Source organism: Silene latifolia, unplaced genomic scaffold (assembly GCF_048544455.1).
Source record: "Silene latifolia isolate original U9 population unplaced genomic scaffold, ASM4854445v1 scaffold_156, whole genome shotgun sequence".
NCBI lineage: Eukaryota > Viridiplantae > Streptophyta > Magnoliopsida > Caryophyllales > Caryophyllaceae > Silene > Silene latifolia.
The window spans coordinates 565,545-637,633 of record NW_027413141.1 but is presented as its reverse complement, the minus strand read 5'-3'; positions in this window follow the sequence as shown (position 1 = coordinate 637,633).

Here is a 72,089-nt window from a genome sequence, read left to right as displayed (position 1 = left end):
ATAATTTGAGAATATGTTTGTATGATCAATTCCCATGAATCCCTATGACCCCATGACACCCTAGTGCCTTTTATCAATTGTTTACATCCCTTTTTAATCATCTTGCTTGTTTACTTTTATTGCTATTTGGTTTAGTGATCTTCTACTTCAAACCCCAAATTGTGACACCCTTAGATACCACTAGTTGCAATTGAAAATCTCATCTCAATTCCCGTCCCTTGGGATCCGATCTTTACTTGCCTCTTTACTAATTGTAGAGTTGTTTGTGAAGTTATAAATTGTGTTTTGGTCTAGGTGCTCCTAACGACAAGTACCGAAAACTAAACTTCCATCGTGAGTCCGACCAGTAATATTAACCTATTAAGAGGTTATCTTGGGTATTCATCTTTGGGAGGGATTCTATCTTTGAATCCTTGTTCTTCCATTTGTAAGGAAAGCTCAAGAACAAGTAAGAAGGAGATCTTACTTGTGCCCTCTAATCCGAAATTCCATTGTAAGAAATACGATTTCTTCCATATTTCTATTTATGTTTGCATGCATAAGATCTAGATTTAATTTTATGACTAAATTAAATGTCACATATTTGAATATGTAAATTAATGAGATTAATGAATTTCTAATACGTCCGCCCCCTCACATCTCCCTTAAACTTCTAGACTCGACTTCCTAAGTCACGAAATCGACATGTGTTTTCGACCAACCAATCGAAAACACAAGCCTTACACATTTTGTTTGGTACCGTCGCCGTGCATTCGACCGACCCATTTGACCAACTCAACATTAATCAACATGTTTTTTAACAACATATTTTGAACTCATTTTCAAAACAAAATCCTTTTCTAAGGCACTCTTTTAAACTTCTTTGATCATGAGTAGTCGCTACGAGAAAACCTACTCTAAAGTCGTTTACGTCGTAAATATCAATACACGTAAGTTTGAGGGTATAAACAACTCATTTATTTCATGTCTCTACTGTTTTCATAACTTTATAAACATGAACAATGCATAACACGGTTCAAACATAGGTTAGATGAGCCAAAACCGAGTTTTGGCCTCAGACAGAAGCCCTTTGCTATGCAAAGAGGCTCGCGCGTCAATGGGAAACCCAGGTCAGACTCAAACGTGTTTGAGTTCGTCTTTCCTTCAACACTTTTTTTTATTTTTACTTCTTTCCTCTTACGGTTCTTACCACTTTAATTCATTTTTATGACAAATACTTTAACCATAATTCTTTTATTTACCATTTCTCATTTATTTATATTTATAAACATATTAGTCATAATTCATAATCATCCTTGGTTCCTTATACCATGTCGGTTTAATCCGAATACGATAAAAAGTATTGACTAAATTATTCCATCGAACGTACTCGCCCCTGGCTCCGGGAATAGCGACATGAACTAAATGTCCTGTCCAAGCCAAGGAGATTACTCCGAAGAGTCCGGATAAGTGATGATTGAGGCGGGATTCGGCATTTTTGAACCACGAAACGCTCGGTTTCCATTTCGGTTGTAGATGTAACCAACCCCCAAGTAAAGTTATAACAGAAAGAAATAATAAAAAAAGAGCTCCAGTATAAAGATCCTCATTTAGTTCCTATCAAATATTTCTCTTTATTTTATTTTCATCCTTGTCTTAAGCATATCATATGTCACCCTTGGTTAAAATAAATACCATGTCGATTTAATTCGAGTACGGTGATAGAACGGTTAAGTATACATATTTTACATTTTTATTTGTAAACCATACTTTTCAAACTTGCAAATCCGACAACGAATATTACTAACATAATATTAATTATTCCGAGTCATGCAAATCATTCATTACAAAAACCGTTTTAAACAACCTTTTCAACAACCAGGAGATGCCCCTTGGATCGGCTCATGGCCCGCGCCCCAAGAGACCTTCATCTTTCACAACCTGGGCAGAGCCCTTTCCCTCGCCAATAGGCTCGCGCCCTAATGGGGCTGCCTGGCACTGTTCTGTCTCGTTTTGGTACTTGTCTAGGACGATCCCGATTACGGTTAATCCGAATACGTGATGGATTAGATTGACGAGTAATCATTTTATACTTTATCCTTTAAACACGCCTTTTCAAACAAATGGATCGTGTTAAGCATCATAACTCGAATTTGGTAAATGGATGTTTAATTTCCGTTTCACATGCAAATTAATCTAAATCCAACTCAACATCATTTTCTTGATATTTGGATAAACAAACCGACTTAGCAAATTCTCACGTGTTAGGTTAAATTTTTGGATGCGCGTTCATGCATTTAAACAGCTTTATCAACTCTTGCACTTAAACAACCACGATCGATCAGTAGAGGCCGCTAACGCGGGCGGGATTGGGTGTCCGATTAAAGGGCTTCTCAATACGTACCCTCACCCCTTACTCCAGAACCTCTGGATAGTGGATGGCCTTATCCAGGGTGCACGAGAGTCATTTTAGGCATAGAATGCTAAAAGAGGGACGAGTCCTTATCTTTCGTATCTATGTCAAACACTGCTTTGTGCTTCGTTTGACCGAGGTATAAAGTGGATTTCGAACGGTTTCCAGGCATCCCATAACTGCTTGGTGGCGACTCCGAACATCACAAACATCGTTTCGAGACCTTTGCCGAGACGAAACCGACATATCTAAAGCGATCCGGTCGAAAGCATTTCTACGCCTCCAAACGTGGCTTCCGACCGCTATACGTCCACAAATTGGCTTGGTGTATAGGTGGCCTACGTCCACGGATCGGCGGCAGCCCACGTACGCATAACGCGTGGCCCATGTCCACAATTTGGCGACTCCGCTGGGGAAAACTAGGACACTTGTGTCTTTGTGATCCTTAGAGGTGAAACTCGAACGAGGTCGTGGTTAAAGTGCATTAATTGATATTACGGTCATAAGTCGGGTTCCTTGTCCGGGCCCACAACCTATCCCTTTTCGACCAATTGGCTCGTCCCGTCGTCGTGAGTTTTCTCATCTTCGTGTTTCGAATCCCGATTGAGTCAAGCATACCGTTGACGTTACACATTTCTGTTTCGTCAAAGAGCTTTCATCACCTTCGAGCACGAGGCTAGGGCACCTTTCTTACACATTTTGTTTGGATTGGTATCCCTCTCACATATCGGGGTTTGATCGCTTGGTGTGTAACCCACCCTTTTAAGCCAAAACCCGTGTCAGCATTATGCATAATATAATGAAACCGTGAGTGCTTATGTGTTTTGTGATCATAAGTCTTTTCGTGTCATTTTCAAACTTTCAAAATACCCTTTTGCGCCGTTATAATGGCCGTTTCAAACCTCGGTCTTTCGTCGACCGTTGCACACCTTTTTACGCCGTCGTAATGACGATTTTCAAACCCGGTTTTTACAACCATTTCAAAATACCTTTTTATGCCCTTATAGTAGCCATTTCAGAACCCGGTTTTTATAACCATTTCAAATACACCTTTTTAGGCCATCGTAATAACGATTTCAAACCTTGGTTTTCACAAACCATTTAAAAATCACCTTTTCAAGTCGTCATAATGGTTATTTCAAACCTCGGTCTTTCGGCGACCATTGTGCATCTTTTTATGCCGTCATAACGACGATTTCAAATCTTGGTTTTTCACAACCGTTTCAATTCACTTTTCACGCCGTCGTAATGACGAATTCTACCCTCGAATTTTCAAAATTCGAAATCAATTTTCAAACAAAAAACGTTTTTCAAACCGTCGAAATGACGATTTCATCCCGTGCAACTTTTCAAATTTATAATCTTGTTTTCAAAATCAAATTTGGCTTTTTTAAGCCGTCGTAATGACGATTTCAATTCTCACAATTTTCGATTTGCATACCGTCTTTCAAATGTTAAAATAGTTTTCTAACCCGTCGTAATGACGAAGTCAATCCTCACAAGTTCCAATTTCAAACCATTTGAAAACAAATTCAACCGTTTTCAAATTTCAATTCAAAATCAAATCTTCGAAAACAAATTTAACCATTTTCAAATTTCAAATCCAATTTCAAATCATTGAAAACGATTTTAACCGTTTTCAAATTTCAATTCAAAATCAAATCTTCGAAAACAAATTTAACCGTTTTCAAATTTCAAATTCAAAATCAAATCTTTGAAAACAAATTTAACCGTTTTCAAATTACAATTCAAAATCCAATCTTCGAAAACAAATCTAACCGTTTTCAAATTTTCAACCCAATTTTAAATTCTTTGAAAACAAATTTAGCTGTTTCCATGGCCATTGTGATGACTATTCCAAATTCTTCAATTCTCGATTTTCAAATCCGTGATTCGGAATTTCAAAAACAGTCTTCGGAAACAACACTTTGTTTTTAGAGCCACCGCAATTTCAATTAAAGCGTCTTTTGAAAACAAACCTAAGACAACCCTTTCAACTGACCGACCTTCTAAAGATCCCTACTCTTCGGAAGCCATCCATAAAACGACAAACGAATCTTTTTGAAAATTTTTATTTTCGAAAATCCTTCATTAATAATAACAACACGTACATATCAGTCCACCATTCTGATTCAGCCTCTAGTCGAGTCAAGTCGTCTAGATAACGTTGAGTCTCCGCCGAAGTTAGTACCTACCTTCTGGTCTAGGTCGCGTTGCCTAATTGTCGAGACATCTTCAATGGCATTAGCAGAGTCAAAACCTCTCGGGTATTAAACCCGTCTTTCCCCTACACTACGGGTCAAAGGTCAAGTTTGTGTACATGTGTTTTCCAACAGCGTCACTCCATCGACAAACCTCCAAACCGAGTCAGAAGTCGACTGTCTAGGCATCACTACGCCAAAGTCGACACTCGAGTCTAAGTTCAATGTTATGAACAAAGAGTTCGAACACAAGAGGTCATTCACGGTCTTTAATGAACTCATAACCTAGTCACACCGTCGTGTCTTCACGACATAACTGCCTTTTATACATATGTGTCGCACTTGCCTTTGTTTGTGCAATCCCTTGCCAAGATAAGTTATAACGCCCATCGTTATATCAATTAGGAATCCCTTGGGTGCCGTCAAACTTTAAGCAGGAACTCGAGAAGCCGATCAATCTGCATCCGCCATGACTTCTGCCGAAATCAGCAACAGGGTCCTTCGACTCCTAGCTACCGTGGAAAACTTAGCACTCGTCTCTCCCAAGTTGAGGACAAAATGATAGCCGGGAATTTTCTCTCTTCTGATATTGAGCAAAGGGTTAAGCTCCTTGAAAGCCGACTACTTGCCAACAACAAAAATAACCGTCCAGAAAATCCTATTGGACACAGTCAGGAATCTTCCCTAGACTACTCTCATCCCACCCCTCCCGACGATCAGAAAATTCGTGCAATTAATGAAGACGAACTACAAAGCATATGCCCACACTCTCTGTCTCCATCAACAACATATGCTCAAAGCTTTAAGTGGCTATCGATGACTTGAACACTCAGGTAGCTAACTTGGGGAAAAGGATTGGTAATGCCGAAAATGAACCTGACCGTCAAGAAAAAAACCCACACCCAATTCCCAATCAACCAAATGCTAAAACTGAGGAACCATCTGATGGTTCTCACACCCACGAACCCACCAACAAACACTAGTAGGAAAAACCCCTATAACGACGCGGTTATCGTGGCGGTTTTAATAGAAACGACACGAAAGCCCCAATAAATTGGCGGGAACGAAATTTTTATGTATGTAGGAGGTCTATTGTGGCGGCTTAAGTAAGAACCGAAGTGATAATAGAAGAACTTTACGACAGTTCCAAATAGAAAACGTCACAATAAGTCAATTGTGGCGGTTATATTAACAACCGACGTTAAAAATGATGCAAAAAGTTAATAATAAATAACAATTTTTTTAGCTAAAAAACCGCTATAATATGTTTTTGTGTCGGTTTTTAATAACAACCGACTCTAATTGCAAAATAAAATAAAGCGTAAAAGTATAAAATCCTTTGTCTAATACACAGTTACTCCGTCTTCTTGATCTCTATAACCTCACTCTCTCTTCTTGATATGCTCTTAATCCTCTCGTTGGCGACACCACCTCGTGACGCCACCATCACTATCACAGGTGACATCTCTTTCTCATGGTCTTAGAAAATCCCTCATTTGATGAATGACAAGCAAAGTTTCTGAAACTGTAATCAGAGTTATAAAACAGGTATGGATGACTTAAAGTCTATTCCTTTCATTTGTTTAACTTGATTATCTTGTTAGCTTGTTTTTCTCATTGAAATTATGAACTTTATAATGTTGTTAGAATTAACAATTCCTTTGTTCCTCTTTATAAGTTCATTTCAATTACAGTGAATAACTTCAAGGCGTTCGCTAGAAAGAATAAGAAAGACTAACACCAGAGACTAATTGAGTTGGGGTTTTCGACAATCAATTTCACAGCAATCTCAGCAGGTAAGAAAGAGTAACCCCAATTATTTTTAATGTAATTAATTGAGCATTGAATTTTGAGTTTTTGTATATAATTAGTTGGGGATTTCTCCCATTAATTTGTACCCTAATTTCTCGTTTTTTAATATTAGTTGGAGGGGTATTTTATTTCTGGTAGAATTAGCGTAATTGTGGTTTTGATGATGATGAAATCTGGACAATAATTTATACCCCAACTTTCAAGGCCTTGGGGATTTCACCCATTAATATATACCTCTCTTCATTGGCAGAAGCATTTTTAGTATTATTCTCGTCTAAGTTTCAAGGTCTATTGGTATTTTTGTTCATATTTGAACATTATGGTGTTGTTTTGGTTAGTAGTTTGCTACGTTTTTCTTTTTCAATTGTTTATTACTACCATTTGTGTAAACCCAAAAGTAATATGCAAGCTTTCCACAACCACATACAAATCTCACCACAATAGCAAGATCTCCTTCGGAAAATTTCAACTGCAAATTACAATAGAATTGACTTCTATTCCTAATATGTGAGACTTTATGATTGCTTTCGATAATTAGCTAATATGAGGCAGGTTTTTAAACACTCGGGCCATAATGGTTCAAATCCCGCAGGATACTTACAAGGTTTACGAATATGGAAAGAATACTTGGTTGTAAATTAAACTAGTTCAAATGAACCTCAAGGAGTCAAGGGTAGTATACTAGTATGTGTAAAATAATTTACATTTTGGTTACCATGGTTTATAGATGAAAGAGTTAAATTGAGCTTTTTATTGTATGAAGAGTTTGTACCAAACAATTGTAAGGTGTGTGAACAACCATTTCAAACCAAATTCTTAGCATTCGATTGTTCAACTGACCATGATTAGTTTCATATGCAATAAAAAATAAAGTCACTTAATTTCAACAAGTTTGGTACAGAATACCATTGGGTATCAAGAGTGTAAATGATGATGCTCACTAAAGTTGGTTGCTTTATTAAAACTAAAATCTTTGTTATGCAGGACATGCTATAAAATTTGGACCATGATGTACCATCACATCTAACTTGTACTTGTTGGAGACTAGCATGGGCGCATTTTGAGGTGTTAATGGTTACGTTGATGGCACACCAGCTAATTAGATCACGACTGAAATCGAGATTTAACACTACGTGCAAGACTAGTTTGGGTGATTTTAGGGAATATTTGGTCTATTTGGGTTGGTGCTTAACTATGTCATTTGGTTTGAAATTGGTTGATGGAGGATATTTGTTAATCGATGGCACGACGACTTGAGCATGTGGGTCATGGTTGGTACCTTGCTGCTATTGTCGGTTAAATGTTGTTGCCTACTGGATTCGTGCCGGTGTTGGTGATGTGTTAGCTGACTGTTAGTTGATGTCATGCTGGTTGTCATGCGTCTATGGTTGATGTGGTTGTCGCTGGTACTTGTTACTGCTATATGCTGCTCCTACTTGTTGCTGTTGCTGTACGTGATTTTTTTGTACACTTCAATGTAAAATATTTGAACACCGACGTTATGCCGGATGATATGCAAGTGTTGTGGCACTTAATTGACTACATTCTTGTGTATGTATTATTTGCTCATTTCGATATTTTGATTGACATATTTGGAGTTATCCAATTTGTCTGATGCTACACAGGTTTGTTTGTTGTCTATAAATTCTCTTGTATCTATTGTTTGTTCATTTTGCTATTTGGATTGTAAATTTCTAGGATATTGCTACCAAAATCTTTGGTAGCAATTTTTTTTAAATAACTACCTATGGTGGCGGTTCTTTACCAAACAACCGACGTTATAATTACTTTTAGTGGCGGTTCTGCACCAACAACCGACGTTATTTTTAACTTTAGTGGTGGTTTTGCAACAACCGTCGTTATAGAGAACATGTAGTTGATATTATTGATATACCCATGATGGCGGTTTTCAAACAATAACCGCCACTATAAGTGAGTTATAATGGCGGTTTTGGTCTAACAACCGTCGTTTTATATAAGTCTATTATGACGGTTTTGTTTACAAACCGCCGTTGTAGGTAAGTTATAGTGGCGGTTGTACAACCGCCGCAAAGTGTAAACAACCCCGTGATATACGGCGCATCCAAAATCTGTAAAAACCGCCACAAAAAGGTCATTTATGATCGCCACTATAGGGGTTTTTCTACTAGTGAAAGAACATGAAATTGCCTCACCAAAATACCCTTTAAAATATCAAGCAACATCCCCAAAACTTTCCATCGGCAAGGACCGAATCTTGTTTCCGCCCGGGGTAAATAAAAACAAAGCTCACAAAAACATCCCAAAAAACACCAATGTTGGAACCCTAGGAAAACATCAAAGGGAATTCACAGATCTAGGAGTGACACATGGCACCGCTCTAAAGATACTTTCTTCAGAAGGATTACTGCAACCCATTGGTCCGACTCCGGGCCCACCGGAAGATATGAAAACCCAATTCTGGGGTGGTAATGCATACTGCATATACCACCAAGACCGAGGTCATGACACAAAGACTTGTTTTGATTTGAAACAAGTTATTCAAGATATGATTGAAGCTGGTAGAATCTTAATTGCACCTCGCAGCCTTGACAATCCTCTTGGAGATCTTAAGTCAAATAACAAAGTGGAACATCCTCAAATTATATTCACTAATATCGGCACAACTTATGCCGCAGCTCTTCGAAGGCTTATGACTGAAGGGAAGCTACAACCTATTGGTCCCACTCCGACTCCAGAACCGGAAAACATAACCCAATTTTGGAATGGCCTTGCATACTATCGATATCACAGAGGCAAGGGGCATAACATTGAAGTGTGCTACGAGATCAAGCACGCCATACAAGATGGAATTGAGGATGGCAGGTTTTCCTCCTTACTCCTAACCACTCCAGACAAAGAAACTGGGCGGCCCTATAGGAAGTTCATCGATTTGGGTGATCGAGAAGATGATTATTCTACCAATCATTTGCTAAAAAGGAAAAAGGTAGACTCAACACCATCCTATCAGTCAGGAGATGGGGCTTTAGTTAATCTTGTCATTAACTGCCTTCAGCCAAATTATGCATCCCGGTTGAAGGTTTGTAACATGAAAAGCGTCGAGGACCTATCAGCAGAAATTTCTCGCATCGATGAAATCATTAAAGGATGTTCAACATCTGCGACCCCTCCCGAAAAGCAAACCTTCCGCATTACCGAAGTAAAATTTATGGAGCCTTCGCCAGAAAGGGCCACACATTCGCAAAGGCCATTTTCAGACATGGGCATGCCTTATGCCATTGCTTTTAGAGTGCTTGTCTCTGAGGACTAATCCAACCAATTGGCCCCACTCCAGATTTTGAACCCAAGAAAAGAGGCTACTTTTGGGACGGTTCCCAACATTTCCTATTCCATAGGGGTAATGGGCACGACATAGAGATGTGCTGGAAGTTCAAACATATCATCCAAAACATGCTCGATTGTGGCATGTTGTCTTTATCAACCCTGAATCATTTAATGGAAAATAGTGGTCCCCATGGGCGTCTTACTCCTCAAAAACAGGACAATCTTCTAGGATCTTATCCTTATGGCATCCCAAACAACAAGAGTGAAGTGCTTAAGTGGGTCAATGCTCAAAACCAGACATTCAAGCCGCTGGACACTGCGAAGGAGACGTTCAAGGAGGAAAGTGATGATTAGGAGTTCGTATCTACGATTGAGTCCGAGTTCGAGTCCGAGTCTTAGGCTTTCTCATATCTATCCCAGTGTCTGTCCTTTTATTCCTAAGTGACAAACTGGTGGATGTCCCCATGAGTCACACGTATTCATTGAGTCTGTTCTAACATCTTATTTATCTAAATAAAGCACAATTTCCAACTATCATATATTCTCCTCTTTACCATTTTCCGTTGACAACGAGAATTGATTTAAAACAAACAACATGTTCCAATTCAATGTGAATACACTCGAGTGACGTTCCGTACCGAGTAAGCAGAGAACTCGAAACTCCGTGTCCATTCTCTTTACCTATTCTATGTCTGGCAATAGAAACCTTTCATTAGCACCCAATCTAGAACGAGCTCTTATTATAGGGATTTTACAACGAACCCATATAACAAACCAGAACATTTCCTTGTTCATGATCAATGTCGGAAGGCAAGCTCATTCCCCACAAAAACATCCCATCACCAAGTATCAACCTCTCACCAACATCCCCGTCTGCACCTTTACCTTCTTCGAACGAAGGACGACAAAGAACCAATAGTTCCAAGCCAAAACAAAAGCGAAAGGCCAAAATCAAAAACCAAAACCAAAAGGCCAAAAGCCATTCGCCCAATCTCCAAACACAAAGCGAAAACCAAAGCCAAAGCCAAAGCGAAAGACCAAAATCAAAGGCCCAAGCCAATAACCATTCACCCAAAGCCAAAGCGAAAGGCCAAAATCAAAGGCCCAAGTCAAAAGTGATTCACCCAGAGGCCAAAACCAAAGCCAAGGCCAAAAGCCATTCACCCAGAGGCCAAAACCAAAACCAAAAGGCCAAAAGCCATTCGTTCAAAGCCAAAGCAAAACCCATAGCCAGAAGCTACTCAGGCGTAGGCCAAAACCCGAGCCAAAATCAAAACAAAACAAGATTGAAACCCTTTTTTTCAAAAAGGACGAAATCCAAAGAAACACCCAACACACAAAATCCCGGACCATTAAGTCCAAAACACCAAGTTCGGGACCAATGTCCAAAACCCAAGACCAATAAGCCCAAAACACCAAAACACAAAAATACCAAAACCTAATGTCAAAGAGCTAAAACAAGAGCTCAAGACTCATCAACTAACAACGAACCCAACACTACTTCACCCTTAAGTCCTTCTAGAGACTGCTACAGGGAGACCTATCTAAGATCATGGGGGTTTCCCTCTAAATCATAACCATCACTACTTCACCGCTAAGTCCTTCTAGAGACTGTTATAGGGAGAACTATCTAGGCTTCTCAGGATTCCCCTCAAACTCGTAATATCACACCTTAACCTTTAAGGTCCAGACATGGGATTCTTATCCCAGATTATTTACCAACCATTTCATGCTCAGGCCATATCAAGCTTGAGACCACATTCCGCACCACATTACCAGCCGTAACCTATCGGCCTAAACACCACAAAATATAAACTCCAGAATTTTATCTGTCAAACAAACCTATCATTACCAGGCTCCACATTCCATAATGTCGAAGCCATTATCACCCTGGCCGAGATCCGGAGTCTTCAAAAAACATTGTTCCCCTGACCGCGACATGCACATTTCATTCTTATAGTCCACTTTTTAGTGTGCTCACATAACAAGAAACATTTTCACAAAATATGCCTCTTTGATTCATGATCAAGAGGGATTTCTCTCCAATCAACCTTTGAGTCACCAAACGGAGTTTACCGTCGTGACCCTAAGCTCCATATTTTTATCTGTCAAACAAACATATCATTACCAAGCTCCACATTCCATAATGTCGAAGCCATTTTCACCCTGACCCAGATACGGAGTCCTCGAATGCTTTGCTACCTAGAACGGGACATACCTAGTCTACCCTTAGGGTCCACCTTTTAGTGTGCTCACATGATAAGGAACATTTTCACAAATTAGACCTCTTTGATTCATGATCAAGGAAGGATTCTCTCAAATCAATTTTCGAGTCACCAAACGGCTTTTACCGTCATGACCCTCACACTTTAAGGTTCTAACAGCTCGCATAGGCACACATACTCAGAACTACGATATGGTTTGATTTCACTTCATGTGAATACGTAGGCAGTCCTTCAAGGACACAACCATACACCTCAAAATCAATTATCAACACACACATTGAACTATGATCCGGTTTGATTTCACAAACACGTGAATACGTAGGCAGTCCTCCCAACAAGGACACAACCGCATACCCCTTTCAATCTCAACCATCAGTATCAATCCTCAAAAGCAGCCCACCCAGCTGCAAATTTTAATCTTATACCTCTTTACTGGGGGCTTCTTCCTTATGACGTCGCCCAATCCTCCTTTTGGCAAATTCCCATCTTCTCACTCGGGAGCTTCTCTTTCGAGACGCCGCCCTTCGTTATCCTAAAATAACTTCCTGAGTCTCAACTACAGTCCAAAATAAAACTGCCTTTAGCCAAGGCTCGGTTCGGACGATGACAAGGTCTTGGTTCCGCTCTCCGAATCATCATGCCTCAGGGAAGAATCTCAAACGAGCAAACAGGGGCAAAGATGTCTGGAGAAGATAATCAATTCGTGTTCCCCAGCCGAGCAGACCTTCCACTCCAGGGATATGATGCGCGTTTTCACCCTTTCTTGGCAAGGAGTTGCACTTACATATGCAAAGTCTGTCAGAGTCACCCCTGTGTCGTGTCGATACTGAATTTGCATCACGTTCACGACCGTCTATTTGTCAGTCTCTCAGTCTACGTCTGTGTCAGTCAATGTCGCAAAGGTCACGTGTCTCCAATATTTCAAATCACGGATCTACGAGCAAACAATTTCAACTCTTAATAGCTTTCAAGCTTTACAACTTTCAAAACTTCTATCTCCCCTCGCGAGAGATATTACATGCTAATTGCTTGCATGCTTATATACTTATCTGCTTATATGCCTGCGTGCTAAGTGCTTGTCCATGCGACTGTGGATTTGTGTGGTCATTAACCATGCAGATAATCTTGAGAAGAAAAACGCACTCCAACTGAGTACTGGGTTCTTCCCAACAAATGCCAACCCGTCAAGTGCAAGGGCTTTAACCCCGTCGATTACATGGCATACGCTACCTCCCAACGAGTAGAACTCATATCCCCGGCGAGTCCTGAGAAGTTTCTAACTCCCTAGCGAGTGTTGATTTTTAAATGAAAGTCATACATGCTATTTACCACAGTCGATCATTCGACCATCGATGGCTGGCAAGCCTCAAATTGCACCTTCAACATGGCTGGCGAGCCTCAAAACGCAACACATTCAACGTGGGTGGTAAGCCTCACAACGCACATTCAACATGGCTGGCGAGGCTCAAAACGCATCACACACAACATGGCTAGCGAGGCTAAAAACGCATCACATACAACATGGCTGGCGAGCCTCACAAACGCACATACAACGTGGCTGGTGAGCCTCACAAACGCACATTCAACATGGCTGGCGAGTCTCACAAATGCACCTTCAACATGGTTGGCGAGCCTCAAAACGCATCTTCAACATGGCTGGCGAGCCTTTACGCACCGTCAACATGGTTGGAGAGCCTCAAAACGCACCACCTTCAACACGGCTGGCGAGCCTTTGCTCGCAAATAATTCAAGGACGTATCCCGAAGATGCCTCGGGTATGACTCCTTCTTATGGCTGGCGAGCCTTTATACGTAGTCTAATGGACTTTAAACGACTCGAATCGAAAGTCGACGGACTCTAAAATGTTCCTGATGGCAGGTCCTTGACTCGAATCCCCGAGTCGCCTTGGCGTCGCCCTTCCCGACGGCAGGTCCTTGGCTCAAACCCTTTTGAGTCACCTCGACGTCGCAATGGTCTTCAGGTTGTAATCTTCTATTGACCTGGAGGCTATACTTTGAATTTCGCCCCGTTCAAGCCTCAGTCAAAGTGGGGGCTCTGTAGATACCCAGTATCTGCACCTTCCGAAAACCACCCGATGATGATCGGACTATAACGTGTTTTTGATATACGTGCGTGGATTGGCTATACATGAGACGGTTTAATGCTCTACTCGGTTATGAAAAATGATTTCATAAATGGTTTTCTAACTTCATTTGCATTAAAATAACATTATTTAAACTTAAAACCGTCTTCGGACCCAAAACCGACTCAGAAACCCACAACTCGAGTCAACCTGAATCAACCCAAATCTCGAATGTCAAAAATAATGCCATGAATGTCTTTATCATGTCATTTTCATTAAGATGACCCTATTTAGAGTCTAAACCGACACCGGGCCAAAAACCGGCTCGAAATTCAAATGCCGACTCACACGGGTCAAACCCGAGTCAAGAACACAAAATACCTACCCCAAATAACACCCAAGATCAAGCTTACACAGCTAAGCAATCACCTAAGACCACAAATCACAACCAACAAAACATTGGTCAGAACAAATGGAAAATCCAAATTTCTGAAAGGGACGGTACACCCCTTTGAATCACTAGGTGCCTCGCGCCTAAAGGAGCCATCTCCTTAGCCTCTAAGCAAACTCAACCGACCTGCCACCCCACATTTCTCTATAAATACCCACCATCACACACCACAATCCTTACGCGAGCGTCCGCCCCCTCACATCTCCCTTAAACTTCTAGACTCGACTTCCTAAGTCACAAAATCCACACGTGTTTTCGACCTACCGATCGAAAACACAAGCCTTACACATTTTGTTTGGTACTGTTGCCCTGCATTCAACCGACTCATTCGACCAACTCAACATTAATCAACATGTTTTTTAACAACATATTTTGAACTCATTTTCAAAACAAAATCCTTTTCTAAGGCACTCTTTTAAACTTCTTTGATCGTGAGTAGTCGCTACGAGAAAATCGTCTCAAAAGTCATCTACGTCGCAAACATCAAAACACGTAAGTTTGAGGGTGTAAACAACTCATTTATTTCATGTCTTTACTTTTTTCATAACTTTATAAACATGAACAATGCATAACACGATTCAAACATAGGTTAGATGAGCCAAAACCGAGTTTTGGCTTGAGACAGAAGTCCCTTGCTATGCAAAGAGGCTCGCGCCTCAATGGGGTACCCAGGTCAGACTCAAACGTGTTTGAGTTCGTCTTTCTTTCAACACTTTCTTTTATTTTTACTTCTTTCCTTTTACGGTTTTTACCACTTTTGTAACACCCCCATACTCAAAGTGCCTTACCAGGACCACTCAGGTATAAGGATGCCACCATCTCGGTTACCCGAGGCATGATATTCATAAGACAATAGTGAAACAACTTTAAATGATATAACTTTAGTGAAAAGTACAACCAAGGCCAAATCCCAAAATACGGGTACATGTTCTCAAACCAACTGTCTAAACAACTAAAGGCAAAGTTTATAAAACTACTAAGCTACAGCGGAAGACTTCTATCGTCGACAAAGGGCACATCCCAAAGAAATCCCATGTGACTCAACTCAAACTCGCTCAATTCGCTCACCATCCCCGAATGGATCACCGCAGGTTTACAAAACAACAACCGGGGTCGATACTAATCACACAACTTATATATACCAACAATACGATAAAATGACAGCTTAACCGTCACACACACACATCACACCAGGTCCCATCAATCTCAATCACCGATCGTCCACTTTGGACCCGACCACCGCCATGGGGGACCGCAGCCGTTCCCACCTAAGCCCCGCTCATCATACCGAGCGATAACCCCGTCCATTAATGTGCACATCCCTTCGTGGCGGGTTCCACGAAGGCGAAACTAGGGCGTGAAGCCACTCCCGCAAGTGACTCCACTCGGCCGAGAACGCATCTCGAGAGCCATAGACAAACAATCACAATCACAAATTCACAACACAATTTCTATATCAAACAATCAATCTCAACACATCAACAATCATCCCATTATGGGACTAATACCGAGTAGGAAATCCTACCCGGAAAGCACAACAATCGACGGTCTCAACAAATTGTATCAAAAGCCTCTTCTACAAATCCTCCTCCTATCATACATACACATAACCACTACCAATCATTATCTACAACAAAACCCCCAATTCCCCATATTAGGGTTTAAACAAACTCAAAGAAACAGTATAAAATTGGTATGTAGATCTTACTCTTGACGCAAGGAACACTATGATGCAAAGAACAAGATGATCCGACACTCCTAGCCTTGGGGATTTGCCAACAACGCGACGAGAGAGAACTACGTAACTCCTTTTTATTTTGAAGAGTTTATAAAGGTTAAAAGTGATTAAATAAACTGACGGAAACCTTTTATATCAAACTCGCGTTATTAGCAAAACCCGTCAAAACATTCCCCAAAAAGCTACTCGATCGAGTAGCTAAGGTGCTCGATCGAGTGCCCCCTTACTCGATCGAGTATCTACGTTACTCGATCGAGTACCCAACAGTCGAAACTATTTTAAAACGCAACACACCCTTACTCGACAGAGTAAGGCCTACTCGATAGAGTACCCAGAGACTCATAAAACCGTAGTATTACAGTCTTCCCTCCGTAAAAAGAACTTCGTCCCCGAAGTTCAACCCATACATGAAACAACCATGCTAACTCCACCAAGACACAACAACATAACTAAGAACTCAAGAACTCGACCAAACATAAAACATGAACTCTTAACACCCACTCCACCAACTATGTTTACTTCCTTAACATGACTCACGATATCGTATCCACCACATATATATCTCTCACAACACCAACTCTATACATAACCAACTACCATCCTCTAACGCTGCTAGCTCCATAGTATCATCCACTATCAAATCCAAAATCAAGACACTCATAGACATTAAACGGAATGTTACATTCTACCACACTTAAAAGGAACTTCATCCTCGAAGTTTACTAACACTCATAAACATCATCATCCAACTGTCAACACTGGTGAAATATTCTCACACTCCTAAACATCAAACTACTACAAGCACGGTCATGACCTTTAACAAAATTAACCAGAACACGAATCAACCTTTTATTCGACATCAAGACTCAAACTTCCAAATATATTACCATATGCACACCCATCAAAATCTCTTTTATCGCATCCTACTCCTCTTAAGATAAATGTTACGTCCGCGTAACTCGCTAATACTAAATCCTATATATATCTTTTTATTATCCTCATCACCACCGCATATCAAAGATAACCACCTATAATCTAAACACTCGCCATGGACATATCCAAGGCTCTCTTACTTAAACAACTCTCATACTTCACTTCACTCGTCACACCACCTAACCTATACCACAAAATCCTTAGCTTAACCCAAAACTTCACTTGTTCCCTATTACCACAACATGACACACCTCTCTATGTAAACTATCTAAAACGCTTATCGGCAAAAGCATAACTCACGATCCACACTTGTTACGTACACTCACACTAGATCCTAAAGTTCCTTTCTTTCATTACTACAAGACTTATACATAACTTAACACGACACTTATTATTCAACACCCTACACTCACTGTCTCAACAAAGGATTATGAACCACCTGCATATATCAGATCATTACCACACATGTTCTACGAATCTCTTGCCATGACTATGACTACCTATGCCTCATCTTAAAACAAGATCAAAATTACTGTAACAACTTCTCACAACTGTGTCCCATCAACAGAATGTCACTATACCATGACAACAACGAAAACATGTACAACTCTTTTTCATATCATACTCTACCCTCATTCCAAAACTTAACTGGTAAGAAACATCGATAACAAAACAACTCGTCTATCTCGTAAAAAACCGAAACTCACAGGAAGCAACATCAAACAAAACAACAATCTATGTATGACTGGTATGTACTTTCGAAACTCGAATCATAATCATCCTGACTACTCCACCACAACCGGTGACGGCATCACAACACCGCCACCAACAGCCACACCGCAGTGCGAAAAAAAAATACCCGCATCTCAACACTAAATATCGTGCCCGGATCACCACCCGAGGCACCACAACCACATCGATAGTCATCACAACTGCATACAACTCCCATAAATACTGACTCAGAATAACTTCTCCGACAAGAAAAACATACTCAAATCCACTTTACTAAATCATAACACAACATATTTTATGAATTAAACAGATAATAACCTCGTGAATATCATCCCCTTACCATATCACAGATTGACATGTATCATGAATACATACAAGTATAACCAGTCATGCCAGATCACTCAAATTATTACCTTTTTGAATATCATTCAATTACATTAGCGTACCCAACATGCATTACAGAACATTCAAATAATAACTTTATGATAATCACACCATACCACGTCTTGTGAGGTCAAAACCTCACACAAACATTTATATATCACAGACCCGTAATCACATCCAACCAGTCAATCTTGATCACGTAAGTTACCACCAGATAAAAGTTACCTCTCACCCGAGCTTAATTCGTATGCCCCTCATAACACATTCTCTCATTCGCATAACCATCACCTCATGCCAAATATAACCATACCATTAATACTCAACTACTAACAACCGCCTCATATAACCACATCTTATGCTTTCTGTCACAACCATACATATCAATCTGGTCTCTACAAACTCAACCTCTTTAGGATTGCTACCTTTCTAATATACCATCACCCTTAACCACTAGTCTCAAATCATAACACTACCACTGTCCGGACATCAAACCTCTTACACCCATCTCTAAACATCACGATTTCTTTCCAATCTTTGGTTAACATCCCAAACAACGAACATCAAATCCATCAACAAAATTACCTCAACATTCTTTCCAATACTATCCTTAATTGTATCATCATCTAACTCTCCACCAAAAATCTCGTATCGTGCAAATACTCCACCAACTTCATACTCCCTTAATTCCTCTAAACTCATGATTAATCATGTTGTCCTGACACTTCTGTATAACCATTAACTTACTTACTCTTGACAGTATCATACATCTCGACGATTCCTTACTTTTATGTCACATAACTCCGGTGAACATTTTTCTCAACTTACTTTTATCCTTCTTTTCTCTTTATACTCAAAAATACCATTTAATAGTTCAACTCCTTATTACTTCTACCTAACTCTTTAGTGCTCCAATTACCTTCTCAACGCTCTAAAACCCAAATCCCATTATTTATATCGATATCACCTCGCTCTTTCTTACCATGGATCTTCTCTTGCTATGCTATCACTCACACTTGCCACTAATCTATCCATAAAATCAACGTTCAATGTCCAAACAATTGCATCTCCTTTGTACCTCTCTAGCAATCAGAATTCCTTTTGTACCGTTAATTGTCCAAGGAAATCACACAGTAGTTTCATCTCTTAATAAACCAAATCTCCCAAACTCACTCATTGTCAACAAATCCACCTCGCGACATGTCTCCACAAAGTTCACTATATACTACTCTTCTCAACCCCTTTAAAACGAACTTTCACTGTGTATATTCTTAACCCACACGACTCCTAACCATCCCCCTCCATGATTCTTTACACGTCTCAAGCTGCCGCCATTTGCGTCCCTCATTTCAATCTTTTCATTCTCACGTTCCATAAACTCACATCATCCCTTGCCCACATTCACTTACATTTTCATTACTCAACATACAATCATGTCACTCATCTCGTCTCACACAACATGCCCTATGCCTCAATTAAGCCTTACCAATCTTCCTTTTCTTTTTCCTCTACCGATCACAACACATATAAATCATGTCCTCCCCACCGAACTCATACTCATCATAGGTGCCACTCTTTACATCATAAGATTGGGTAACTTACGCATCAGGATCAACATACATGTATAACGGTGCATAAAGAAGCAAATTAATACCTTTAAATTAAACATAATATGCAACGAATGTTAAAAGATAAGCATATGACCCAAAACAGGGGTCACTAGATCGAGTACAAGCCACTCGATCGAGTAAGTGACTTACTCGATTGAGTAGGTGAAGATCATAAGGACGTAAAACAAATAACCAAGGCTACTCGATCGAGTAACTAACGTACTCGATCGAGTGCCCCCTTACTCGATCGAGTACCCCAATTCTCAGCACTGTCCAGTTTTCGTAAACCAGTCATAACTCACTCATTTCTTGGTCGTTTTGGGCGTGTGACCTATCGTTAGAATCGTAAAAGGACAAGCTGTCACCTCCAATTGGATTCACATCAAAATAATTTATGCATCTCAAGTTATAACAGTTTAAAGACAACCTCTTTATGAACGAAAAACACAACTATTGATTTTTACTTCCCAAACGACTTAAACTACACATAAAACCAGTATTGCTAATCTCATGTTACCATCTTCAAAAATCAAGCAACAACATCTATCATGCACATATATTATTTAACTCATTAGTCATGTACTAACCGCATACTTTAAATTTTATAACTTTTCGTAACACAACATTCACATACATTACAAATCCTATTTCCATGTTACTAATACAACAACATTAAAATACACTTCATCACCTAAACATATTCATAATCACAAAATTCATATTCTCATGCAATTGCTACTCCATCTTTTCCAATCAATTCATCCATTTCCAACACATTACTCATCATTCTCATACACTTTTCTAACAATTCCAACCAACATTGTAAACCAACTATCATGCAACATGCTTTCAATCAACAACATACGAAATCACATTATCACCATCTTTTCTACACATTCCCCATTCTCCACATACATACATCCACTGATTCATGCCACACATCACCATATAGGTACACAATTCACAGGATAAACACATAGCGATCCCGACTCATATCCCAAGGTGACCGGTTCAAAATTGTAGGGCGAGTTCGCGACTTTAGGACGTCTCCCAAGTCTTTGCATTAGCTCCTACAACCTTTACCCCGGGTTCATTTTAATTGACTCCCTATATTCATTGGGTTCATTGGTTACAGGTTTCAGAATCGTCGCTCTGATATCATTCGTAACACCCCCATACTCCAAGTGCCTTACCAGGACCACTCAGGTATAAGGATGCCACCATCTCGGTTACCCGAGGCATGATATTCATAAGACAATAATGAAACAACTTTAAATGATATAACTTTAGTGAAAAGTACAACCAAGGCCAAATCCCAAAATACGGGTACATGTCCTCAAACCAACTGTCTAAACAACTAAAGGCAAAGTTTATAAAACTACTAAGCTACAAATGGAAGACTTCTATCGTCGGACAAAGGGCACATCCCAAAGAATCCCATGTGACTCAACTCAAACTCGCTCAATTCTCGCTCACCATCCCCGAATGGATCACCGTAGGTTTTACAAAACAACAACCGGGTCGACTAATCACACAACTTATATATATCAACAATACGATAAATGCAGACGACTTAACCGTCACACACACACAATCACACCAGTCCCATCAATCTCAATCACCGATCGTCCACGGACCCGCCACGGGGGGGACCGCAGCCGTACCCACCTAAGCCCCGCTCATCATACCGAGCGATAACCCTGTCCATTAATGTGCACATCCCTTCTGTGGCGGGTTCCATAGAAGGCGAAACTAGGGCGTGAAGCCACTCCCGCAAGTGACTCCACGCAGCCGAGAACGCATCTCGAGAGCCATAGACAAACAATCACAATCACAGCCGTCACAACACAATTTCTCTATCAAACAATCAATCTCAACACATCAACAATCATCCCATTATGGGACTAATACTGAGTAGGAAATCCTACCCGGAAAGCACAATAATCAGACGGTCTCAACAGTTGTATCAAAAAGCCTCTTCTACAAATCCTCCTCCTATCATACATACACATAACCACTACCAATCATTATCTACAACAAAACCCCCAATTCCCCATATTAGGGTTTAAACAAACTCAAAGACACAGTATAAAATTGGTATGTAGATCTTACTCTTGACGCAAGGAACACTATGATGCAAAGAACAAGATGATCCGACACTCCTAGCCTTGGGGATTTGCCAACAACGCGACGAGAGAGAACTACGTAACTCCTTTTTCTTTTGAAGGGTTTAGAAAGGTTAAAAGTGATTAAATAAACTGACGGAAACCTTTTATATCAAACTCGCGTTATTAGCAAAACCCGTCAAAACATTCCCCGTAAACCGGCTACTCGATCGAGTAGCTAAGGTACTTGATCGAGTGCCCCCTTATCGAGTACCCAACAGGTCAGAAACTATTTTAAAACGCAACATACCCTTACTCGACTGAGTAAGGCCTACTTGATACAGTACCCAGAGACTCATAAAACCGTAGTATTACAACTTTAATTCATTTTTATGATAAATACTTTAACCATAAATCATAATCACCCTTGGTTTCTCATACCATGACGGTTTAATCTGTGACTCAGTGATATTATTTGGTTAAATAAATTTTAAAGGGTATCATAACACTCAATTCTTTTATTTACCATTTCTCATTTATTTACATTTATAAACATAGTAGTCATAATTCATAATCATCCTTGGTTCCTTATACCATGTCGGTTTAATCCGAGTACGATGAAAAGTATTGACTAATTACAAATAAATGAACTTAACATATTTAGTTCATCTCAAACATTTCTCTTTATTTTATTTTCATCCTTGTCTTAACCATATCATATGTCACCCTTGGTTAAAATAAATACCATGTCGATTTAATTCGAGTACGGTTATAGAACGGTTAAGTATACATATTTTACAATTTTATTTGTAAACCATACTTTTCAAACATGTAAATCCGACAACGAATATTACTAACATAATAGTAATTATTCCGAGTCATGCAAATCATACATGCAAATCATTTACTACAAAAACCGTTTTAAACAACCTTTTAAACAACCAGGAGATGCCCCTTGGATCGGCTCATGGCTCACGCCCCAAGAGACCGTCTGTTTTAATCTTTAAAAACCTGGGCATAGCCCTTTCCCTTGCCAATAGGCTCGCGCCCTAATGGGGCTGCCTGGCACTGTTCTGTCTCATTTTGGTACTTGTCTAGGACGATCCCTATTACGGTTAATCCGAATACGTGATGGATCAGATTGACGAGTAATCATTTTATACTTTATCCATTAAACACACCTTTTCAAACAAATGGATCGTGTTAAGCATCATAACTCGAATTTGGTAAATGGATATTTAATTTCCGTTTCACATGCAAATCAATCTAAATCCAACTCGACATCATTTTCTTGATATTTGGATAAACAAACCGACTTATCAAATTCTCACATGTTAGGTTAAACTTTTGGATGCGCGTTCATGCATTTAAACCGTTTTATCAACTCTTGCACTTAAACAACCACGATCGATCAGTAGAGGCCGCTAACGCGGGCGGGATTGGGTGTCCGATAAAGAGCTTCCCAATACGTACCCTCACCCCTTACTCAAAACCTTTGGATAGTGGATGGCCTTATCCAGGGCGCACGAGAGTCATTTTAGGCATAGAATGCTAAAAGGGGGACGAGTCTTTATCTTTAGTATCTATGTCAAACACTGCTTTGTGCTTCGTTTGACCGAGGTATGAAGTGGATTTCGAACGGTTTCCAGGCATCCCATAATTGCTTGGTGGCGACTCCGAACATCTCAAACATCATTTCGAGACCTTTGCCGAGACGAAACCAACCGATCTAAAGCGATCCGGTCGAAAGCATTTCTACGCCTCCAAACGTGGCTTTCCGACCGCTATACGTCCACAGATTGGCTTGGCGTGTAGGTGGCCTACGTCCACGGATCGGCGGTGGCCCATGTACGCATAACACGTGGGCCATGTCCACACAAGGACTCAAAAAGGAAATAATATGATATGGGTGATGTAAATACCCGGTATCTGCTGAGACTCCAACAAACACCCGATGATTACTCGACTACAACATGTTTTGGAATCACGGCGTTTGATCGACAGTTTGTGTACAACTTTACATCGGAAAACTTAAAACGATTTCAAAAATAAAACATTTCAAAACATTTCAAAAATACCTGGAGTGTTTAATGCACGACGATGGGGTCGCAATGACACTAACTAGAGTCAAAACCGACACCGGACAAAAAACCGACTCAAAAATTCAAATCCCGACTCCAACAACGAGTCAAACCGAGTCAACCACAAAAAACAAACATTTCAAACCTTCTATGCTAAGATTTCCCGGATTTATGAATGGTCAAGTACCAAACATATGACTACAAATCCTAGGATAGAACAAATCATGATTGCGTTTGTTGTGAAAGCGACAACACAACTCGAAGACCCGCGACGTGGCTCGCGCCTCTTTGAGCAGCCCAGGTGGCCACGTCGCTCAAAACTCACACAGTCACTCATTCTCCTATAAATACCCCTCAAATGCCACCCATTTGAGAGTTACGCGAGTGTCTGCCCCCTCTTTTCTCCCTTAAAATTCTCGACTCGACTTCTAAAGTCACAATCCGACGCGTATTTACGACCTACCGATCGTAAACACGAGACTTACACATTGTTTGGTACCGTCATCGTGCATTAAACCACTTGACCGACCACTTCGACCACTACACCATCACTAAACTTTTAAAAACACTCTTTTACTTACCGAAACGGTTTTAAACCGAGTTTTTTCTGACCAAACGAGTTGTTACACTTACGTCGGTCACTCGCCATAACCAAACATGTAAGTATGAGGGTGTAAAAATCCTCTTTTATTATGTTTTCATTTGTTTCATGACTCTAACATGCTAAAACATGCATAACATGAACCAAAACAATGAATAAACGAGCCAAAACTGATTTTTGGTCTGAGGCAGAAGCCCCTTAGGTCGCCAACTGGCCCGCGCCTAAATGGGGTATTCAGACCAGAAATCAACCGTGTTTGTTCTCGTCATTTCCCTTAATCCATTTTTTTCATATTTGTAATCGGTTTTTACCATTTCAAGTATTTTCGAAACCTTTTTGTTTCATTTCACATGTTTTAACCATAAAGCATTTTTCACCCTTGGTTCTTTATACCATGACGGTTAAATCCGTGTTTTGATGATAATAGTTGGTTAATGACATTTAGAAGGTATTTTAAAGCCTTTTATTTCACTTCTTCACATTTTTCAAACAAACATATTAGTCACCAACACAAAATCATCCTTGGTTCTACATACCATGCCGGATTTTAACCCGGGTACGATGACGAGTATCGACTAATTACATTCAAATGGACTTAAAACAATTAGTCCATAATCATTTTTCAAAACTATTCATGTCAAGTTTGTCAAATTGAACCCGACACCGAATACGGTAAAGGTCAGAATACGGCACATAAATTGTTTTATAAAGTTTTCAACACGTTTTATAACGTTTTCTAAAAGGTCAGAATACGGCACATAAATCGTGGGCTAACCCACGCCTAAACAGGCTCTCCATTTCTCATTTTCAAAACCAGAGGGAGGCCCCTTACACCGTCGGCTGGCTCGCGCCTCTTATAGCCGTCTAGTACAGGGCCTGTTCTCTTCCAGCATTAGTCTAGGACGATCCCGACTCCGGTTAACTCGGATATAGGACGGATCAGATGATTGTTCAAACCATATTTGCAAAATGCCTTACTAAGACAAATGGATCATGTTATGCACCCTAAACCTAATACGGTAAATGGATGTTTAATTTATGTCTTGCATGTAAATCAACCATTAATCCAACTCGACATCTTATACTTGATACTTGGATTAAATCAACCGACTAAGAAAGCTCTCACATGTTAGGTTTAAATCATTGGATGCGCATTCATGTATTTAAACCGTTTTATCGACTTTTGCATTCAACCAACCAAGATCGATCAGTAGAGGCCGCTAAACGCGGGCGGGATTGGGTGTCTGATTAAAGGGCTTCCCAATACGTACCTTCACCTCTTACTCAGAAACTTTGGATAGTGGAGGACCTTATCCAGGGCGTACGAGAGTCATTCTAGAGATAGGATGCTAAAGAGGTATAAAGTGGAATTCGAATGGGTTCCAGGCATCCCACAAATGCTTGGTGGCGACTCCGAACATCTCTAATCGTTTCGAGACCCTTACCGAGATGAAACCGACCGATCTAAAACGATCCGGTAGAAAGCACCTTTACGCCGCCGAGCGTGGCTTTCAAAAAAGACCGCTGCCATTGTCCACAGATCGGCTGGGCATTCGCAGGTAGGCCATGTCCACAGATTGGCGACTCCACTAGGGAGAACTAGGACACTTACGTCTTTGGGATCCCTAGATGGTGAGACTCGAATGAGGTCTTGGTTGGAATGCATTAATTGATATTACGGTCACGGTCGGGTTTCCTTGTCCGGGCCCACAACCTAACCCTTTTTCGACCAATTGGCTCATTTCGTCGGCGTGAGTTTTCTCATCCCCGCGTTTCGAATCCCGATTGAGTCAAGCATACCATTGACGTTACACATTTCTGTTTCGTCAAAGAGCTTTCATCACTTTCGAGCACGAGGCTAGGGCACCCTCCTTACATATTTTGTTTGGATTGGTATCCCTCTCGCAAATCAGGGTTTGATTGCTTGGTGTGTAACCCACCCTTCTAAACCAAAACTCGTGTCAGCATGATGCATAATATAATGAACTGTGAGTGCTTATGTGCTATCTGATCATAAGTCCTTCCGTGTCATTTTCAACTTTCAAAAACACCCTTTTCGCGCCGTTATAATGGTCATTTCAAACCTCGGTATTTCGCCGACCGATGCACGCCTTTCTAGGCCGTCGTAATGACGATTTTCAAACCCAGTTTTGTACAACCATTTCAACACGCCTTTCTAGGCCGACGTAATGACGATTTTCAAACCCCGTTTTTACAACCATTTCAACACGCCTTTCTAGGTCGTCGTAATGACGATTTTCAAACCCGGTTTTGTATAACCATTTCAACACGCCTTTCTAGGCCGTCGTAATGACGATTTTCAAACCCCGTTTTGTATAACCATTTCAAATCACCTTTTCACGCCGTTATAATCGCCGCGTCTAGACACGGATTTTGACCCGTTTTGCGCTGACAATGGCTTTCTTTCAAAACCCGAGAAAAGCACACACCCTTTTCTCGAGACACTTTCGGATCCCGAGGACCATGCACCATCCCCGAGACCTTTTCAAACATTTCAAACTCGATTTTCAAAACATACAATTTTGAATTTCAAAAACCGTCTTGGGGAATGACGCACTCTTTTCCGAGCCGACTCAAACTCAAACTGTCTTTTGCAAATAAACTTAAGACAACCCTTTCAACTGATCGACTTGCGGGGATCTCTATCTTCGGAAGTCGCCCATTAAAGCGACAAATGAATATTTTTGGAAATTCCTATTTTCGAAAACTTCAGTCCACCATTCCAATTCCGCCTCGTGTGTAACACCCCCATACTCCAAGTGCCTTACCAGGACCACTCAGGTATGAAAACATTACCATCTCGGTTACCCGAGGCAATGATAATCAAACAACAATGAAGAAACAACGTTTATTATAAATAATTTAGCGAATAGTTACAATCCTCAAACCAAACCAAAAGTACGATACATTGTGCTCAAATGACTGTTCTAACTGAAATGTAAATAAACTAAAAGCTACAGCGGAAGACTCCTATCATCATGTCGTGGCATCCCAAATATCCCGACTCATCTCAATACCGCTCAATATCTGCTCACCATCCCCGAATGGATCACCGCAGGTTTACAAAACAACACCGGGGTCAGTACTAATCACACAATCAATATAAACAATAACGATAAGGTAAACAAACAGCTTAACTGTCACACACACACACAACCAACCAATTCCCATCATCTCAATACCGATCGTCCACCGGACCCGACCACCCCGATGGGGGGACCGCGGCCGTACCCACCAAATCCCCGCTCCACATAGTGAGCGATAACCCCGTTCATTAATGTGCACATCCCTTCGTGGCGGGTTCCACGAAAAGCGAAACTAGGGCGTGAAGCCACTCCCGCAAGTGACCCCACTCAGCCGAGAACGCATCTCGAGAACCATCAACAACGATCACCACCACAATCACAATACAATTATTACATCAAACAACCAAATACAATACATCAACCAATATCCCATTATGGGACTAATACTGAGTAGGAAATCCTACCTGGTATGCACACAATCGACGGTCTCTCATGAGAGTCAAAAGCCTCTTCTATGAACCCTCCTCCTATCATACAACACATAGAGGCTACCACATCACATACTACACATAAAACCCCCAATCTCTAAATTAGGGTTTAACCAAATCAAAGGAAATACAATAAAAAGGGTACATAGATCTTACCCTCGACGCAAGGAACTCAACGGTACGAACAACGACAAGAACTGACCGTCTGAACTCTGGGAATTGCTAAGAATGCGATTAGGTTTTGTAAAAGTGATTTAGAATAATGACGACGTAGCTTAAATACCTTAATCGCATAATTAACAAAACCCGAGAAAACTCCCCGTAAAACCGGCTACTCGATCGAGTACCCAAGGTACTCGATCGAGTACCCCCTTACTCGATCGAGTGCCCCAGCTACTCGATCGAGTACCCAACAGGTCAAAAACTATTTTATTTCGCAACTTACCCTTACTCGACAGAGTAAGGCCTACTCGATAGAGTACCCCAAGACTTATAAATACGGAGTATTATAGTCTTCCCTCCTTAAAAGGAACTTCGTCCTCGAAGTTCAAACCACTACTAAACAAGGGTACTCCCACAACATTCCCGACTCAACCATCAAACAAAATTCAACATAAAACGTGTTACTAATCCAACTCATCCCGACAAACATCCCGACACAACATATAAAAGGGGGTATAAAACTCTTAAAAACTGTTCGCGATCATCTCCTACCCCCCTAAAAGAAACAAGGTTACGTCCCCGTAACCATACATACCTGATCAAAAAGGAAAGGGTAACGCTCTTTCTTTGCTTCCTCTGGCTCCCATGTAGCTTCCTCGGTCTCGTGGTTAGACCATAGGATCTTAAGCAAAACTGTCTCACCACTCCTAGTCTTTCTAACCTTTCGATCAAGAATCTGCTTCGGCACCTCAAGATATGATAAGGACTCATCTAGCTCTAAGCTCTCTGCCTCTAACACATGTGACGGGTCACTCACGTACTTCCGCAGCTGCGATACATGAAACACATTATGCACTCTCTCTAATGCAGCTGGTAAAGCCAGACGATAAGCAACTTCCCCTACTCGCTCTAAGATCTCATAAGGCCCTATAAACTTCTGAATTAGCTTTCCTTTCTTCCCAAATCTCATAACCCCACGCATAGGAGACACTTTCAAAAGAACCTTGTCCCCAATTTGAAACTCTATGTCCCGGCGATGTAGATCTCGCATAACTCTTTTGTCGATCCCGGGTCGCTCTCATCCTTTCCCGGATCATCTTAATCTGTTCAACCATCTCATGCACCATCTCTGGTCCTAAAACCATTGCCTCGGCACTATCGTCCCAACAGATTGGACTCCTACATCTCCTCCCATACAAAGCCTCAAACGGTGCCATACCTATACTTTGGTGTGATAGCATATTATTGTAAGAAAATTCTATCAAGTCCAACCTCTGCTCCCAGCTACCACCAAAATCCATCACACAAGCTCGCAACATATCCTCAAGAGTCTTGATTGTTCTCTCAGTCTGCCCGTCTGTCGCGGGATGAAATGCTGTACTCATCTTCAAAGTTGTTCCCAACGATTCCTGCAACTCCTTCCAAAACCTCGATATAAACCTCGCATCTCTGTCAGACACTATGTCCTTAGGGACTCCATGTAACTTAAGCACGTTCTTTCGATAGGCCATAGCCAATTGTGCCTTAGTCCATGTATCTTTCATTGGAACAAAGTGAGCTGACTTGGTCAGACGATCCACTATCACCCAAATCATGTTGTTACCTTGTTGAGTCTTTGGCAAACCCACAATGAAATCCATGGAAATGGATTCCCACTTCCACTCAGGTACCTCTAAAGACTGAATCTTACCTTGTGGTCGTCATTGTTCCCCTTTAACTCTCTCGGCATGTCAAACAACGGGATACAAACTCACTGAGCAAATTGTCTCTTTCTTCATCCCAGGCCACCAAAACGTTTTCTTCAAATCCTTGTATAACTTGTCTCCACCTGGATGAACTGAATATGGTGTGCAATGCGCCTCTGCCATGATAGTCTTTTTCAAGTCCTCATCATTAGGAACACACCACCTACCATCAAACCTCAAACTACCATCTGTATGAATAGAAAACCGGGACACTGTCCCTTTCTCTACTCCAGCTCTCCACTCCACTATCTTAGGATCCAAAGCCTGTTTACCTCGAATATCATCATAAAACTCAAGCTGTACCGTCATATCACCCATGGCAACTCCTTTCTGCATCATATGTATCCCAAACCTCGCCACCTCATCTCTCAGCCTCATCAAAGATAGAGCTGTACACAGAGAATGTACACTCTTCCTACTCAAAGCATCAGCAACAACATTGGCCTTCCCTTCATGGTAGATGATTTCCATGTCATAATCGCCAATCAGCTCCATCCACCTCCTCTGTCTCATGTTCAACTCCTTCTGCGTGAAGATGTACTTGAGACTCTTGTGATCAGAAAATACCTTAAAGATTGCTCCATACAGGTAATGTCTCCAAATCTTGAGAGCAAACACCACCGCACCCAACTCCAGATCATGAGTAGGGTAGTTCTCCTCATAAGGCTTCAATTGCCTAGAAGCATAGGCAATCACTTTACCATTCTGCATCAACACACATCCCAGCCCATTCTTCGAGGCATCCGTATAAACCTCAAAGTTCTCGCTCCCTTCAGTAATGCTAAGACTAGAGCCGTGGTCAAACGCTCCTTTAATGTTTGGAACGCCGTCTCACAACTCTCATCCCAACGAAACCTGTTCTCTTTCCTCATCAACGCCGTCATCGGTCTAGCTATCCTGGAGAAATCTTTCACGAACCGTCTGTAGTATCCAGCTAAACCCAAGAAACTCCTAACCTCAGCAACATTCTTTGGTGCTTCCCACTTTGTCACTGCCTCTATCTTCGCCGGATCCACAGCTACTCCATCTTTAGAGATTACATGTCCCAGAAAAGTCACTTTCTTTAACCAGAACTCACACTTGGACAGCTTAGCATACAACTCATGATCTCTCAAGGTCTGCAACACGATCCTCAGATGCTCCCCATGCTCCTCCTTAGTCTTAGAGTAGACTAAGATATCATCGATAAACACCACTACAAACTGGTCCAAGAACTGTCTGAAGATTCTATTCATTAGATCCATAAACACTGCCGGCGCATTAGACAACCCAAACGGCATCACCACATACTCATAATGGCCATACCTCGACGTGAAAGCTGTCTTTGGTATGTCCACCTCTCTAATCTTCACCTGATGGTACCCCGACCTCAAATCAATCTTAGAAAAGATTGTTGCACCACTCAACCGATCAAACAGTCATCTATCCTTGGCAAAGGATACTTGTTCTTTATCGTCACTCGGTTCGGCTCACTCCCCGTAATCTATGCATAGCCTCAAACTCCCATCTTTCTTCTTCACGAAAAGAACTGGTGCTCCCCACGTCGATACACTTGGTCTAATGTATCCCTTCTCTATCAGATCATCCAACTGCTTCCTAAGCTCCTCCATCTCCTTAGGACCCATACGGTACGGTGCCTTAGAGATTGGCCCCGTCCCTGGTTTCAACTCAACGGTGAAATCTATCTCCCTCTTCGGTGGCAACCCCGGAATCTCCTCTGGAAAAACATCTGCAAACTCTCCCACCACTGGTATCTCATCAACTGTCGGACTCTCTACTCGGTCATCTCTCACATGGCACAAGATCAAAGGACATCCCTTCCTCAGATAAGACTTCAAGGTGACAGCTGCAATCAACTTAACTTTGGGTTTGACTAGAAACCCACGATAAGACACACTAACACCCTTAGGACCTCTTAAAGATACTTTCTTTTGATGACAGTCTATCTTAGCTTTATACTTTCCTAACCAATCCATCCCGACTATCATCTCAAAACCGTTAAAAGGAAACTCTAGCAAGTCTACAGGGAAATCAACTTGCCCAACTATCAAAGATACATCTCTGAACAATCTCCCACACGATACAGACTCACCCGAAGGTATGAAAACTTGCTCACTAACAGACTCATATACTCTCAAACCCAACTGTTTAACATGACTCGAAGACACAAACGACTGAGAAGCCCCCGAATCAAACAAAACAAAGGTAGGAATACCATTAACAAGGAATGTACCGGTGATAACGTGCGCATCTTCCTCAGCTGCTTTCTTCTCCATCATGAATAACTTGCCGGGTCTTCCGCCCACCTCCCGGACAAGATCTTGGGCCGAGGTGGTCGGCTTAGCACCCGACCCTTGATTGTTGTTGTTGTTCGTTGGTGGTTTCTAATAAGAATTACCGCCGTTGCGGTTGCCTCCACTCAAAATCCGACCTCCCGGTTTGGCCATGATCCAGCCGGTTTGTTGCTCGCGAAGCTCACGCGAGTCTCGGAAAGATCCCGGTGCACTTTTGCACTCATGTCTCTTGTGGCCTACACCACCACAGCCATAGCAGGTCACTCCCCAACTATTACTCACACTTCCACGGCCACGCCCAAAGGAAGCCCCAAAGATCGAACCCGGACCCCGAAGAAAACCCCTTAGACCGATTGTGGTTGCCTTTCTTGTGATTAGATTGGCCACCACCCTCGCTCTCAGACTTCCTCTTCTCACCACCTAACCTCTCCCGAGCCATCTCCACCAACCTCTCGGCTCTCCCGGCCCTCTCATAAGCTTCCTTAACATCGCAAGGACTCCCACGGGTAACTTATCCATAATCTTAGGGGTCAACCCCTCTCAAACCTCAATGCCGATTCTCCTCACTCAAACCCATATCCTCAAAGATACCTAGACTTCTCATTGAACACTGTAGTACTCGGCCCACGGACATCTCGGCGGTCATCTTAAAACCATCAAACTCTTCTCTCAACTTACTCCTCACATGTTCCGGTACAAACTCCTTCCTCACAAATTCCTACGAAACTCCTCCCAAGGTATAGCAGGTAAGCCTTGGTTTGTATATATCTCCTTAGCACTCACTTTCACCGAATCCCACCACTTGCCTGCCCTCCCTCGGATAGAACGCAGCTGTTCCACTCTCATCTCATCGGACAAGAACCAAATTTAATATGTTCTCCATCTCTCTCAACCAACTATCAAGAAGGTTAGGCTCCCCAACTCCCTTGTACTCTTTCGGGTTAAACCTCGCAATGTAGAGGCCGATTTTAGAATGGTCAACCTCCTTCTCCTTATCCTTATTCTTATCCTCATTCACTTTCTTTAGGGTCTCGGTAAGAGCATCCTGGTGCTCTAACATCTTAACGATGTCATCCGTGGTCATAAGCTCGGCTCTCGCATACAAAGCGCTTCTCTTGGGCGGCATCTTAAAACTATACATATATAAGAAAGGGTAGATATGAACACACGTACTAACTTCAAAACACGAAAACACGCCACCCAGGACCTACTCGATCGAGTGCCCAAACATACTCGATCGAGTAACGGGCTACTCGATCGAGTACCCTACATACTCGATCGAGTGCCCAAACATCAGACCATAAACAGACCTTCTGATCTCTTACCTACTCGACCGAGTAGCTAGGCTACTCGATCGAGTGACCCCCTACTCGATCGAGTACCCCTAGTTACTCGATCGAGTACCCAAAAACACGATTCTGGACTCAAAATCGTCAAAAACCCACCCGATCGAGTCAGTCCCACTCGATCGAGTCATGCCAAACTTAAAAGCTACCCGCATGCTACGTCATATGCTAACATGCTACACTTTATAAACCACATTATATCATAATAAATATGCTACGCATCTTTTCTACTATCTACGAGATCATTTCATCATGTTATTAAATGCCACATTGTAAATCATCCAACATGTTATCATCTCATCAACAAGTTCCCACATCTCACCATTTTTCTTTCACATGCTCAACTTTCTATTTCAACACCCAACAATTAACACATTTCATCACACTCTTACACAAGTTAACCAAACACACATACGACTCGACAAATATTGCTCCCATGTGGCCGGTTCAAAGTTGTAGGGCAACCCTCTGCGACTTTAGGACGTCTCCCAAGCCTTTGCACTAGCTCCTACAACTTTTACCCCGGGTTCATTTTAATTGACTCCCTATGTTCATTAGGTTCATTGGTTACAGGTTTCAGGATCGTCGCTCTGATACCATTTGTAACACCCTCATACTCCAAGTGCCTTACCAGGACCACTCAGGTATGAAGACATTACCATCTCGGTTACCCGAGGCAATGATAATCAAACAACAATGAAGAAACAACGTTTATTATAAATAATTTAGCGAATAGTTACAATCCTCAAACCAAACCAAAAGTACGATACATTGTGCTCAAATGACTGTTCTAACTGAAATGTAAATAAACTAAAAGCTACAAATAAAGACTCCTATCATCATGTCGTGGCATCCCAAATATCCCAAGACTCATCTCAATACCTGCTCAATATCTGCTCACCATCCCCGAATGGATCACCGCAAGTTTACAAAACAACACCGGGTCGATTAATCACACAATCAATATAAACAATAACGATAAGGTAAACAAACAACTTAATCATCACACACACACACAACCAACCAATTCCCATCATCTCAATACCGACCGTCCACCGGACCCGACCACCCGATGGGGGACCGCAGCCGTACCCACCAAATCCCCGCTCCACATAGTGAGCGATAACCCCGTCCATTAATGTGCACATCCCCTTTCGTGGCGGGTTCCACGAAAGGCGAAACTAGGGCGTGAAGCCACTCCCGCAAGTGACCCCACTCAGCCGAGAACGCATCTCGAGAACCATCAACAACGATCACCACCACAATCACAATACAATTATTACATCAAACAACCAAATACAATACATCAACCAATATCCCATTATAGGGACTAATACGAGTAGGAAATCCTACCGGTATGCACACAATCGATGGTCTCTACTGCGAGTCAAAAAGCCTCTTCTATGAACCCTCCTCCTATCATACAACACATAGAGGCTACCACATCACATACTACACATAAAACCCCCAATCTCTAAATTAGGGTTTAACCAAATCAAAGGAAATACAATAAAAAGGGTACATAGATCTTACCCTCGACGCAAGGAACTCAACGGTACGAACAACGACAAGAACTGACCGTTTGAACTCCGAGAATTGCTAAGAATGCGATTAAGAAGATAAACTTGCTTGCTTTCTCTCTTAAACAGGAATTTAGGTTTTGTAAAAGTGATTTAGAATAATGACGACGTAGCTTAAATACCTTAATCGCATAATTAACAAAACCCGAGAAAACTCCCCGTAAAACCGGCTACTCGATCGAGTACCCAAGGTACTCGATCGAGTACCCCCTTACTCGATCGAGTGCCCCAGCTACTCGATCGAGTACCCAACAGGTCAGAAACTATTTTATTTCGCAACTTACCCTTACTCGACAGAGTAAGGCCTACTCGATAGAGTACCCCAAGACTTATAAATACGGAGTATTACATCGTGTCTATCGAGTCAAAGCAAACGTACTTATGGGTCTTTAATTATGAGTCGTCTCACCACGAGACCCATCCAATGACGTCACGCCGTCATGATTGGACTCGTGTCAAAGGTTCGGTCAAACACCGTCATGTCATAAATCGAGTCAGCACCGAGGGACCACACACGGCCACCCCGTCTAGTTGAGTCGATCTTTGTCTCATCCTCTGTGTTGTCTGCGTTCAGTCTTGGAACCGTGTCGGATTGAGTTGTAATGTGAGTCGTTTTTCTGCCTCAGAGCCATGGCCCCGTCTCCAACTTCGTCTGTCAACCACAACAACAATGATAACAACAGAGATGTCACAACTGATCAGCTAGCCAGCCTGCTTACCGCTCTTAAGGTCACCCTGGATCGCGTCGAGACCCGTATCGACACCCTGGAGAACATGAAAATTGGGGAACATAATACCCCACCTCTGACTGAAACTGAGAAGAGGCTGAAACTCTTGGAAGAACATCTCCTAGCCCGGGGTAACAATATCCGTCTTGAGAACAACCGAAGGTTCGAACCTGTTGGGGACCAGTTACCTGACAACTTCACCCTGACTGATGTGCCTAAGTTCAAGGGAGTGGAGGACCCACTCAACCACATCCGTGGTTTCAAAAACTACATGGCCATTAAGGGGGTCAAACAGGAGCTTTTTACCAGGATCTTCCCATCCTCTTTGGAGCCGATTCCTCGCCAATGGTACTACTCCTTGGACCTGAAAACCCTTACCACTTGGGATGAGATCGCAGTTGAGTTTGCCAAACAGTATGCTGACAATGTCGAGATCCAGGCCAACACCCTTACTCTCGAGGTGCTAACCCAACACGACAAGGAAGGGTTCACTGAGTTTTTAAGCCGTTGGAGGAGGGTGAGTACTCAATTGGTCAGTAAACCGAGTGAATCAACTCTGGTGGAAAACTTTGTCAACAACCTCGCCCGGTTTATGCCAACCTACTGAGATATCAGAATATCAAAACTTTTCAAGATCTGCAGATTCTGGGGACACGTATTGAGGACGTCCTCCGAAAGGGTGTCTTAGCAAAGACCACTGGCAGGGGTTATCAAGGATCCACCTCAACTGGATCTCGCCCTTACGATCAGACAAACAAGATTGATGAGGTCAACCTCGTCGAACCATCTGCCAAGAAAACTTAGCGCCCCCAGAGAGTGTTCACCAACACCGGGTCGGCTCATGGACCAAGGGAAGCTACAACCGATCGGACCCATCCCGGATCCGACCGACGCCAAGAAGTCCCGATTTCGGAACCCCAACGCCTACTGTCAGTATCATCGAGGGAAAGGGCATGATACCGAAAATTGCTTCAAACTCAAGCACCTCATTCAAGACATGATTGAAAAGGGAGATTTGCCTATAAGCCCACCAACTAAGCCGAACAACAAGACGAATCCCCTGGGAATTCACGCCATCTCTGACGATGAGCCGACCCTAGACTGCTCTCATCTCATCTTGCCGATTGACGACGAGGTGAATGTTCTGGAAAAGGATCCTTCAGACGGAGTGTTTGTGTTCGATCGCCACCATGCTCACTATGTTTCAGCAAGTTGAAGAGGCCATAGCCAGCCTCTCTGAGAGAATCACCCGACTCGACGACGCCTACCGTCGACTCATCTTCAATCCGTCAACACCGCGTTCAAGGGAGAATTCCTCAAGCATTCAAAACTACCCGCCCCAGGATGGATTGATCCCGCGACCATTCTGGCACAGACCTCATGAAAATCACCTTCAAAATAACTACCCTCAAAATAACTACCCTCAAAATAACTACCCCCATAAAAATCGCCCTCACAAAAATGTCCCCCACAAGAACTACCCACCGAGGAATACCCCTCCAAGGTATCCTCGAGACCCTGAAATTAACGGCATATGGCGGGATGATGTTGAGGATGTCTATGTCATTCCGGGGAAGGAAAAGCGGACGAAGGAAATCAGGCATCTCACCCGGTCCGGACGTCCCTATCAGAATCCGAGCAACCCAGCGGCCATTCCAACAACGAATGACCAAGTCGTCCCGGAAGTGGACACTCAACCAAAGGCTCCGAGAACTCAATCCTAAAACAGCTCCAGAAAGCAAAAGCCGAAATCTCAATTTGGCAGCTGATCACAACGTCTTTTGAGCATCGACAGGCCTTGCTGCAGGCCTTGGGAAAATTAACTGTGCCCTCCACCTCTTCCCCAGAAGAAATAGTGGCACACATGACGAGAGACGCCCCTGATCTGAGCAACCCGGTCGTCTTTTCCGACCAGGATGTCCCTCTGTTCGGAGCCAATCATAACTTGGCCCTGTACATCACCGTACAATGCCTCCAAAAGAATATACCAATGGTCCTCGTGGATGACGGTTCCCCCGTGAATGTCATTCCTCTCAAAACTGCCCACAGGCTGGGTATTAAGGAATCTGATTTAATCCCAACGAATCAAGGAGTACGCGCCTACGACGGCACTCGTCGCAAGGTCGCTGGGCTAGTCACTTTGGCCGTCGCAACTTGGCCACTAGAAAGACAAACCAGTTTTCAAGTGGTCGACATCAACGCGTCCTTCAACATGCTCCTGGGACGTCCCTGGATTCACGCCGTCAAGGCAGTCACATCAACGCTCCACCAAAAGATCAGGGTCCCCTTCAACGGGAAAACGATCACGATCCCCGCTTCCCCAATCAAAGCAGTCATGAGAAAAAGGGGGTAGCCTCCCAAGCCATTGAGGAGGACGACAATGAAATGTGGGATTTCCAAGCCGTGAACGCCATAACTGATGAATTGGCAACCTCTGAGTGTGACCCGTTCACCAACCTCACGATCAACCGTATCATGATGCGTCAGGGTTATTTCCCGGGTTTGCCGCTCAATCCACTAAAGGACCCATTGCCTCCCTTGAAACAGGCTAAGGTCCCCAATATTCCCTTTGGGCTGAGATACGAACCTACCAATGAAGACATCCAGGAGATGAACCTCCTAATCCGAAAACGCAAGAAGCACGGAGTCATCCTCCGTCCCTACCACCTGACTCTCAACGGATACTTTGTCCCCGAGGGAGAGTCTGAACTCTACCACGGCTTTCCGGAGCCAATCTATGACTTTGTGACCATGGCTAGATTCCCGGGAGTGGAAGTCTTCCAGGACTTCTACTTTATCCCCGACAACATCGAAGCTGCATCGACTGAGTCCAAACCGTCACCATGCCTTGACGGACAAGCTGTCACACTCCTATTTGGGGAAGATAACGTCAAACACCTCAACTATGAGGACATTATCAACATCGCCCTGAAAGACAACCAGTTCGATCCAACCGCCTTGATCTCCGATCATCGACCGAGAAAGGCTACCCGTATGGAGGAAAACCATCAAGTGGACCGATCGCCAAGGCCGCATTCTCAAGATAACAACTGGAGAAGGCCCTATGTTCAAGGAGGGAGGTGAAGAAGGATCCGAGTCTGAGTCTGAGTCGGAGTCAGAGTCTGTCATAGCTCCTAACACTCCGGATGTCCCATTCAAGGTCCCCTTCCCACTGTTTTATCACAAAGTCGTGGCCGATTCAGAGGCTGAGTCCACTAAGGTCACCCCCACTTCCATGAATGGTGACAACCTGGAGCCTGTTCCAGGGGCCACTCCCTCTGTCGTGTCGCCTCTGACTGACCACGAGATGTCTGTCCTTTTCGAACTTTTCGCTCGTGTCAACTTAATGAACGCTAAGTTTGCTTATGACTCATCTCAATTTAACTGCAATGCAATTCTGAATGATTATGAGGAATTTGACTTGAGCAACTACCCACCTCACTTAGCCAAAGAATTTGACAAGCGGGAAACCAGAACCCCCATCATTGAGGAAGCCGAGCCTATTAAACGTAGGAACCGACAATACACCTCAAGAACTTAGGATAGGGACAACCCTGGACCCCTCGGAAAGACAACAGTTCATTGACCTCCTCCACGAATACAAGGACGTGTTCGCCTGATCTTACAGAGATATGCCTGGGATTGACAGAGAGATCGCAGAGCACCGGATACCCATTAAACCCGGAGCTAAACCTGTGAACAGAAGTTACGCCGGATGCGTCCTGAGTGGGCCCTAAAAATCAAGGAAGAAGTGGACAAACAGTTCAAGTCTGGGTTCATCAAAGTGTCTGAATACTCTGACTGGGTGGCCAACATTGTGCCCGTACCAAAGAAAGGCGAGTCCAAAAGACGACTTCCCTTAGCCATACGTTGACATTCTGGTGGACAACACTGCCGAACATGCTCTCCTATCATTCATGGACGGGTATGCCGGGTACAACTAGATTAATATGGCTGAGGAAGACATGCACAAGACAGCATTCACTACACAGTGGGGTACGTATTGCTACACGGTCATGCCTTTCGGCCTCATCAACCCCGGAGCAACCTATCAAAGAACCGCTACCACTCTCCTACATGATATGATGCACAAGGAGGTAGAGGTATATGTCGATTACATGATCGTCAAATCAAAAGAACGGGACGGCCACATCAATGCCCTCCGGAAATTCTTCGCTCGTCTGCGGAAATATAACATGAGACTAAATCCTCAGAAGTATGCATTCGGGGTCACCTCCGGAAAGCTCTTGGGACATGTCGTTAGCAAAAGAGGCATTGAGATTGATCCAACCAAAATCAAAGCCCTTCAACAAATGCCTCGGCCTAAGAACGAGAAGGAGATTCGGGGATTTCTCGGTCAGGTCCAATACATCAGCCGGTTCATTGCCAAGCTCACTATGATCTGTGAACCGATATTCAAAAAACTTCGTGCCTCCGATCACACCGATTGGGACGACGACTGTCAGAAGGCATTCGACAGGATAAAGGAAATCCTATCCAAACCTCCTGTCCTCATGCCACCTCAACCGGGGATTCCTCTATCCCTATACCCGATCATTATCGACGACACAGCCATGGGAGAAATGCTCGCACAAACAGTTGGCAACGAGGAGCGAGCCATCTACTACATCAGCAAAAATTTCATTGAGTACGAGATGAGGTATACCCAACTGGAAAAGACATGCCTTGCCCTAGTATGGTCAACAAAGAAGCTGCGGCATTACATGCTCAGCTACTCGGTCCACATCTACTCCAAGATGGACCCGGTTAAATACATCTTCGAAAAACCCGTACTAAACGGAAGGTCGTCTAGATGAACACTCATGTCATGTCCGAATTTGATCTCAAGTTTGTACCCCTTAAGGTTATCAAGGGAAGAGCGTCGCGATTTCCTAGCAGAAAATCCCATCAACGAGGATCCTACGACCGACACATGGTCACTTCCTGACGAAGACATCCTTTGTGCCGACTCCGACGCATGGGACCTATACTTTGATGGCGCATCTAATCTGAGAGGCTTCGGGGTAGGAATCCTTCTAATATCACCAGAGGGAGAACATGTTCCGATCTTGGTCAAGCTGGACTTTGCCGTCACCAACAATGCCGCTGAATATGAAGCATGTCTCATCGGCCTACAAGCAGCCATCACACTTGGCATCAAGAGACTGAGGGTCCATTGCGATTCCTCACTCATCATCAATCAGGTGTCCGGATCATGGAAAATACGATCTGACATCTTAGCTCCCTACCGAGCAAAGATCAATCAGGAGGCCGAGTTCTTCGACCAAGTCGACTACTTCCACTTGCCGCGAGAGGAAAATCAATTTGATGATGCCCTGGCAAAACTTGTCGCGCTCGTCAACGTACCTGACGACATGACATCGATGCCCCTATGTGTCGAGAGAAGGAGCGAGCCAGCTCACATTTGTGCCATTATCGACGATGAGGAAAGCCATGATGAACCTTGGTACCAAGCCATCCTCAATTACAAAACAAAAAACGAATTTCCTCCCAACTCTGATCAAAGAGGACAAAGAGTCATCCGTTACTTGCATCACAATTCGTGATAAACCAAAATCAACTCTACAAGAGAACACCCCAAGGAATTCTCCTCCTTTGCATTGACCATCACAAAACAAAAAAAGTCATGGGAGAGGTTCACGACGGAGAATGTGGCCCTCACATGAGTGCAATGATGCTTACACGGAAAATCATGCGTCTAGGTTACTACTGGACCACCATGGAAGCCGATTGCCGTAACTACGTCAAACATTGCCGCAATTGCCAAATCTTCGCCAACATACAACACATACCACCATCCCTTTTATACACCATGACATCACCCTGGCCATTCTCGATCTGGGGCATCGACATTATCGGGAAAGTCAACCCGATAGGCACCAAGGGGCATTGCTTCGTCCTCGTCGCCATCGACTACTTCACCAAATGGGTGGAAGCACAGTCATATGCAGTCTTGACCGCCAAACAAGTGGCCAAGTTCATTCAAAAAAACATTATCTGCCGATACGGGGTACCCCATGAAATCATCAGCGATCAAGGCTCTCACTTCCGGGCGGAAACTCAAGCCTTGCTGGACAAATACAAGATCAAACGACATCGATCATCCCCCTACCGTCTCCAAACTAACAGAGCGGTGGAGGCAGCGAACAAAAATCTTGTTACCATTATCAAGAAAATGCAAGACAACTACCGCGATTGACCGAGCAAACTCCCATTCGCGCTCTGGGGATACCGAACCTCCATTCGAACACCGACAGGCGCCACACCCTTCTACCTAGCATACGATATGGAGGCGGTTCAACCTGTAGAGTTAGAGGTCCCATCTCTACGCATCCTACTAGAGAGTCAAGTCCCTGAGGCGGAATGGACTTGTCGAAGGTACGAACAAGTCACTCTTCTAGACGAACGGCGACTCAACGCCTTGCACAACGTCCAGCTATACCAACGACGTATACAACAGGCATTCAACAAGAAGGTTAAACCCCGAAACATCCGGGAGGGCGACTTGGTCCTCAAGACAGTCCGAGCACCATTACCCGTCGATCCGAGGGGAAAATTCAAACCCAAATGGGTCGGCCCATACCTGGTCAAGAAAATACTTTCGGGGGGCGCAGAGAGACTGAGTGACCTAGACGAGGAGGACATTACAAACCCGACCAACCTAGACCAACTCAAGAAATACTACCCTTGAACCCTATCAACCAACAACCTAGCCTAGTTTTGCAACTAGCATCGACCTCAACCCTTTTCAAGTCAAGTTCCTCAATATGTTCTGATTTGAAATTGCATGTTTTATCGAGTCTAAGCTGCGGCACCTTGCCCGTTTCGAATGTCCTTTGATCCGTCAAAGGCAACGTCCATTTGCACTACAAAAACAAACCCCCTGAACTACGAGCATGGTTTGATTTCACCTCTTCAGGGGGATACGTAGGCAGTCCCTCTTATGCTTGAAGGATACAACCAAAAACCCCAATCAAATTCACAAAACATTTCGAACTACGATCATGGTTTGATTTCACCTCTCCCGGTGAATACGTAGGCAGTCCTTTCTTACACAAGAAGGATACAACCATCCCCATAAAAAAAACATTACCCACATACAAAAAACATCCCCATCAAAAAAGAGAAAGGGAAAACCATTCCCTTTCCCACAAAAATACAAAACAATGAGCCTTTCTCTCTTCCCACAAAATACCACTTTCCCAAGTGCAATTGTTTAGGACGATTCAAATTGAATTGCCTTCACCAAATGGATGGAAGAAACAAGTGTTCACAATTTTCGACGTGGGCAATCCTCTTATTTAATTAATAATGGGAGGGATTACAATTTCAACAACAAATAAAGCTCGACAAGTCTACAACTTGTCAAAAGCTAAGGTGTCAACTAACACACCTCAAATAATAAAACTAGCACAAAACACACAACAACTAGCTAGTACAACATAATAAAAACTCACAACAATAATACAACATAATAATAAAGCGGGTAATGGAGGTTTCACTCTTCCATTCTACCCTTGCCTTTTCCTTCGGGGTACATCTTCCCCTTGTTCTTCTTGTTGGCCCGCCTAGAATGGACTTCTTCCTCGGAACGGATCCTCAACGGGTCTAAGACGGCGACGGCCTCCGGTCTAGCACAAGACCTCATATTCGACCCAAGACGAGCCAAGGCATGGCCCACCATATTCTTGGGGCCGGAACTCCTCCTCTTCGGTGGTCTCATCACATCGGGGGTAGCTCCGAAACATACTCCTCAAAGAAGGCACGGTTGGCCTTACCAACCTCTCGATACTTCAAATCGACAACCTCGTCCTTACGAAATTTGGATCTCTCTTCCAAGGACGGAGCACGTGACCACTTGACATAAGCGGGAGTCACCCATGTCGTGGCAGCGGGGTTTGGCACCTCCCAAAGCGGCCGAGTGGCCCACCATCTTTCAAAGAACTCCACAAGCTCGGAGTTCCGGAAAACATTCTCTTGGACAAGGTTATCTTTAGCGGGCACCTTTTGTTGACGCCCCATTTGCCTCATGAACCTTTTTGGGATATAAGAAGGAAACGACCTTCAAACCCACCACCATCAAAGAGCGAGGACTAGCACCCGAAGCGGGCAACCCCGTGAAGGACCTCAAGTGCCACCACGGCACCACCCAACGGATATGAGGACCACCCTCCTCCGCCAAACTTGCGGCCCAATAGGCCTCGGTGGAAGAAAAACTATCCGGGTACAACTTCTTCCCCATGGTAAGATGACGGAAGGAATAAGAAGAAGGATCAACCGGAGGCTCTACATACCTTAGCCTCTCCAATAGCCACACTTGGAGGATCCTTGGGGATCCAAAAGAGGGAGCTTCTCCACAAGAGCCTTCCTTGTCCAAACCTTGGATAATCTCTCCAAGCACCAACCATGATGGATCTCTACCATGCTCCATTTGCTCAATCACATGGATAAGGGTCATGCTACCATGATATCTTGGTCCCTCCTTCTTCAAGACATCAACAAAGAGGTACACATGGACAAGGCAAAATGCAAGAGCCCTTCTCCTAGCCACCTCCGAGACATTAGCATCTAATCGATATGAAAAGATGTTGATAAGAGCCAACATATCCACACCATGTGGAGCAAGAAGAAAGTTGACTTGGCTTGTTGATAAGCCCAACATGGAACGGAATTTCTCCTTGTAGCACAACCGAGTCGGGGGAAGCACCGGAACATAACCTGGCCACCCACCAATGGCTCCAACTTCTTCGGCAAGAGGACAAAGCTCGCCTTTCGGGAAAAAGAAAACATAATGTTTCGAATCCCAAAACCGAGAACATGCTTCAAGAAACGAAGGTTGCACCTTGACTTGACGAAGCACCAACAATTGACCAACTCCCATGCAATCGAGTTGATACTTCTCGGGAGGCGACAAATCCCGACACCATTGTCGCAATGCGTTCTCAAAAGCATCCATGAAATATTTTTGTGGAATAAGAAGAGGTTTTATAGAGATGTTTTTGTGTTTCGGATGATGAAACAATGAAGCGCAAACGTCCCTATTTATACAAAATGATCAGCGCATTTTTCAGAAAAAGAGGAGAGCTGGCTTCCATCGCCAAGCTGCTCGCGGCTCTTTAAGGCTCCTCCAAAGATTCCCACCGTTGACTGTCTCTTTCAACATGTGTTTTCTCCTGACACCTCAAACCTCCCGCCAGGAAGCTCGCGTCTCTTCGGGATGATTCAGGAAATTTTGTGTTTCCTCACACTCACATTTCCTTGTTTTCGCGTTTTACGAAATCCGACACGGTTTCCATGACGCAGCTTTAAACATACGGATTTTTTCTTTCTTTTTTTAAGGGGGGAAAGGCTAGTCGCCCCGATCCGCGATGGATCGTTTCCATGTCAGTCGAAATTCCAAAAAATTTTCGCTTTTTCGCAATTCAAAAATCAAAATCGAAGATTTATAACACGACATCAATTTGCTCCAAAAATTCAAGCACTCACAAATTCGAGTCTTGACCTCAAAAATCAAAAATCAAAAATCAAATATACTCGCAAAAATGATTTTCTAAAAATTATTTCCTGACGGTTTGAGTTTGAATTTTTCGATCATTTCCAAAAATTTCGACGCAATTTAATTCACGACACGAGTTAATTGCTCAAATTTTCAAATCAATTCCTTTTGAATTCCAAACGCGACGTTTTGTCACGGAATTTTCAATTCATTTCAAATTTTCAAATTTTATCTTCAAGCCATCTTGGTTAATTTTTGTTTTTCACTCAAATGCTTCTACGTGTTTACGTTTATGCGTATGTACTATCTCTTGCCTGTTTTCTACACTAACGATACAGGAACTGGTGCAAAGCAAAAGGAGAATCAAACAGCCGACAGCGCTCCTCCGAAACACAACACAAAAAAAGCCAAAAATCACAAAATAAACCATAATCCAAAAACACATATATACAAACCGCCTTACGTGAAATACATCAACGAACGTCTATCATACAGACACTGGCATAAAACAAACGTCTATCATACAGACACTGGCCTAAGACAACGAACTGGGGGCTATCCGCCACCTACTGAACTAAGCACTCTCTATCCTCTCAAACGGAAAAGAAAGAGAGCAACATGGGAAACAGAGGAGCAGCAGCGGAAGCAGAGGTGGTTACCATGACGGTAACACCTCGTTCCTACTCCACGACAAAAAGAAAAATGGTGCCTGGCAGATTTTGGATGACGCGATGATCGAGGCTCGTAGCTCAGCGCGCTACCCCGATGTTGGTCTCCAATCGTCAGAATTCGAGGATGAAAAGGGATCAGGACAACGGATACTACCCCGATGTTGAACCTCACTCAGCTGAATTCAACAACGACCGAAAGCGACAACGTGGGATAACACACTCGTACTGAACCCCACTCATCGGACGTCCAAACCTCCGCAGGCAACGACAAACGATCGATACCCGATCATTGGCCAGACAAAGGCCGCCAGGCAGAAACACAACCAAGCCTGTAACAAAAAACAGTCGTCTTTCCCCCCTCCAGGATCGACTTCCTCCTCCAAAGCCTCAATGACGGACCCCATAGGTCCCAGGCGATACCCTGAAAAAAAAAACAAAACAAAAAACGTCAGCCGAAATTTCGGCATTACGACGGCATCAAATGGATAAATCCAGAAACAAAAAAAACACAACCTGCAATACAAAACAAGGGCAATCCCGCCCAAAAAACAAAACCATTCAAAACAAACAACACAAAAAACAACTCGCCCATCTTTTCAAGCAAAAGACGAGTCAAAACCACAAAAACGGCATTTCAAGACCCATACAAGGTCCGCCTACAACCCAAAATACATTCCCGACACAATGGGGATTTTACATTCCCGACACAATGGGGTATCTTTTCACGGCTCAAAAAGGCAATTCATACGCTAATTTGAGCCCAAACCGGTCAAAAATCAAAAACGACCGCAAAAAGGCAAACGTGATTTTATCACGCCTCAAGGTGACCTAAAATACCAATAAGGTCAATTTCAAGGCAAACTGACTCGATTCAAGCCCAAACAGGCGCTTATTTTGTCAGACGTAAGACCGTCGGAAAAGCCAAAAACCTAATTTTGCCCACAAGCATCCAACGAAGGTCCTTAGATGGCAAATACGGGTTTTCCCAACTACAATGCAACCTAGTGGGACCCACTACCCAAGCAAATAAACTTGGCATTGTGAAATGAGACGGTTTCTCGCCTCACTCACGTTTTCGAGCATAGGGAGAGGGAACGGGGACCAAAATGCAAACTAAAAGCACCTCTATACTCCTAAACAGGTTTCTAACCTAATGCAAACATCAATTTCACTCGAAATGGGCTCAATCAAAAACGCCCAATTCGATTTTTTAGGGCAAAATTCGCCCTAATTCAATCAAGCTAAGGATCAACTGTTTTAAATGGATTCAAGAGGAAATAGTTACCTTGAGATGACATTTGTTGACGATGTCACAAGTGAAAGTAAGCTAGAAGGTCCTTCAATGGCGATTTTGCGGGATTTTGAGGTTGAAGATGAATAATGAATCATCCGCAGCTCAACCTCGCGTCTTTTAACAGAAAAAAGGGAAGCCGGCTTCCATCTCCAGATGGCTTGCGCCTAAACCAGGCCTCCCCTTTGCTTTTCAGCGGATTTTGGGCTTTAGCCCAATTTCCCATAACGAACTTCAAAGTTTTCGTGGACGATATTGAATGTCGTCATTTCCTCAAAAACAAACAAAACCAAATAGTAAAAATTTAAATTCGCTATTTTCAAAAATTTCAAACAAGCGGCGATCAAAACCGCCAACTTCAAAAATAATGGCGAAAATTCAAAATCGCTATTTCCTCAAAATCCGAACGGCGGCACATAAACCGTCACTTCAATTAATAGTGAAGGTTCCAAATTCACTATTTCCATCACATGGCAACGGCGGTACATAAACCGTCACTTCAATTAATAGTGAAGGTTCCAAATTCACTATTTCCATCACATGGCAACAGCGGCACATAAACCGTCACTTCAATTAGTAGTGAAGATTCTAAATTCACTATTTTCAATCACATGTCAACGGCGGCACATAAACCGTCAATTCAATTAGTAGTGAATATTCCAAATTCACTATTTTCAATCACAAGCAACGGCGGCACATAAACCGTCACTTCAACGAATGGTGAAGATTCCAAATTCACTATTCCTTCAGATACCAGCAGGGGGCTTCCTCGCGGAACCCACTCATTCCAAAAACCGTGATAGTGGGAATCCATACTCACTATTTCCCCAGCGACATCACGAGTTCGCTACTTTCAAAACAAGCCCATTCGACGCGGCTACTCCCATGGTCCATTAACCGACCGTACCATTGGCTGGCGAGCCTTTGTCCGCAACCTTTCAAGGACACATCCCGAAGATGCCTCGGGAACCTTTCCTTACCTTTGGCTGGCGAGCCTTTGTCCGCAACCTTTCAAGGACAGATCCCGAAGATGCCTCGGGTACATTTCCTTACCTTTGGCTGGCGAGCCTTTGTCCGCAACCTTTCAAGGACACATCCCGAAGATGCCTCGGGTAGATTTCCTTACCTTTGGCTGGCGAGCCTTTGTCCGCAACCTTTCAAGGACACATCCCGAAGATGCCTCGGGTACATTTCCTTACCATTGGCTGGCGATCCTTTGTCCGCAGCCTTTCAAGGACACATCCCGAAGATGCCTCGGGTACATTTCCTTACCTTTGGCTGGCGAGCCTTTGTCCGCAACCTTTCAAGGACACATCCCGAAGATGCCTCGGGTACATTTCCTTACCTTTGGCTGGCGAGCCTTTGTCCGCAAACATTCAAGGACAGATCCCGAAGATGCCTCGGGTACATTTCCTTACCATCGGCTGGCGAGCCTTTGTCCGCAAACACACAAGGACATATCCGAAGATGCCTCAGGTATGACTCCTTCCTATGGCTGGCGAGCCTTTGTACGTAGTCTAATGGACTTTAAACGACCCACACGGACAGTCAACGACTCTCTAAACTGCTTCCCGACGACAGTCCTTGACTCATACCCTCGAGTCGCCTTGGCGTCGCCCTTCCCAACGGCAGGTCCTTGGCCCGAATCCTTTCGAGCCGCCTCGACGTCGCTTGGGTCTCCAGGTTGTAATCTTCGATTGACCTAGGGGCTCTACTTTGACTTTTGCCCTGTCCAAGCCTCAGTCAAAGTGGGGGCTCTGTAAATACCCGGTATCTGCTGAGACTCCAACAAACACCCGATGATTATCGGACTACAACATGTTTTGGAATCGCGGCGTTTGATCGACAGTTTGTGTATAACTTTACGTCGGAAAACTTAAAACAATTTTGAAAATAAAACATTTCAAAAATACCTGGACTGTTTAATGCACGACGACGGGGTCGCAATGACACTAACTAGAGTCAAAACCGACACCGGACCAAAAACCGACTCAAAAATTCAAATCCCGACTCCAACAACGAGTCAAACCGAGTCAACCACAAAAAACAAACATTTCAAACCTTCTATGATAAGATTTCCCGGATTTATGAATGGTCAAGTACCAAACATATGACTACAAATCCTAGGATAGAACAAATCATGATTGCGTTTGTGTGAAAGCGACAACACAACTCGAAGACCCGCGACGTGGCTCGCGCCTCTTTGAGCAGCCCAGGTGGCCACATCGCTCAAAACTCACACAACCACTCATTCTCCTATAAATACCCCTCAAATGCCACCCATTTGAGAGTTACGCGAGTGTCCGCCCCCACTTTTCTCCCTTAAAATTCTCGACTCGACTTCTAAAGTCACAATCCGACGCGTATTTACGACCTACCGATCGTAAACACGAGCCTTACACATTGTTTGGTACCGTCATCGTGCATTAAACCACTTGACCGACCACTTCGACCACTACACCATCACTAAACTTTTAAAAACACTCTTTTACTTACCGAAACGGTTTTAAACCGAGTTTTTTCCGACCAAACGAGTTGTTACACTTACGTCGGTCACTCGCCATAACCAAACATGTAAGTATGAGGGTGTAAAAATCCTCTTTTATTATGTTTTCATTTGTTTCATGACTCTAACATGCTAAAACATGCATAACATGAACCAAAACATGGAATAAACGAGCCAAAACTGATTTTTGGTCTGAGGCAGAAGCCCCTTACGTCGCCAACTGGCCCGCGCCTAAATGGGGTATTCAGACCAGAAATCAACCGTGTTTGTTCTCGTCATTTCCCTTAATCTATTTTTTTCATATTTGTAATCAGTTTTTACCATTTCAAGTATTTTCAAAACCTTTTTGATTCATTTCACATGTTTTAACCATAAAGCATTTTTCACCCTTGGTTCTTCATACCATAACGGTTAAATCCGTGTTTCAGTGATAATATTTGGTTAATGACATTTAGAAGGTATTTTAAAGCCTTTTATTTCACTTCTTCACATTTTTCAAACAAACATATTAGTCACCAACACAAAATCATCCTTGGTTCTACATACCATGCCGGATTTTAACCCGGGTACGATGACGAGTATCGACTAATTACATTCAAATGGGCTTAAAACAATTAGTCCATAATCATTTTTCAAAACTATTCATGTCAAGTTTGTCAAATTGAACGCGACACCGAATATTATCAAATAATGATGATTATTCGAGTCTAGTTCTTCAAATCAACAAATGCGGTCTAAACGACCCTTTCAAATCAAACCAGGTTCAAATACCCATTTTCAACACGTTTTCTAAAAGGTCAGAACACGGCACATAAACCATGGGCTAACCCGCGCCTAAACAGGCTCTCCATTTCACATTTTCAAAACCAGAGGGAGGCCCCTAACACCGCCGGCTGGCTCGCGCCTTTTATAGCCGTCTGGTACAGGGCCTGTTCCCTTCCAGCATTAGTCTAGGACGATCCCGACTCCGGTTAACTCGGATATAGGACGGATCAGATGACTGTTCTAACCATATTTGCAAAATGCCTTACTAAGACAAATGGATCATGTTATGCACCCTAAACCTAATACGGTAAATGGATGTTTAATTTCCGTCTTGCATGCAAATCAACCATTAATCCAACTCGACATATTATACTTGATACTTGGATTAAATCAACCGACTTAGAAAGCTCTCACATGTTAGGTTTAAATCATTGGATGTGCATTCATGCATTTAAACCGTTTTATCAACTTTTGCATTCAACCAACCAAGATCGATCAGTAGAGGCCGCTAAACGCGGGCGGGATTAGGTGTCTGATTAAAGGGCTTCCCAATACGTACCTTCACCTCTTACTCAGAAACTTTGGATAGTGGACGACCTTATCCAGGGCGTACGAGAGTCATTCTAGAGATAGGATGCTAAAGAGGGACGATTTCCTTATCTTTAGTACCTATGTCAAATGCTGCTTTGTGCTTCGATTTGACCGAGGTATAAAGTGGAATTCGAACGGGTTCCAGGCATCCCACAAATTCTTGGTGGCGACTTCGAACATCTCTAATCGTTTCAAGACCCTTACCGAGACGAAACCGACCGATCTAAAATGATCCGGTCGAAAGCACCTTTACGTCGCCGAGCGTGGCTTTCAAAAAAGACCGCTGCCATTGTCCACAGATCGGCTGGGCATTCGCAGGTGGGCCATGTCCACAGGTGATTATGCATATATTAACTAAGTCAGCACGCTTTATTTCAATGAAAGATACGTGAAGTAAGGCGGAGTTGGCTAAGACTTATATCAAATATGTGGTGAAGCCTCATGGTGTGCCTAAAGATATTGTTTCTGATCGTGACTCGAGGTTTATATCTAAGTTCTGGCAGCAGTTGCAATCTTTGATAGGGACTCAGTTGAAGATGAGTACAGCATTTCATCCAGCAACGGATGGTCAGACCGAAAGGACTATTCAGACACTGGAGGATATGTTGTGTAACACCCCGCTTATCCAAGAGCCTTAAGCTAGACGTCTCAAATAAGTGACGGTGTTATCATCTTAGTTGCCTGAGGTAAATAGTATATGAAACAAATGATACAAGGTACTTTAAATTAAATACTGAATGATAAAATTAATTGTCCGCATTGGACTTACAACTCACAACCAATAGTGCCAATGAATAATGAACTAGTTTAAATAAGTTAATTACAAACCAATAAATGAGTTTCTAGTAAATAAACGTTTAAGTAAAAAAAACTAGGTGATGACACATTCCAGCTCAGTCGTCCCATCCCAAGCAATCATCCAGCTACTAAACCTTTATTAATCTGTTCCCATGATGAAAACAGACATATAAAAACACACAATACACTCACAAGTCAATCATATGATCTTAATTAAAATTAAAGAACAATATACAAGTAATGCAATATTAACAATGGAAATAACTATCAAGTCTCTCTGCCACCGCCTCAATAATAAGTCACAAGTAGTCTGTTGCCAAGGCCCTCAGCCCAAGCTCAACCACACCATGTGGTCTAGTCACACCAGGTCCGGGGCTAACTCCTTATACCGTGCCCTGCCTGGCCTATCCAAACCAAGGTCCACGACTCTTCAACATCTACGTGCCTAGCCTATCCAAAACACACCCTTCTCATACCACATTGCCAATGCCAACATCATATACTAACTCAAAAATAAACACAATATAAATGCCAATGATACTATAACTACAATGCCAAGTTCCGTTTAAATAAATGCAAATCCAATACAAAGTAAAGTAGAATAAAATGCCATCTCATAAGATAAACATGCCCAACAAGCTGACAACAATAGTAATTAACCGTCAACAATTGATCACAGGCATATGGCTAACATGCTAACTAGGGTCACCTATTTCGCAGCAAAAAATAATGATAGGCAATCGCACAACTAAAAAAAGATAAATACCCTAGCTAGTAACAAATGAATGTAGTAATAGGGGTCGAACACAAGGAGATGAGAGTTGCTAACTAAGTTGTCATGGAGTGAATTCTATCAAGGTCGGTTATCGATTGAATGTTTGGTTTGGTAATGAAAGAAATTAATAATAAAGAAAGAGCCTAGGAAAGTCGGGTCACACATGCAAATTATGTAAATGCTCATGTCAAACTAGGAAATTGATAATAACGATAATTGCTTAGGCTTAAAGAAAACCACCTCTCAGCCTTATTGTCAACCATAGAACGGGTTCTAGTGAGCTCTTGCTATGACTAGATCGGTCTACTAAAACATGCTTAGTCTAATTCAATTTCGTGCCTCTCGACTTATAAAAGTGAATTAACAAATTTAATCTAGGATTGTGGCTAATAATCAAAGACTAACAGTTCAATATAAGCATATGATAGAAACTTTTAATCGATATTATAGTATCCCAATTCAATATTTACATGTAATATTTATGCATGGCTCCCCTAATCCCTAGACAAAAGAACTACTCGTGCATAATGAAAACTAAACCAGTGACATATAAAATGATAAACATGAACATACTAACTAGTAATGGAAAAGACAAATGAATAACAAAAGTAATACTAGAAATGCGATTACCTTAACAATGGAAATAGAACTTAGAAATCAAGAACAAGATAACAAATGGAAAGCTTGAATTATAAAGAACAAATGCTTAAAGGAAATCATTTATAACAATAAGGGAATGCTTAAAGGAAATCTAAACTATACTAAGAACTGAAATAAAGTGTATGAAAAACATCTAAAAGTGGTGTAAGATTGTGTATGAGGTCCCGGATTAACACCCCTTATATAGGAATAAGGGGTGTAACGTAAACAATCTAAGGAGGGGCAACCCTGATCGAGGACACCCCACCCCGATCGAGGACGTGGGTTTCTTGGTCTTTTCTCTTAATTTCGTCTTAATTGGCAAGGGAATCCAAAGCTACGTCTTAATGCTCCTTAATTCTTTCGACTAAAAGCATAATTTAGAATCCTAAGCTTGCAAGTCCACTTGATCATTTGGACTTTATTTGCGCTTCATTTTCTTTTCTTTACTTGTGCATAAACCCAAGTTAGTTTTGTACTCTGAATTTTCCAATTCTTCCCAAAATGCCCTTCTATGATCAAGTCTCGTTTCTTTAAGCCTCGTTAACTTTAGTGCTTGCTAATTTAACGGGAAAATGCTACCGAGTGCTTCATTTCCTACATAATGCAATGAATACAAGCAAAAACACCTAGAACACGGAGTTAGCTCACAAATACACTAACAAAAGTGCAATAACTAAATAAAACCTAGTCAAATGGGGAGTTAAACTATATATAAAATGGACACATCAAATACTCAACAACCATAACCATGAATGATAATTCAAAACACATAATACACATAAGAAACCCCGCATACAAATGTTGAGTAGCTAGCCTACCTTTACCAATTATCCAAGCTCGACAAACAACCAGTACTAGAAAGCTTCCTCGACAAAGCCGTCACCTAAACAAAATAAATAACATACAATTACTAACTATCTAATTAAATAGAAGCTAACTTACTTTCGAAGACTAAGAAGAATCAGTCAGCCCCCCAGCAAAAGTCGATCGACTGACCCCATCCTGGTCGATTGACAACCTGGCTAGACGCCCATGATTAGTCGATCGACTTTCCTATGTTCACCAACCATCTTAACACACGGCTCAACCATGAATGATTCCTAGTCTAACAAACCACAGTCCCTGGTCAGTCATCACATATAAAACCGTCTCAATAAACTACAATCAAAACCCCTAAATTAATTTTCTAAGTTTAACAACAATTGACAATACACTACTCTAACTAATCTAATAACCAAATTAAAGAGGTTAATATTGTCTTACTTACGAATTAGGATGGAAAATAAGCTAGAAATCGTCCCAAAAATCAAATCAGAATCCCCCTTTGCTCCCTTTCCCCCTTGCGTCGCGTCCGTCTACTTCCTCTAACTTTTTTTTTTATGATTTTGAAAAGGTAAAAGGTTGTAATTTTATATATAATATATATATATATATATATATATATATATATATATATATATATATATATATATATAGTATATATATATATATATATATATATATATATATATATATATATATATATATATATATAGTAAGGATCATATAAGTCCTTATAGTAAGTGTGAGTCCATAAGTCTCATTATATACCTTTGGATGTTGTATATGGATGGCTGAGATTAAGATGGAAAACCCACTAACAATATTATTTTATTGACTATCTTAATTACCTCTCTCCTCCTACAATCATAGGGTAAGTAGCATGCATGCAGGCTTGTCAATCAACCGTCAAACACGTTCCTTTTCCTTCCCCTTCTTTCTCATTTCACTCAATTATTCAAACTCAAACCACCCTCATAATTAAACCTAGATCAAAATAAACTTCCCCCAAAATTACAATAAAATAGGAACTTTATTGTCTTCTCCGTTTTCTTCATTCACTTACAACTTGCCATTGTTGTCTTCTCACTAAAGAAACTCGTTATTCTCCATTTTCGCAATTTTCGCTTATCAAGGTAATCATTTACTGGTTTTTATAGTTTTGTGTATTATTATTTACATCTTTCCATTGTTGTCTTACAAGGTAATTTATTTATTTTATAGTTTTTCGATTATTGTCCATTGTTATGTTCATATTAATTTATTTTACCCAGATTGTTTATCATATTTTCATACCCATTGTTTTACCCTTTTGAAATTTGATTTATGTTCGTCAATCATTTCAATTATGTTCATCAACCATTTCGTTTTTCAATGTAATCGTATTTTGCTTTTTTATGCTTTTATGTTCATTTATTTTGATTATTCATTATTACTAATTACTCACTTTGTAGTGTTAGTTTATTGTGTATTGTTTTGTTATTATGTGCAATAGTTTTAATTATTATTAGTAGCCATTTTTTTGTAGTTTAATTGTAGTTTCATACATTTTGAATTTTATATATCTGCACATTTTTTTGATTAGGGCAAAATAGATCAACACATTATTTGATATATCTGCAATCAGATGAAAATACACTTTTGCTTACAAAAATTACACTTTTGTTAGTTAAAGTTACACTTATTATTAGGTCTTGAAGTTACATATTTAGTTGATACAATTACAGTTTTTTGTGTTGAAGTCACACTTTATTTGAGAAAATTCACTGTTGATTTAGAGACTAGAATTTAATCCTATTACAGTTGTGTGTGCTGAAATGACAGTCTTTCTGTGTTACAGTTACATTCTCTTGACATATTGCTGAAATTACCCTTTTGATTATTAAATTTGCACTTTTTGTTGTTAGAATTACACTTTTTATCATTACAGTTATATAGTGCTGAAATTACACTTTTGGTTGTTAGAATTACACTTTTGTTTGTTAAAGTTACACTTATTATTAGGTCTTGAAGTTACTTATTTAGTTGATACAATGACAGTCTTTCTGTATTAACTTGTTTGTGTATTTCACTGTCAAAGTTAAGTTTACTTTGCTTTGTAAACAGTAATTACATTCTACTATCCTTCTTTTCCAGATGTCAGATTCTGAAGAAGAAATTGAAAGTCAGGAGGAGGATGAACAAGTTAAAGTAGTCACTCCTAAAGTGTCTGCCAACTGCCGACCAAAGATGCTTGTTGAGCTGATTGAAAAGCTGAATAAAGCTCAGTGAGCGGATGTACAAAGAGTTGGGTTTGGGGGGATCCTGGAGCTTAAGTTGAAAACATATCCGCTTGCCCATGTTCCACTATTTCTAGAGGCATTTAGTGATGAGTCTTATGTGTTGCGGTCCTCTGAACTGAAGGAGTTTATGGTCACGAAACATGATGTGTTTGACTGTTTCATGCTACCGCGGGGCCCTAGACCCATTGAACTAGTTCCTACAGGTCGGCACAAGGGTTCTCAAGATCCTGCGAACAAGAGTTTGAAAGATCGGTGGTGGAATGCGTTCAACGGCAAAAGTGGTACTGACGGAGTCAATTTAGGACTCGTCTTCGCAGAAATTGGAAAAAAAAAAGTACAGAGATGGAGGGGAACAATTTGTCAGGCTGTTTGTTCTGCTCGCCATGTCATCAATCCTCGCTCCAACCTCAAACAGTGTGATAGACTTCAAGCTTTTGAAAGCCATTGAAGATGTGAGTCTTATCTCGGAGTTTGACTGGTGTAGTCATGTTCTTGAATGCATGGTTAAGGCTGCAGTAGATGTTGGCAGAGGGAAAAAGATACTGCTTGGCCGTATCCCTTTTTTACTGATCACCTATTTCCATCGATTTGATTTCCGGGGAGAGAGCTGCCCCCATGAGCTTCCACTAATTAAGCATTGGGATCGGGCAAAACTTTCGGAACGGTTGCACGGTGAGCTAGACAATGGTCCCCTGGGTCGTTAAACGTTTTCCGAGGTGAAGTATCCTCGTTGCCTCCAAGAGCACCAATTGACCATCGGTGGCGTGGGCACTGACAAACAAGTTGTGACTATGGGAGATATGGGAGCTACGACTCACCTGAAGAAGTTTGTTGAGATTGAACTCCCATCGGGAGTTGAAGATGACGATGAGTTGAAAGCCCGGGCTGTTGATGTAAGTTTTTTCACCTGATTGTTTTTATTAAGTAAAGATATATGTATTTGTGTTATTGTTCAACAATAATTGGGTAACTTCAATATCGAACTTTCTGTTGACTTCAAAATTACACTTTTCTTCCATAAAATTACACTATTCTTAGTTGATGTTACACTTTTCAAAATTACACTTTTTCTGAATAAAATTACACTATTCTTCCTTAAAGTTACACTTTTATGAAATACATTGAAGTTTTAGGTTTCTGTACTAAAGTTACACTTTTCTTCCTTAAAATTACACTTTTCTTTGTTGAAGTTACACTTTATTGAAATGCATTTAAGTTTCAGATTTCTGTACTAAAATTACAATTTGTTTTGTTAAAGTTACTCTTTTACAAAGTCAGATTGATACTCTATTTTATACTCTATTTCTGTACTAAAATTAGAATTTATTTTGTAATTTTAATGTAGGATGTCCATGAGGTTTATTTGAAGATGCAGAGGAATGCCATAGTCTTCTATTAATGGTATGCCGATGCAGCTCAAAAGCTTAAAGGGTTAACATCAGGTTCTTCCTCTTCAAGCGGCTTCGTCCCTACACAAAGCAGCCAATATTTTTTTTCAAAGTCAGAAGATGAAGGTATATGCTGGGGAAATTCAAGAGATAGCCCAACGAATAAAGGATTCTGTTGATTTTGCACCCATACTTCAAGAAAGTGGGTCTGGAAATGTTAGCACAGGAGAGGAGGAGTCAGATGTTGATAGAGATGGAGAATATGTTGGGGATGAAGATTTTGGAGATGGGGAAGCTGTTTCCCTTGGTAGTGATGAAGTAGGCCGTGATAAAGATCGTGAAGTCGCTACAGAACAGATAATGGAGACTGTAAAGTTTTACAACAGCGGTGAATTTGATGAAGCTGCTGATTCAGGGAAAGAGGAAGAGGAAGGGCCAATGGGGGATGTAGGTGTACAAGTAATGGAAGCGGTTCAGAGATCATCTGGTAATGCTGTACAAAAGTCTCTTGAGTTGAAACTCTATAAAAGGCGTCAAGAACAGGAATGCAGCATACGTTATAAAAGGCGTAAAGTTGTCCAAGTGCCGGTGAAAGTAGTAGAAAATTTTATTCTCAAGATCTCTTAACTGATCGTCAAATTCTTCAGCAATATTATTCACCTGAGGATGTTGATGAAGCTATTAAGAAGGGGGCCCTTAATGCTGCTCGTTAGATGGAGCAAGTACAAGCCGCTGAGGAGGGTGGGCCTATTGGTGGCGATGCTGAAACAGGTGAGAAGTGTTGGGAAATGTGTCCTCAACAATAGTGCGATCACAAGATTTAAATATCATTATTAAATCTGATATAAAGAATACGTAAGGGATGATTCAATTATACAGTCGACTGACCGTCATTAATCGGTAATGATTGGCTAACTAGAGTTTGACATTACTGTCGTGTGACGGTGGTGGTCAGTTGATCCCTTTAGGTCACACCTATAGGATGAGGCCCAAATAGATATTTAATTAATTGTATGCGATACAAATTAATTAATTCCTTAATTATGGGAGTGCAATTTTGCGTCTTATTTTAATGTGATTAAATAAGATTAAATTTAGTAATTAAGTGTTATATTACTAAATTTGTTGAGGTATTATATAAGTTTTGAGGTAGAGGTAATTAGTTATTTAAAGTTACAAGAAGTTGTAATTTTAACTAACTAGTAATTATGGGACCCATTATATGATGATATAATAGTAGTATACTACTCAAAAAGTGGAGTGTATATTTTATTATTAATTGTAATATTTAAGTGTTAAATGATTACATTAATAATTAATTATGTAAGATAGTCAAACATATGACTTATAAGCATTTGTGGGACAAATGACAAGAGGCAAAAATGGACCAAAACAAGTCCATTATTTCGGCCAAAACAAGAGAGCACAAGATGCTCTTTTGTCTTTATTTGTTTGGATTAAAGCATGATAGTGACTTGTCATATGAAACTTTTATCATGCTATATCTTACACTATTGTTCCCTATACACTACATATGCTAAACAAGAGCTAAAAACAAAAGGAACAAGATTCCCTTCATGGGAAGTGCCAACCGGTTTTGGCATTACAAAATGAGCATTTGGTTGCTCATTTTAGACTACTAGTTTTGCTTGTTTTTGGCTCATGCTTCTCTGTAACTTTCCTCACATGCAAATTCATAAAAATTCTCTACAATACTAATACTCACTATATATATTACTAGAGGTAGTAATACAAGAACATTAGTATTTTTTAAGGATATATTTCTACTACATATCTAGTTAATATTAGTAGGAATTTTTGGGATTAATCTTGGGTGCAATTTATTGGAGTGGCTTCTATACTTGAGGTCTTTGGAGGATCATCCTAATACTCATCATAACTCAAGAACAAGTGAAGGTAGGAGACCTTACTTGTGCCCATAAATCGAAATTTACAATGTAAGGGACATTGTTTTCTTATAAATCTTTTATTTTGTTATGCATGCACTAGATCTAAAGAACATATAATTAACAAGTTAATTTGTTCACTATTAGAGGAGTCTAAAAATAGGTATATGAACCTAACAAGTGGTATCAGAGTATAAGGATGTTGCATGCATAATCGGTTATTATTTTTCCGAGTTAAAAGGTTAACATATAAAACTAAAAATTTGTGATTTATATTCATAAGCCACGAAATCACCATGAATGTTATATATTCTGGTCCTAAAATGTTTTTAGGTCATTTTTTTGATTTATGGAAATTTATTGCTCATTTTAATGATTTTTAGTGATTTTATTACATTTTTATGACTAAAATGGGAATTAAAATGCTAAAAATAGGTAAACTAAGTTTCTGACCTTAGAAAATTTATATGACCTCACATGCATATTTTACAAGTTGTATGTAAAAGGTCGAGTTAATTTGATTAATTTTGCATGATTTATGATTTTTATGAGATAAAAATGGATTAAAAGAGGTAAAATGGTTAAAATTAGTTAAATTTCGAATTAAGCCATGATCTTTTAATATGATGTCACATGCATAAGTTACAGAGAGTATGTAAATTTGTAGATTTAATGATCTCTTTTAGCATGATTTATGGATTTTTAGAGTAAAAATGGCATAAATAGTGACTATTTTGGCAAAATTAGCTAAAACGTATTGAATAGCTTAAGAAAATTATTTTAAGTTGCATTAATATCCCACTAATCAGATCTAATGTTCTAAAAATTATTGGATTAATTTTCGGATACTTTATGTATTTTATGAGATAAAACCGATAAAATGCAACTATATTTTCTCAAAATAAATTCGAAAATTTTAACTATGATTTTTGACATTATGAGTGTCATGGAATTATTCCAGAATGTTCAAAAATTTAAAATTCAAATTTTGAAATTTTTATAAATTAATTTGGATTTATTTCATATAAATAATGATTTTAAGGTAAAAAATGAGCATAAAAATTAAATCAAGTTGAATTATTGTCTAAAATTTAGTGATGACTAATTTTTGAGTCCTAAAAAGTGTTAGGATAATTAACTTGAGCTTAGATGTGATTTAAGTGTTAATTAGTGATTTTAAAAGGTTATTATCACACATTTCCATAAAACCGGGTTATATGTACAACATAAGTTAAATAGGGCGATTTGGCACATCATTTGGCATGATAGGTACATATTATAATGCTGCATATTTCAATTGTTGAATGTCTTTTATTTATATAATTTTAAATTATGTAATTTTATCTTAGTATGGCTTTAGTTTTAATCGGTATTACCCGTAATGAAAGGGAATATTGATTCGGTTGTAATTTAATGTGATCTCGTATCACTTTTATTTTTATTTTTATTTTATTAGTTTTTCCATTTTACAAATTTATAATAGGAATAGCTTTGTATTTTATTATTATTTGTAATTATGGAACATCTTCAAAGACGGTGCCATTCGGAAAGGTGATCCGACGAAGACGGTGTCTTGGGAGGCGTGCCATTTGAAGATTCAAGGGACCAAATGAGATGGTTTCCGAATATGTAATAGATTATTTGATTTTCTATTTTAGGAAGGCCATACTAGGAATTTTATTTATTGCTTTGCATTTCTTTTAATATGTTACATGCATTGCCAAATCGCCATAACAACACATGCATATCATATCGAGTCATCGACCGTGTCAATTATAATTATCGTAGTTCACCGCTTTAGTTCACTCAAAACGTGATAGATAATAAATTGACAAGACCTCTCACATATAATAATTGAGATAAAGCCTTACCAAATAGTAGAAACCCATGAAGTACCAATTTCATAAGGGAGTTAATCCGGCTTCACCGTAATACAAACCTTGTTACGTTGGCGAAGTCGGGTAATAAAATGTTATTACATCGAAATTTGGATTGAGCTCAACGGAAGTATTGTTGACCGTAGTCGCATGTGTTCCGGGCTAAAGATGAAAATTAGAGTAATTTTTATCGACCGAGAGTTCTAAAAATAGAATCGATTAAAGAGTTAATCCACCGAGTTATATTAATAAGGGATGAATCGGCTCACCGTGCCCGAGTTGATATGAATTTGGATCTCGGAATCATTTATATAGTTGGGTGGAGGTCACTATATAAATGAAATACTTGTAGTTAAATTTACGAGTATTATTAAAACGATAGATGTTAATTATTTCTTTCATTTTTCCGTTTTTGTAGTTAATTATTCGCAATGAATTCATCTTATACTCCTACACGCATCACCTTAATTCATAGCTCCAATCATACGATGAAAAATGCTCCGATTATGACAATGATACGATTAGAGAATTACGCGTTGGCTTTAGTGAGGATGGAAATCTTTGTCTTTTTACTACTTCTTCACCTCCCACTCACATACTCATGCCTACCTCTCATGTAAGAGGATCATATGAGGGGAATCTCACAGATTCCAAGATATCCTTGTTTGATGAAACAAGGAGAAATATCATATTAAGTGGGAGTTCTAGCAAGAGTGTCCTTGAAAATGAAAGGAGTATTGGTATTAATAAAGGAAAAGCAAAGAAAGGTAAGAAACCCAAATCCGATTGTGAATTGGAAATTGATAGTGAGACTACCACAAAACCATGATGGGTATCCAATCCTACCATGAATATCATTATTTTAATGTCATGGGCCAATGGAAGCATATTTGCCCCGAGTATTTAGAAGATATCAAGTTGGACTTATTACTCCAAGTGGGACTTGGAAATGTGGAGAAGCTAAACAAGGGTGATGTGGATCACCGACAATTTAATGGAGCTCAGGTAGCCGCCACTTCAAGAGAAACTTATGTACTTGTTTTTGCTAATAGCTTTGAGTTATAATTTACATAATTGTTATTATGTATCCACTTAGTCTAAAACATTATTTCCATTTCTATGTGAGACATGAAAGGATTTATATTTTGTCTTCAAAGACAATTGTTGTATTTTGTTGAAAATTGACATGGATGTGAGCCATGTCACTTATCTTTATGATACACAAGTTTTAGACAGTTCCAACTCATGTAATGATATCTACATAATACGATCCAAAAGACTCATAACTAGTAATCCAAATGATTTGTACATTTGCTTTTTCAATTAGGTTACGTAAATGAGAAACGCATTAAATGCTAGTGTCGACTAGAATTATTGGACCATTTGATTTTCAATCATATGGAATATGCGAATCTTGTCTCCTTTGCAATATAATTTGTACTTCCTTTAGTGGTAAAGGGACACAAGCAAGTGATTGGTTGAGACTAATACATGCCGATGTATGTGTTCTAATGAACATCACTGCAAGGGGAATTTATGACTACCTCGTCACTTTTAACAATGATTCAAGTAGATAAGGATTTATTTACTTAATCAAATAAAAGGTGAAGCATTTGAGATATTTGAGAAATTTCTAAATGGCGTAGAGAACCAATTGAATAAAGTTCTAAGCATTACGATTCAAACGTAGTGGCAAAGATCTAAGTAATAAATTTGATTTATTAAAGATGGATTATGACCTAGCGTCACTACCCATAAGATCAAACTAATATGAGTTGGTTTGAGCTGTTGAACTCAATTTTGGGAATTTGCAATCCAATACGGACAAGTAATTCTAATCGGATGGTCAACCATGAGATACCTAGAATAAAGAGTCTATTAAACAGATGGCATGGATAAGACTCGTATATTATCAAGCTGCCATGTTAAGATGGTCTTTTGAAAGCTAATACATAGTCTAGATAAACACTAATACTCCGTCATATATATATGTTTGTGACTCACAAAGCTATCTCTCAAGAAGATAGATGTATTTCTGAGAGATAGAGTGGGAGAAGATTGTATCGTCACAAACATCTCTTATAGTTGAAATGTTACTTTGTGAAAGTAATAGAATTATAGAGTTGGAGTGTAGATGAACTATAGTCTATGAAGATAGAATGGAAGTATAGTTCAGTGGGAGTTTATCGCACATGTCTTATTGTTTAAAAATATTACTTTGTAAAAGTGATAGTATCATGACCTTCTTACATACGAGCCGAAGCATTACAATCCGAAAATTGTTACTCAAGAGTAGATTTACTTTAAGGCGAGGGTATCCTCAAAAGTAAATAGAGCTTTAAGAGTACACAAATGCATAAGATTTACATGAAGATGTTGATCAAGGTTAACTATGTTAGGAATTGCCGCATTTCATTTTAATGAAGAATGGCAAATTGAATTCGCTTTTCTAAAATGGGAATTTAGAGAAGGAAGTGTTTGAAAGAAGGAAGTGTTCGAAACACGAAACCTTAGATGAAGATCTAAGAATCCTAACATATTATGCGTAGCTATCTTAAGTGATCACAAGATGGTCTTAAGCTAGCATTAAAGATTATACTTTTCGTTCATGTGATAATAGTGGAGGGTTTCATCCACATGATTGAAGAATCATGATTATACATGGAGTTAAGTGGGAGCTAGAATTGTTTCTCCATGTCTTATATGTTGATAACGTATTACTTATTGAGAATTATGTACCAATGTTCTCTTCTGGCAAGAGTAATTGGGACACTTGGAATGGGATGCAAAGTATTCTAGATTTTGAATCTATGTGCGAGAATATTGGCATAGAGTTGAGAATCTTATGAGGATAAGATATTTCACATCTGTTGTACAACAACAAAGTTGAATGGCTTATTCATGATGATGAAAGTGGAATTACTATGATGGAATCATAATCGTTCACTGAACCGATTAAGTTGTTGATTACATGAAATCGATTGCTAATGTTTCCGCCATTAGAATGATCATGTATGCCAACAGACACACATGCCATGGTGTGACATATGCTGAGAGCATAATAAGTCAATAAAAGGGATAATTCCCATGATATGGCTAGTGAAAGCCTTAAAGAGCATTCTTGAGATTCTTGAGAAGAATTAAGGATTCGTTCAAATGTTTGGATGATAAACTAAGTAATGTGTTGAAGGGTTGCACAGACTTTAGTTTCCAAACCAAAAGGGATTTGTTGAAATCCTAGGGTGACCTATTGACTAAGGAGTAAAAGACTTAGAAAAGTGTTTTAGTTTCGCGCATTGCAAATACTACGAAAGGAATCTAAGTAAATTGTGATAAAATTGTCAATGTATGGATTAAGGGTGAATCCCTCAATAAATGACTTTATCACAAGTTATGCGATAACAGTGGGAGCATCTTTCAAGTTAAAGAGACCAAGTCTAGTAAGGAGTCTAGACATGTACTTAGATAAATTCATGTCATTAGAGATGACATTGAATGGAAGGAAATAGCAATTAATAAAGTGGAATATATGGATATCGGGTATATCTACTTTCCAAGCTTTTATTGCAATTTAACTAGTGTTAATAATACACTAATGATTATAGAATATGAAGTAGTAATAGTGTATTGACTATTCATATGTGATAATCACATTTATCGTTTGAGTTTTATTAAACTCACCCGTTACCTTGTCGTATCCGAATGGGTTGTAGAGACAAGTTGAACCCCATTAAAGTGAACTGGATTGACTTGGTATTCGCCCCTAGTTACTTATATGAGGTGACGTCTCCAAGTGACTAGAGTGTGATGCGATTGATGGAAAGTTCAAGTGCCATAGAGTCATATGGGATGACTAGTCGATCACATAGGCAGACTGTATGGGACAATCTGTCGGGCAGTGACCGCTTATAGAGTTCTGGTAATTCATAAAGCCTGGTCGTGGCAAGAGCTGCTATAGTATTCTTATGAGTCAATTCTTTTGACTAGAGACTATTCGCCCAAGTTGGCACAACTTCTGATTAGCTTTGATTTATACTCTACGATTTCGTAAATGAGGTCAAACTGGGTATATTTTGGGTTATGATGGACTGTGGCTGGACGAAGGGAATAGGGCGATAGGAATTGTCCACCCCTTGTCAGGGTTGTTTGAAATCTCAAGGCCACTCGAGGAGTAGTTAACTGGAAATGCGTGGCCACGCTCGGAAGGTATCTCTGATAGATAATTCCGGTCAGACAGGTAATCTCCAGATCGAGAAAACCACTCAAGATATGATCAAGTGTAAGTACGACCTGCAAGACACCTTACATTGAGTGAGAGATTGTAATAGGACAAGAGAATTGGTGACGCACACTTGTCGAGGACAAGTGGGAGATTGTTGGGAAATGTGTCCTCAACAATAGTGCGATCACAAGATTTAAATATCATTATTAAATCTCATATAAAGAATACGTAAGGGATGATTCAATTATACAGTCGACTGACCGTCATTAATCGGTAATGATTGGCTAACTAGAGTTTGACATTACTGTCGTGTGACGGTGGTGGTCAGTTGATCCCTTTAGGTCACACCTATAGGATGAAGCTCAAATAGATATTTAATTAATTGTATGCGATACGAATTAATTAATTCCTTAATTATGGGAGTGCAATTTTGCGTCTTATGTTAATGTGATTAAATAAGATTAAATTTAGTAATTAAGTGTTATATTACTAAATTTGTTGACGTATTATATAAGTTTTGAGGTAGAGGTAATTAGTTATTTAAAGTTATAAGAAGTTGTAATTTTAACTAACTAGTAATTATGGGACCCATTATATGATGATATAATGGTAGTATACTACTCAAAAAGTGGAGTGTATATTATATTATTAATTGTAATATTTAAGTGTTAAATGATTACATTAATGATTAATTATGTAAGATAGTCAAACATATGACTTATAAGCATTTGTGGGACAAATGACAAGAGGCAAAACTGGACCAAAACAAGTCCATTATTTCGGCCAAAACAAGAGAGCACAAGATGCTCATTTGTCTTTATTTGTTTGGATTAAAGCATGATAGTGAGTTGTCATATGAAGCTTTTATCATGCTATATCTTACACTATTGTTCTCTATACACTACATATGCTAAACAAGAGCTAAAAACAAAAGGAACAAGATTCCCTTCATGGGAAGTGCCAACCGGTTTTGGCATTACAAAATGAGCATTTGGTTGCTCATTTTAGACTACTAGTTTTGCTTGTTTTTGGCTCATGCTTCTCTCTAACTTTCCTCACATGAAAATTCATAAAAATTCTCTACAATACTAATACTCATCATATATATTACTAGAGGTAGTAATACAAGAACATTAGTATTTTTTAAGGATATATTTCTACTACATATCTAGTTAATATTAGTAGGAATTTTTTGGATTAATCTTGGGTGCAATTTATTGGAGTGACTTCTATACTTGAGGTCTTTGGAGGATCATCCTAATACTCATCATAGCTCAAGAACAAGTGAAGGTAGGAGACCTTACTTGTGCCCATAAACCGAAATTTACAATGTAAGGGACATTGTTTTCTTATAAATCTTTTATTTTGTGATGCATGCACTAGATCTAAAGAACATATAATTAACAATTTAATTTGTTCACTATTAGAGGAGTCTAATAATAGGTATATGAACCTAACAAGAAGGAGTCGGGGGATGTTAAGTCAATGGAGATTCTGCCTCCTGCTACTCCGTTCCTTTTTACGACCGCTGAGCTTAATGATACAGAGCGGAGAATTGTGGAAACTGAATCACAATTGATAAGAACTCAAGTGGGACGTAAACCAGCCGCAGTAGACCCTGGGAACGCTAACATTGTCACTGGTGATTTATTGGGAAATGAAGACGCGGTTATTGATGAAGAAAATGATGTAGCAAATAATCCAGTGGTGGTGGAAAAGGAGGATGCGGGGGGGGGGGGGGATGGTGGACAGTGTGGTGGAGACTGCAATGGGGGACGCGGCAGTGAAGGATCATGGAGGTAATCAGTTGTAGTTAAGCTATGCTTCCTAGAGTTACATTATTTGGAAGTTGGATTGATAGTATTATTTGAAGGGGCATCATTGTGTGTTGCTGTTACTTTTTTAGTGGTTAGAGTTACATTTCTTTTTGCTGAAATTACGTTTTTGTGTTTGTCTGGTTGAAATTACACTTTCTACTATCAAAGTTATACTTTTTGTAATTAGAATTACACTTTTAAGTTGAGTGTTATTTGCCATTTTTTAGTTTTTGTTTCAATCCAATATTTGATGTTGAACTTCAAATTACTAATTTCACGAAATAATATTTTGGAGGAGACATTTGACTTATTTTTTCAAATTTCGTAACGCGTCGCTATTGTTCAACCCCAGTGGAGGTTACAGTGCAGGATGCGACCGAAAAGTCATTCGACTTTCCACTTACTTTTTGGTTTACTGCTGAAGTAGATGAGGCCTTTCGTTGGGGTGCGGTTCAAGAGAAAGGGCGATCCCAACTGGTGAGGTTGCAACAGTAGACCCTGAGAAAGTGAATGTCGTGACTGATGAGTTATTGGGAAATGAAGACGAGGATATTCCTGAAGATAATGATGCAGCAAATAATCTGGTGGTTGTGGGAAAGCATGTGGTGGATGATTTTGTGGAGAATGTGGTGGATGATGCGTGTATTTTATATAAGGTTTTTACCTCATTTCTACACGCATTTCTGTACTATTTACGTGTCATCTAGCTACAAATACCCCCGAATAGTCTACTTTGGTTCGTTTTATGTAAATTGCAGGAATAAACCGAAGAGGATCTAAATCAAGCCTAAACTCGCCCCATTTGCATGCATTTATGGAGGACAAGGAGCCAGAGCTTGGAATCTATCACTTTGAAGACGCGTGAGCTGGTTTCGGAATGTGTCATAGTGTCTAACGTGCCAAAATAGCTCGATCGACTACTTTTCTAGTCGATCGAATGCTTTATAAACTGAAGGTTACTCGATCGAGCAGTCCCAGTATCTAATCCAGAAGACAATACAAGGAGTTACTCGATCGAGTGGTTTATTTCCACTCGATCGAGTGGTTTGGCCCGTATAAGAGTTTTTTCGCCTAATTTCGTATGGGCTTTTGTAATTAAGCTATGGATTAGGTTTAAGGGAGAGATTTTCGTATGCTACTAAAGAGAGTAGACTGCGTAACTCTTATGGCATCTTTCATTCACTTAGACTTTTATCTACTTCTACTGCTTATTCATTTCTATTCTTCTTCTACTCCTTTCTACTCGGATTCGGATTCGTAGTTGGTATTATTTCTCCTTTCATTTCTTAATCGTAATTATCATTTTGTTTCTATCTTTCCCTTATTGCTCTTATTACTGTTTACTTAATTCTCCATTTTCTGTTATTATTATGTTTAATTCCTATTACCTATATGTTATTGTTGTTGATTTGATAGTAATGTGTAGCTAATTCCCCTTTGCTAAGACTAGGGAATCCATGATTATGATGGAATAACAATTGCCATATTAGGTCTTATGCTTGTATAGTCTCTGTTATTAATCGCTGCACTTATTTGTATGTGTCTAATTGAGTCGACGCAATTAGGCATTTAAATTATAGTAAACCTCGACCTGGACCGGAAGGTTGGAAGGGGTGATACTCGTAGCGAACATTAGGGCACTGTAGTGAGGGCGGAAGCTAAGCTATTTGTGCTTTAGGGCGAATTGAGATCGGAAGGAGATATTCACTACTCCTCAGACCATACTTGCATTGAACTGAGATTTAGATTGCTTGACTGAATGATCATGGTGAACCGTCTGTCTTAGCTGCTTTCTCTATTTTTGCTTAATCTTTATTCTCTTGCTTTTCCTCTCTTTCTTAGGCTTTTTTTTAGTTTAAAACAAACAAACACAACCCCCCAATTTGGTTACCGTGACAAACTTAGACAAACCTGGCATTTTCCCATCTCCCTGTGGAGATCGACCTGACTTCCCTAGCTATATTAGTTATAACCAGTTGGTTATTTTTTATAGGTATACGACTGCCTTGTCAAATTTTGGCGTCGTTGCCGGGGAGGTGGCGCAATTTTGTTGCTTCATTTAAGTTTGTCTCTCGTCTCAAGGAATTTATTCCTTGAGACTGATCTCATTTTTGTGAAGTTTTTTATTAGTTTTGCAGGTTATCTGTTCTATAAGAGAACATCGTCACACCTACTTTGCTTTGTAAACTCTATCTGCCAAAATGCCTAATATAGCCAGCCATTCAGAGCATAATGTGGATTAGCTTCCAAAAGGTTTCCTATTACCCACTCCTGAGTCGGGAACCTTTGGAATCCACCCATCCTATATACAGCTGGTCGAGAGAAATCTCTTTAGGGGGGGTACCTGAAGAAGATCCGTGTAGGCATATAGAGCTATTTACGGAGTATTGCTCTACCATTCCTCTTCTTCTTTGGGTGACACAGACAAAGTGAAGGGAGTTCTTTTTCCCTTTTCTTTAGATGATGATGCCCGGGAATGGTTGAGGGATCAAGATAGGGAGGCAGCCGGTGTAACCGACTGGAGTTCTCTTGCTTTGTCCTTTTACAGGCGATATTTCCCACCGCAGCGCACCAATGCCTTGAGAGCTCAGATTACTTCTTTTGAGCAATTGCCCACTGAAGACTTGGATGGGGCTTGGACTAGGTTCAAGAATCTTGTCCGTTCTGTGCCTCATCACGGTTTCAAGCGTTGGTTCCTTTGCACCCTTACAACGGGTTATATCGGAATCAGAGAGCTATTCTTGATAGTGTAGCTAAGGGGAGATTCACTAAAAATGTGGAAGATGATCAAGGGTGGCGTATTATTGAAGAGATGGCTATCCATGTTGCAGAATATGGAAATCCCCGAAGGAGTGGGCAAGTTAACGAGTTGGCTGCAGCTGTAGTGGAAAGTCTTAGCAAAAGTCTAGGTAATGTGGAGATTACGGAGGCTATGAGTGAGAGTGCACAAGTTTGTGTAATTACTGAGCATGTGGAGATATGCGGTAGATGTGGCATGGAGGGGCATGACCCCATTGATTGTCTGGCAAGTGTAGAGCGTGTCCTTACTTATCAGAAATACAAGCAAGGGGTTCCTTTTTCTCAATTATATGAGGAAATGAAAAGTGTTTCTACTCCTTCTACGCCAGCACCGCACCCCGTCTCTCCTTCTACGAATGGGGAAATTGCCGAATTGAAGTCCCTAATGTTGAGCTTAAAACAATAGTTTGGGGAGAAATGCAATAGGAATGAAACCGTTATAGTGGAGTTGAGAGAACAAGTCACGCAGTTAACACTCGCGAAATACCAAGCCAACCATCCACTGACATGCGACCTAGTTAATGCTATGAATCTCCAAGGTGGTCTTGCTCATGAGGGGCCAAAAGTACCAGAAGACGGGGTTGTGACAGCTGATAATACCCCGGATGATGATTTGGATGAATTTCTAGACGATATACTTGCTGCGTGTTATCCAGACACTCGATCGAGTGAAATTTCTACTCGATCGAGTGAAATAGTCCATCAAATCACTCGATGGAGTGATAATTGTGGTCGATCGAGTAATGCCCAAATCATAGATGCTCGATCGAGTGATATTTTTACTCGATCGAGTAAAAAAGAGGAAGAAATCACTCGATCGAGTGAACAAAGTGATCGATCGAGTAAGCCTGAAAAAGAACTCACTCGATCGAGTGAGGAAAGTACTCGATCGAGTACCAGAAGCAGCGGAGACTCTATTTTGACATCTAATTCCGCTACCGTGTCATCTTCCCCTGCTATGGAGACGTCATGCACTGATAAAGGTAAAGAGAAAGTCGCGGGTCCACTCATTGCTACCAGAGTACCCTTTCCAAGTCGTCTGAAGGATGCGAAGGTCGAGCGACAGTACGGTAAGTTTGTGGACGTTGTGAAGAATCTCCAGGTAACTGTCCCTTTCACTGAACTTGTTACCCAGGTACCTAATTACACTAAATTTATGAAAGATATTGTGACGCGTAAGAGAGAGCTAAGTGAATTTGAGACCGTTTCGTTTATGGAAGAGTCTAGTAACTTACTTTTAAATAAGGCTCCGCCTAAAATGAAAGACCCGGGTAGCTTTTCAATTACCTGTATTATAGGGAATGTGGTTATTGATAAGGCTCTTTGTGATTTAGGAGCCAGCGTTAGTGTCATGCCCTTATCTGTTTGCAAGAAATTGAATATG